This window comes from Panthera tigris, chromosome B1, assembly GCF_018350195.1.
Source record: "Panthera tigris isolate Pti1 chromosome B1, P.tigris_Pti1_mat1.1, whole genome shotgun sequence".
Lineage (NCBI taxonomy): Eukaryota > Metazoa > Chordata > Mammalia > Carnivora > Felidae > Panthera > Panthera tigris.
In genome coordinates, this window is record NC_056663.1 from 158,172,886 (window position 1) to 158,244,974 (window position 72,089).

Below are 72,089 nucleotides of genomic sequence, written 5' to 3' on the forward strand. Positions count from 1 at the left end.
GTGACAACAACTCTTCATCTAGGTTTGTTGGATATAATTTTATTATTATATAATCCATGGGTTTGCCTATAGAGTTATCCACTACCAATACATTCTTTACAGAAAATTAGGAATAAAGGATAATGATATAAAAAATTTGTTAGGATTAGTAAAAAATATACTGTATAAGCCAGGATAGACTCAGTTACACTACAATTAACAAACAACCCCAAAACCTCAGGGGTTCCATCAACAAAGATGTATTTCTCATTCACACTACCTGCCCATTGTAGCTTAGCTGCAACTCTCTCAAAGTAATCTTTGAAACGAATATTGTTGGGGCGCCTGGGTGGCTCAGTCGGTTAAGTGTCCGACTTCAGCTCAGGTCACGATCTCGCGGTCCGTGAGTTCGAGCCCCGCACCTGGCTCTGGGCTGATGGCTCAGAGCCTGGAGCCTGCTTCTGATTCTGTCTCCCTCTCTCTCTGCCCCTCCCCCATTCATGCTCTGTCTCTCTCTGTCTCAAAAATAAATAAACGTTAAAAAAAAGATTTTTTTAAAAAGAAACGAATATTGTTGTAGCACCCTCTATCTGAAATTTTGTTGATCTCATGGCAAATGGAACAGAAAATACAGAGAACTATTCACTAACTTAAATTTCTGCTAATAGTAATTCACATCACTTCTCATTTTTCACATAAGACATTAAGATAGTTAAGTCTGAAGTTAGTGGAGTGGAAAAGTTTATTTTCTCTCCCCCAAGAAAAAGAGCAAATACATAGAAATAGTAATACAATCTACCATACCCACAGTTTTAAATCCTGGTCACAGCAAGAAAAAGAAGGTGGATGCTTCTGCACATGGTCATAAGGCTATAGTTTGTATTTATTACTTCTTTTTCCCACTCCCTATTCCATCATTGCTTTGGCCATAACTAACACTTCATACTGTTGGGATTCTTTAACTGATAGGCTTTACATGATAACAAGGAGAGGAACCACAGAGTAAATTCTAGGTTCCCTCCATTCCTCCCTTCTCTGCTCTGTATAGCAGCAACCATATTTCAAACTTGATAATCAGGATCAGTCATCGTAGCCAAAACCATGTCCCTTTTCTATCTGTTCACCAGTGGCACAAGGAGCTCGAAATATCTTAGCTTCCAAGGGGAACCCCAAGTGGAAATATTGCCTTTGTGGGTAGAAGATCTCCAAACCAATAAAATTCAGAGTCACAGGGACACTTAAGAAATTTTTTATAAATGGATCAATAGGTATAATACAGAGATGTACTCCCTCCCTCTTTTACTCTTTGTGTATAGATCTGGGTATTTTGGCTACTGAAGAAACAACTCCATGTATTGGTCACTGATTGAGTACACAAAACACAACTTGTAAACAGTGCCTTAAACTTATAAGATGCTATCTCCTAGATGATGCTATAGATGAGTCTCAAATAGGCTATTTCATGGTTCTGGATGATGGAGGAACATATTAAATCTAGTGAATATCATAGGCATTAGCCTTTGTCTTGCTTCTTTCACCGTAAACAATTACATACTATAAAGACTATGCCTTTGTTCTTTCACTATGATGGAGTTTCCTGGTAAGAAGCAGTTTTGATCATAATAATACTAGTATAAAGTATTAAGGAAGGCTATGAATGTTGGAAGAACATGTCAGAATAGGAAGAAAAATTAAAATCCACAATATGTGTCTATTCCAAAGAGACATATTACTTCCCCTAATGATAGCAGGACCACCTGAGACATTTCTTGTCAGAAACTCAGAATTGAACTCTGACACTAGCAGTAAGAGTAACCAAGTAAGATTTGTTAAAGGGCAACAAACCCTGTTGATTTCAAGCATAATCCACCATCCTCTTCACTCATGGCAACTTTTCTCAAGAACCCACCAAAAAATATATATCAAAGTGGCTAGGGAAGAAGACTTCAGACAGGCACAGGTAAATCACCTTGTTCTGATTATTGAGAGCCTTCTTTTCAATGAAGTTCTTCTTATAAATATTCACGTAGGAGATGACAGAAATATATATATAGGTACAGATATAAAGATAGATGATATAGGTATAGATATAAATATAGATATGGATATAGCTATAGATCCTATAAACCAAGTCCAAGAGGTTCATTTCCATACTTCCTCAAATCTTGTCACCAGTCTTCCAATATCACTCCTTCCAAACCTCTGATAACCTAGCCAAATCATTTGCCACTATCTATGAATAGATATACCTACTTATTGCATGCCATCCTCCCTTTCTGATAAGCTAGATAATGGTATACACTATTAAACTCTGTTCTTGAAGAAATTTTCTTTTTTCATTGTTTTTCAAAGCGACTACTGCATGACAATATCATAGCAGTACACATAAATGGTGCCAGTATATTGATTAAAGTCATCTATAAAATAGGCTCAAATGTTTTCTTTCTCAACCAATTGATCATAGGGAACCCACAATGATGCTATATAGATTGAGAGAAAGGAGGCTGAAGGTCCTAACAAATGTCCTGGAAGTATAATCATTTTATCATGCATCCTAGTTTGCAATCTCTACCCATTGAGACCCAGTCCTTTATACCTCACTTCAATTAATAAAAGAGAATTGCTGGGCATTCCAAATATATGCCTTGTGATTCAGGTAACACACAGTTCAAACTGGGCAGCTTGTGTGGCTTGGTCACCTTGTGTCTTTGGTCAGACTTTAGTCTCTATCAGGGTCCATTAAAAAAGCAAGATCTGTTTTTCAGAGACAATAATTACTTACTGGAAAGAATATGGCTTTGCTCCAAAACTCTATTTCCACTCTGATTCTTCTATCTGCCACAGGCTCCAATGAACACTTCAATTTGTTTCAGACACTTTGACCACTACTGATTGGATCCACCAACTAGTAAGAGTTGAAAGAGTTGCTTATACTGCAGTTTAGACCAGCTGGAGACATGTCTTTTGTTCTAGACACCACAAAAAAGTCAGCAGCTTTTGTAAATGAGTCCTATGTGGCATATATTGATTCCCAAAATGCAAAGAAGCCCCTCAAGCATTATTTCTTTATTTTGTTTTATTGATGAGGAGAGAAAAGTCCAGCAACTCACCTTTTAAATTTGAAAGCATTTCCAGACATTTCTCAGACCACTAGAGCTTCAAAAGTTCCACTGAGATTGTAGATCCCTGTATTTTGAGATATTTCTCTCTGATCCTCTATCAGTTATGTATCTTCTCAAGGCATCTGCTCTATAGGTCCCACCAGCATCATGCCATTAATGTAGTATGCCAACATGATTTCCTGTGGGGTACTGGAATAATAAAAGTCCCTGAAAGCTAAATCATAGCACAGAGCTAGAGGGTTGATATAACTCTAAAGCAAAAGTAATAAGGGCATATAGTTATCCTTACCAGGTAAAAGCAAACTTCTGGGTACTGACTATTGAGACATAGAAAACAGTGCAGTTAAAACCTTCCAACTCTTGCTATCCCTCATGCAGGCAAGACACCTGATGTAAGGTACCTAAAATGAAGAGAAAAATGCTGCCTGCTCTTTCACCTCTGTAATTCTAGCATGCTTTGGGGGACAGATGGAAACACGACAACTTCTAGAATTCCTCCTCTCCCTCCTAGGTCTACTCTTCCACATGGCTGAAGGCAGGTAGAAAGCATGAGCGTGAAGAAGCAAATGCTCCCTTATTTAATTCCTCATAGTTAGAGTTCCTTCCTTGGTGTCACAGCCTCCCTTAGTCAAGACCTCCATGTGGTAGGCAACCAGATGCCAGTTCACTTGTGTGCTGGTCCACACATATATATTCTTCAGAAAGTTGCGTACAGCTGCCTCACTGTGTGTTTCCCTATAGTGAGAGATGAGGGTCTGGCTCAGTCTCTTCCACTTGACCTCAGTACCCTCCATTTGTAAATACAGCCCACCCTTGCTTGCTGCTGGGCTCCCTTAAATATGGTTCAAGTGATTCAAGCTCAGCAATCTCCCATGCTATTCTATTTACTTGATACATGGAAAACTAAAGTATCATTACACTACCAAATTTGGGGAATGCAGTCCTCCTCAAAGGGCCTATGAAAACTCTGCTGAGTCCCTTAATGTAGATGTCCTTAAATTCCCCAAGGGATTCACCTGGCTTCACCAGGCTTTGGGCAAAGGTAAACACCCCATCCTGCTACCACATTGTAACCACTGCTCCAAGGCTGACCCTGAAGGTTCCTTCTACCCTCTCCAAACTTTTTATATGGTCTAAGAATGGTGGCTGATGGTAATTCTAAACTCCTTATTAAGCCCTGTAGACACAGAAGTCTGGCCCCAAAGTGGTAGTTTATTTGGTTGGTTGGTTGGTTGGTTGGTTGTTTTTTTTTTTTTTTTTTTTTTTTTCCAAAAAGTAAATAAACATTTTTATTTTTATTTTATTTATTTATTTTTTTTTGGTTGGTTGGTTTTTTAAATGTGGAATACTTAGGGGCGCCTGGGTGGCTCAGTCGGTTGAGCGTCCGACTTCAGCTCAGGTCACGATCTTGCAGTCTGTGAGTTCAAGCCCCGCGTCAGGCTCTGGGCTGATGGCCCAGAGCCTGGAGCCTGCTTCTGATTCTGTGTCTCCCTCTCTCTGTGCCCCTCCCCCGTTCATGCTCTGTCTCTCTCTGTCTCAAAAATAAATAAATGTTAAAAAAAAATTTTTTTTTTAAAAATAAATGTGGAATACTTAATACCTGTTATTTTCATCTATGGACCCTAATGTAAATTCCTGGGCAAATAGGAAATATCTTTCTACAGAGAAAGACAGATAGACAGAGAAAAGACCCATAAAGGTTTTATTGCATAAAATTGGATAATTCCAACAAAGCACCTAGATAAAAATTAAATGTAATCACTTGGATTTTTATTATAATATTTTAGCACTATTAATAACCAACATTTAATTTGTTCTAATATTCTAAGCTCTTTAGATACAACACTTCACCCCACCCAATTAAATGCCATTAATTTTATTACTTCCATTTTACAGATAAAGAAACTGAGACTTAGAGGAATTAAATTAATTTCACAAACAAGGTTAGACAGCTCTCCCTAACAGCAAATCACCACACAGAGTCTGAACTCCATTATACTACCTGTCAATCGTCTCTTTTTCTCATAGGTTTCTTTTCCTTGCTTACTAACATAGATTATTTTTAACTCCAACATGCCACAAAAGCACTAGGGGGCAGAATTCCCAGCAATGCCCATGTATTTTGCAAATGACATTGTTGTATACTTTGAATACATTTTTTTCTTCTCTATTCCTAAACCAAAACATATCTAAAAAATTTACATAATGAGAAAGAATTGCAAAGTTTTGACACTCAGGCTTATTTGGGGACATATTTTCTTCCTCTTTATATTCCCATATTAATAAATCTGACCACATTGATTCAACTGCCTCTCTCTACTAAGCGGAGAGAAGGAAGAGATGAGGAATGAAGAGACTTTGTATCCAGAACTCCCATTGTCTCCTTAACCAATAGCCTGAGACTGAATGCTGAATAAACTTGACTTGATTTCCCTGGGGTCGTCATCTTCCCCAACAGCCTTCCTGACTAAGAGAAGCCGATGGCAGCAGCAAGCTCAATAACATGACACCTGGCACACATTCCGAAACTCTTTGATTGCCCAAGGGCATACAGCACAGCCTTGAATAAATGCAGATTGAACTAAGGACTGCACTTTCTGAGTTCTTGGCCAAATTTGCTGTCTTTTGAAAAAGATTGTAAATGTAGGAAACTGCAGTCCCTGTTACCATTAAATCTCCCACAAAGAGCACCTGTAACTGGAAGGCTTGCTCAAGATTTCATTTCTTAATAGTCTCATTGCCAATTCTGAAGGAGGAGAGAGGAAAAGTAGAACTGGGAATTGATGAAGAAATTCTAATTGGGAAAGGAGGAGGAGGGGAATCTTGATAAGTAACAACATGATTAATACACTTCAGCCTTTCGTTTCAACAGTGACAATTCTATGTTCTCCACTGTTTGTCTTTGGGCATAATTTTAGTTAAATGGAGCATAGTCTTTAAGTATTGTAAGGGTTGAGATGAGCATAATTCTCCCCCAAAGTTCACACAGCGCAGGCAGCTGGGTACTACTTTGAAAGACATCAAAAATGGGAAGAATAAAATACTTAAAACCATCTATTTTGTTGATTCAAGCTTATTCAACCTTTTGCTAGTGGGAGCTTTTACTGTACACTTGAGTTGCTTGCTTGATGGTATTTGCCTCCAGTGAAATCCTGTTTGGGAACTCATATTTTTTTATATGCTGAGATCCAAACTGTTTTGAACAGGGCTAGCTTCATTAAAATGATTTCCTACCGTCACACAGTGACCTAAATGACAATTGACTTTTGCCTTCCATTAGCAGAATGCATTCAGATTTCATTTTCATGTATGAATGCAATTCATGCTTCATATCATGTTATTTTAAACAATGCTACAATGTGGATTCATTAACAATGCTTTAAAATCTGTTTCCACTGTTAGTATCTCTTAAAGCATAAACTACAAGGAGTTCTATGTCTTTATACATTCTAATTCTCTGAAAATGCATCCCAGCATTTAAAGATGATTAGCCTTACACACTCTTAGTGCACCATAAGCTTCTATGGCAATGTGGTTTATAATCAGAAACAAAGGCTTTCTTCCTCTCTCGGAATGCCAGACATTATACAACACACAGGAGTAAGAGTTGAACTGACATAAAAATGTCTTTCAAACATTGATTAAATAGTAGCAAGTCCTTAAAATTATTTCCCAATATTGTTACACATTTTTGGTTTATCCTATCTCCTACGCTAATTAATAACAACAAACCTCTCATGTCAGCCAGATGGATGATGACTCTAAGATTAGTCTGAAGTTTAACCTCAATTAGAAATAGAAGACAGATTTTGCAAGTAAGTAAGAAACATTCCTTGATTCTCCAGGTCCTTCATTTCTCCCCGTTTAATCTGGACTTTATTTTTTTTTTTTAATTTTTTTTTTTTAACGTTTATTTACTTTTGAGACAGAGAGAGACAGAGCATGAACGGGAGAGGGTCAGAGAGAGAGAGGGAGACACAGAATCTGAAGCAGGCTCCAGGCTCTGAGCTGTCAGCACAGAGCCCAACGCGGGGCTCGAACTCACGAACCGTGAGATCATGACCTGAGCCGAAGTCGGACGCTTAACTGACTGAGCCACCCAGGCGCCCCCGGACTTTATTTTTTTTACAGTTTTGGAACATAACATGTTACTGCCTCTGAACTCTTGATGAATACAAAAAACCCACAATGGGTATTTATTGGATCTAACACATGATTAATGTGGTGAATTGCATGTAGTCCCAACCTTTTAAATCTCTCTGAAGAATTACATTTCTGTCCACAGGCATGTCACTGTTAAAAAATGAGCTACCTAATAAAAGAACACACAGTATATTAATATGTAATTTCTTTCCCAGTATGAATGCTAATTACTGACAGTGCAGACCTTATGCTTGCTCCTTGATATGGATCGACTTTCTAGCTCTCTTGGTTTGTATCATCGCTCTTTCCACTCTCATTCACACACATTCTCATTTTAAAGGCTCACGAAGAGAGGCAGGGGGGCTATTTAGTGTTTTTCTAGATCTAACACAATTTAGCTTGAAAACTTGTAAAAGGGGGAGAGGTGTGTACATTCTAATGTAATTCCAGAAATTAATTTGGTTTGCATGAAAAGAAATGTCATTATGTTAAATAATATGCCTCTTGAAAGTACTTTCTCAGTTGCTTTCTGGCAGTCTTATTAACCTGTAAAGATAATTCAGTTGCCTAACATTTTTTTTTCCTTGTTAGCTTCCAATTGAGCATTATGTAAATGTGGGATTTCCACAAATTATAGAAGCTCTGAATGTTCAACAGTTGTTTTCAATTTGGGGTTTTTTGTTTGTTTTTTAATACCAGACTCTGGTAGAAGTAATGATTGTCACATGAAAAATATACAGCCTTTATTGTTTGATCCACCCTTATATCTCTCTGCGCTCATCAAGCCCTTGTATTTATCCCATAGTCAATATCCCACAAATTCTTATATCTCACTAGGAAAAGCTTTTAATAATGTATTATACCTCAAAGGCAAACTCTTCACCACTTGTTAGTCATTCAAACTACTTGATATTAAATATATATCTAAGCCTCTTTGCCTCTTTGAGGACTTACTGTTTTAGAACTGTATTAAATTCATCTTTACTTCTCCAGGGCCTAGCATGGTGTCTGAGATACACAGAAAGCTCTAGGCCCCCACTTCTTCCAGCACTGAACTGTGAACTATTCAGAAATGCTTATGACCAAGTACATGACCATCAATTTAATGAAAACTCAAGTTAAACCAGTTGTCTATTGTAAGTGGTTTAAAAAATCAAACTTCATCCTGCTTTGACTAACATGTACCTTTGGGGGCAGAGAATGAAGCTGACCTCATCTATTTCTAAGATTGAGAAAAGTGACAACTATAACACCTTGACCTTTCATAACTAAAATTTTAAGTTAATGGGATCAGAGTTCAGCAAATTATATCAGGGTTTTCTTTAAGGGTCAGGAAAAAAAAAGAAAACTCATTATGGGGATGCCCACAATTTAAAGTAATACCAGTAAAGAATAAAAAGGCACAACATGATGGCTGGCAGCTGAGAAGCCATCCACAGTGCCTGTGTAAGGACATTCAATGGCAATACTTGACAAACGATAACACATTTAGAGTGGGGGGGGGGGGGGGAGCGTGTAAACTAAAAAAACTTGCCTTTGAGTAACTTCACTCTCGTTCAAACAGACAAGGAATTAAGCCCCTGAAAATGACCATAGCAAGAGATAACAAAAATCATGCATTGATTGGAATTGTGTGATTTGTTTCCCTCAAGCCCAAAGGTCCCTCAAGCCCAAAGCCCAAAGGAAGCCCAAAGTCCTTCACCCAAGTTTCATTGGTAGCATCCCCAGGATGCAGGACAGTGTCTGACACATAATAGACATGCCTATAAAGATTTGTTGTTCAACTGTGCCTGCTCTTATGTAACTAAACTTGTACTTGTCATCTGTAGTTTAGATAATATACAAATTATATCCCTTAAAATATTAAAGGCCCCCTAGCCTTACCTTGATTATACACCATCTTGGAAAGAACTCTAGTGTAGATATGACCTATCAGAAGTTGATAGGATGGTTTCAGGGTTGGTTTTTGTTTGTTTGCTTGCTTGCTTGCTTGCTTGCTTGTTTTTATTATTCCCAGGTAGTATTTGAACTTCCAAGGGAGTTCTTAACAGCAAGCTTTCCTGCTCTCTGTGTTCTTGTTTTTCCTATGTGGACCAGTTCCGAGGATTCCCTGAGCCCCTGGGGGCCCCTGTTGCATGGCTGAGACTCCTCCCAGACTTCTTTCCGCTGGGTCCTATAATAACCACTCCCTTTCTCCCAGTCTTGGAAGTAACTTGAGTCACTCTTTTCCAACATTTGTAGGAAAAAAAATTTTTTTTTATTTAGATACACTAAAAAATAGAATGCTATTTAATACCAACTACCAGAGTTCTGCTTTCCTTTATAAATTGTGAACATCTTTTGATAAACATTGTCAGCCAAAAATATTTAATTCTTAAACTTCAATAGTTAACCCAGTTAACAAGCAGCTGGTGCATGATATTCATTTTAGAATATCATCACATACGCAGAATAGAATAAAACCCTCCCCCCAAAATTATCTGCCTGATATAATATCCCAGTAATTAACCTTCTAAATTCCCCCTTGAACAACACATTGTAAAGAGCCACATTGCCCTGCTCCAACCAACACTGACCAAGTTTGACCTCCCAGTTGGTCCAATTCCCTTATTCCCCTTGCTGTATACTCACACAACACAGGAATGTTCTATAAAGCAATACCTATTGATCTCTAACTCTGCTTCATGAAATCAAGAGAAAGTGGGATACAAGGGGACAATTTTGGAAATGAAATGGGGAGAAAAACACATCTGGGCCAGAAATGGACATTTTGTAATAGCTGCTTCCATTTCATCATTTTGCCATCTTATCTCTTTTCCTCAATACAAGGCTTTACACATTCTCTTAAAATTTTTACAAGGCATGCATGGTTACCTTCATATCCAGAAAGAAAATATTCTATCTGTAAGGGTAGCCAAGTTGTCTCCAAAGACTCACACAGGTTTGTTTGTGTTTATTCTGTCAGTAGTAAAAAAGATAATGTAGAACATGAACATTGGTCTCCTCATATTTCTTTTTTTCTCTTATTTTGTACTTGAAATATTTGTCTTTACCATTGTTTTGGTGTAGAATTAAAGTATGTGTCTTCTAAAATAGCTTTTTTATTTTATCATTTTACATGCTGACTGATTGCCTAATGTCCACTAGTGCTAGCCTAAAAGTGCTTCTCATACTTTTTTTTTTTATTTTTGGCCTTGCTAAATCTAAATATCTATATAGCTTGGCCTTGCTTTAGAAGTAACATTCTGGTAATTTTTTTAAACTGTCTAGACAGATAGATAGATAGATAGATAGATAATCAGGTATACAGATACAGTGAGAAAGACAGAGATACCTGACTCACCCATTTGATTTGTTGTTCTGTCTCTTAATTCTGCCCATTTTATGGTTCCTTCCATGTCACATTATTTCAAATAATTAAAGTCAAGATTTTTAAAGGCCTAGTAGACTCAAGTCTTAGTTATTTAGTAGTAGACTCAGCTTATCTGTTAGGATATGATGATGCTACCAAACATGGGAGGAAATCCAAACACTCATCTTAAATGTTTTTTTTTTTTTTTCAACGTTTTTTTATTTATTTTTGGGACAGAGAGAGACAGAGCATGAACGGGGGAGGGGCAGAGAGAGAGGGAGACACAGAATCGGAAACAGGCTCCAGGCTCCGAGCCATCAGCCCAGAGCCTGACGCGGGGCTCGAACTCACGGACTGCGAGATCGTGACCTGGCTGAAGTCGGACGCTTAACCGACTGCGCCACCCAGGCGCCCCTCATCTTAAATGTTTTAAATTTTAAAACATTAAATGACTGCTCCATTTCTCCAGCAAATAGGTGTAATCACCAAAGAATGACAGTCTTTGGTAGTGCACCTGCATCCTGGGAGGCATTCCCAGTAACTGAATTATGTGTTACCTTTTCTGGGTGGAATGCTCTAGACATGGTTGCACTCTAAATGCAGAAGGGTCTACTGAAACACCATAATCAACCAATCTCCTGTCCACAGACCATGGCCAACCACTCTGAAGCATGAGCTCTCTACCCCTGGGCTCTGGTTGGTAACTGAATGACCATAGCACATCCAATAGTAACTCTCTGGTGGTCATCTGAGTATCTTTTAGAGAGCAGCATTCAGGTTACTTTATTTTCTCTGGCTCTCATAAATGTGTTGTCTCTTTTAGGATTCTCCAATGACTCAGTTCAGCTCCCTGAATCATCCTGATTCTCTGAAAATAAAAATTGCCAGACTTTGTATGCCATTTAATCTCTTAAAAACATTAGTAGAGAGCTCTCCTTTTAATGGTATTTACTTCCTTGTTCAGAACCCAAGTACCCAATTGATGACAATTTGACATTTCAAGGAAAGGAATAAAGCTAGTTTATCATCATCATCATTATTATTATTATTATTATTACTATCATTATTTGTTTGTTGGTAGCACCACCCCTCAGCACTTTATACATAAGTAAAACTATTTTTAGCACAGAACATCTAAATCTGTGAAGTGAAAACTATAAGAATAGGAAAAATTCTTTCAGATATCATAGGAGGACAGAGCTTTTTGCTTCTTTTCAGCAATCGCCTTGTTTCCATTATATAGAACTGAGAATCATATCAAATTTCTCTTTTCTTTGACTGCTAGAAAGCTGAGCCAAATTTGCAGCCCACCTCAAGTAAATGATTTAGATTCTAGACAATTCATTACATATTTTTTTTCCATTAGTTTACCTTATTTTCCTACTTTTATTTACCTTCCTTCCAATTTCATTTTTATCCATTCTTTATTTACCTTGTGGTACTATATACTCATACATTTTAACCTGGGTTTTATAATGAGATAAGTTATGCACATAGAATCACAGACATATATATATGCATACACATAATGGGAAAAATTGATCAGAGTAATGGAACTCATACAGTGAGTGGCACTTAAGTATAGACAAACTCACAAACCAAGTCAAGACTGTGTATTCATCTCTGCTGGTGGTACTATTGTGTGAGATAATATCTAAGGTACAACAAACCTCTCTACTAGATCCAATCTGCAAGGGAGGTAGATCACTGCCTGCTTTTAGGTTATCTCTGTTCATTTGGTCACTGTAACCCTGAAAGTTTCTGATGTCTCCCAAATAATCAGTACCCCTAATAAAATGAAGTCTGAAAAAGTGAGATATGGAGGGGCGGGGGCGGGGGGGTGCTGAGACTAATAAACACAAGTACCAATTGTCCAAATATTGACTTCTATTGATAAACATGATGATGAGTGAATGTTTCACTGCTTCGATGTTTTTGCATTTAGGGTCCCCTGTGGTGTATATTTCCTGTGCTTTCTCTTTTAAAAGGGTTAAAAGTACTTTATTTGTTTGGCTTTAAGCTTTATTTTATTTTTTCCCTGCTGGCATAATGTGGTGATGCTTTTGAATACACTTTTTTTCCTCTTTGCTCCAGTGACAGTGACTAATTCATCTGGCCCTCAAACCATTATTAAAACGAATCATCCAGCGTCATCAGTTCAGGAAACATATTCCAGCCACCTTCCTGGGGGGTTAATGCAGCTGGAAGCAGGTCTATTAAATTGAGGTGATTGTCCCTGGAAAACACTGAAGGACTGAACAGAGTCACTGCCATTAGTATCACTTCTCTGACAGTAGTAATTTTTACTTTGATTCTGCATGTCAGCTAGTGTGCCCAGCAACCGCACAACAATGAAATAATGAGATGCCAACTGTCCTCTGCCCAACCCATGGCCCAAGCCCTGTCTCTGGGAATCCTGCCAGCTACCTTTACTTGGCAGCCGCCTGCTTCATGCCAAGGAGAAGTGAGAAGCATTTGTCTTTTCACTATAAGATGCATTGGTTTCTCTTTGCAGCATTGGTTGGAAAGGCTTTGCTGGGAATGGTACAATATCCCATAGGGTTTACCCCATGACTTGAGTGAAACTTCAGATCAAGGGCTTCTTCATATACATTCTTCATAGAAGAGAATATATGTTTTCAGTAATTTCTACCCAAGTGTTTTGAATGTTTTCTGGACAAAAGAGAAGGAACGATGGAGAATTTTGCTGATAGGTCAATAACTTAGAGCAATTTACAGATTGGCAAACATTCCTTCTCACAGATTTCCACTGACTCTAAAATTTGACAATGAAACTTGTTTTAGTACTGAAAGCAGCATCTCCTTTTTTCTACTCAAAATTGTGTCCACTATCCCTTCAGTCTAAGTGTATTTAGAATCACGTTTCAGCTTTCTGGAGAAAGTAGCCTATCAAGAACCACAGCCATCTTTCTGAGAAGGCAACAGAAGAAAGGAGTCATGTACATTATTCAAGAGACAAGTAGGAATTAGTGGACAGTGAAAAGTTAGAACTGTCCCTGGAGTGCTCAAAATAACATCAAATCCTGACTTTGTACATAGAACAATGTTCACCTATCCAGAGTATTGTAATTCCTTGGTAATTATGGCCAACCTTATAGCTTGGGCTAACTCAGCACATCTTCCCTTGTTGCCTCTTCATTAGATAACTACACAAGCTAAATATTCATTTCTCCAGCCTCACTAACAGATATGAGTAATCATTTGACACAGTTCTGGTCAATGAAACATAAGCAAAACAAAAACAAAAAGACCTTGAGAGGAAGGTAGCTGGGGGATGGACGTACCAAGGATGACTTTTGGGTGAGGGGAGTTATTTCGTTTCTGATAAAAAAGGGCAGAATGCTACTGGCCTGGTCCATTCTCCCCTCTTCCCCTTCTTGTATCCAGTGAGGTTTCTATATATGAAAGCTGTGGAATCCATCTTGCAATCTTGAAACAACAACATGAAGATCAAAGTTAGCACACTAGGGACACTAGACTGGAAAAATGGAAAAAGAAGGCCTATGTTTCTCATGAGCAGCTGAACTAATGCCAGAAACTACAATTCTAGAGTTTTTGTTAGGGTATAAAAATAAATAATTTGCTTAGGCCATGCTTAGTTGGATAAACTATCAACTGCAGCCAACCCAATCCTAATTAATCCCATAAGCATGGCCAAATGTTTATACATTCACAAAGTCCAATCTCACTATACATTAATTAGTATATGTCAATATTTATGAAATTCTTGAGTCTAGAACTTGAAGAATAAATAAATTCTGTTCTTCCCAGTCCTCATCAGATCGAAGACCCTGAGTTAGAAGGGTAGGGCAGATCTTAAGCAGCTAACTCCCTCATCATTCACATCTTTCCCTCACCTGAAACATCACTGGTTCTGAAGAAACAGAAAGCCAAAAAATTATAAGTAAATAAACTTCTTAGACTAAATTTTCTACATCCATATATCTATGAGACCAGAATGTCTTTCTCGAACTTCAGATCCTGATAAAAGTGTATCTAAGTTTCCACTAAATACCCCCAATATTTACCCATTCTTGAAAGGAATGCACATTGTAAGCTATCATGCTGTACCATTGGAAATAAGCTCTTTGCTTTAAACCTTCGTTAAAACAACTGAAATTTTCTATTTGGTCAAAGGGAAATGATGCATATGAGAAAGAAAATCTGGCACTTAGCAGCAAGATTCATTGCTGACATTTTCATCTGGTTGTTATGGCAAGAAAATTCACAGCCAGTGGCTGTCATATCCCAAATACAGAAGTTAACATGCTCCAATAGTTGACAGATGCACTCATTTTTACCTTTATAAAAGAAAACAAAACAGTGCAGGGGGGTACAGAGAGTTCAGGAATGACCAAATCTAATTTCTCTTGACATTCATGGTTACAAAGTTTGGGGCAAATTTACATATTAACCCCTAAAGAAGCATGGGCTTCAAAGAATGCAGAAAAGTCAGTAGTGCTGAAAGGAGTTTTAGAACTATACATTCACCCCTCTTTACACTCCACTTCCACTTCTGTTTTCCACCTTTGCCAAGTCTTATCAGATGAGTGCTATAAGCAATGTAATTTATGTAAATAGAATCCATTATGCAAATGCTTCCAACTTGCTTGCTACTTAGAAATTTTGTTCTTTTATGTTTAAGAAACATAGCCTTTATCCCCTGGAATAGACAGATTGGTTATGTTTATGTTCTTAAAGCCTTCTGCTACTGTTCTGGGCTTTGAGGAAAAGTCATTTTTTATTTTAAAAAATGTTTTGCCTTGCCTTCCATCCCATTCTCTAAAAACAGCCTCTTTGTTTAATTTGGTGGTTTGCACACTAGCCTAATGACTGCAGTGGCTTAATAGAACCTTAGTGAGAAGGGTAGTACACAAAGATGAATGCACAGATTATACCCTCTACCCCACAGGGGATCTGTTGTTTCCTTGAGTTAGTATGAAATTGAATAATTCAATTAATCAGAGATCTCTGTGAGCTGTACCCCCTGATCTGTTTTAGTCATATTTCTATACATGAACCTGATGAAATTCTTGTTTGAGTCGTAAATAGGGAGGGGGAAAATAGTATATGCTCTTTGTGTTCATATTCTTTCCACATTTTAAAATTGAAAGCCAAATTATAATACAATATAAGAAAGCATGTTCCACTCTACATATAAAAATATTAAAAATGCTCTTCTGCTAACATAAACTGCATTGCATAATTTCTTATTTATTATGTATGCACATACATGCATAAAGTTTGATAAAAGGAGAGGAAACAGGCATAATGTTACAAAAAAGGAAGAATGTAAGAGAATAAGGCTGTGCTTTAATAAATGAACATTGCAACAAATGAATTATGAATTTAAGACTCTCCTCCCACCCTGAAGAAACACATTTTTCAAGTTGACGAGTCACCGTAACAGAACTGCAAGCTTCAAGTCATTTAAAAATACTGCTGTCTGAGTAAAAGAAAACACAACATACTAAAACCTCCAATTTGACTGATTTTTATTTTGCTACTTGATGACCAACCCAATCCAACCAGCCATGATTTAAGCCCATTCACTCCTGGACTGCTCAAAATAAATCCCCCTTGTTTCACTTGGACTAATTATTTCATCAAAATATCTTGCTTTCAGATACTGCTCTGTGTTTTGCTAGTAGCTTATAAATGATATCTGACAACTTCTAATACTTTGTGGCTGTGCAAATTAAGCTGTATGTTTTCTGGTACTTTTCTTCATATTCAACAAATATTTATTGAGCACTAAGTGGCAGGCATTGTTCTAGGCCCTGGGATTGCAGCAATAACAAGAAAGCCAAGGTCCCTGCTCTCGTGAAACATATATATAGTCAGGTAAGAGGAGACATATAATAAACACATAAACAGGTGAATGAGATGATTCCAGACAACTGTAATGCTCTGAAAAATAGAGTGGTCTATGAGATAAAGCAAATAGGAGATGAGGGAAGGCTAGATCAGAGAAAACCTCTCTGAGGAGGGGGCACTGACCTAAAACAGAAGTCCTAAGAAAGAAACAGTCACATAAAAGTCAGAACAAACAGTAATCCAGGCAGGGTAACAGTGGAACAAAGTCCCTGAGCTAAGAATAAACTTTTCCTATTTAGATATAAGGAAAAAAGCCATTGTGGCTGGAATCTAGGAGATGAAAGGAGAACGGCAAAAGATGAAATCAGAGAGGAAATCTGGGACAGATCACTTAGGACCTCACAGATCTTTGGAAAGGACTTTGAATTTCATCTTCATTGGGCTGGGAAGCCATTGGAAAGTTTTAAGTAAGGAGTGATATGACTTGAATTGTCCTTTGAACCCATTACTCTGGCTGCTGAATGAAGGATGGAGTGGAAGGGGGGTGGGGCATAAATGTGGAAGCAGGGAGAATAATTAGGATGTCTCTGTGCTATTCCAGGTAAGAAATTAAATTGTCTTCAGCTAAAGTTTGCACTATGGGTTTGGTGAGGAGTGAGAAAATGTGGGACATATTTTGGAAGTAGGGTTTATAGGATTTAATGATCAATTAGATGTAGGTTGGAAGGGAAATGTCTCCTATTGAGACATTTTCTTTACTCCGTGGTGGCATTTCCTCTCACCCAACCATACTGGCCCTTATAAATAAACCAAGGTCAATATAAAACTTCTTACCTTAACGTAAGTTTGTGTTTTGATTAAAATTATATCAACTCATAAGATCCATAGTGGTAAAACAACTCAATAAGTTCATTTTGGTTAAGAAAAGTCTCTAAAAATATCTGACTTAGAAGAGGAGAAGTCTTAATAAAAATAGTGATTTGGGGTGAAGAGTCAGAATCACTGACCAAACAGCTGCAAAAATTCTGAAGTTAGATACCCCCTACCTGCCTTGCTTTCAAGCCAACTGCAAACCTACCAGAAAGGGGGGCACAATTCAAACCTTTTTGGAAATTTACTTTGGAGTTAGTGAGTTTATCAGATATTTTTCTGTAGACATAGTTTTGTTTTTGTTTTGTTTTTATTTTCAAAAAGAGAGTAGGAAGAGAAAGGATGAAACCAGGGCTCCTAAGGGTAAGATAGGAAATGCCTACCAGAGAAGAAAGTACAATAGAGCAGAGCCTGAAATTCCAAATATGAAACTGCTTGTAATGTTGTCCCACGTCAGCCTAGGTTAAGCAAGTAGAAAGGTGAGCTCTATATTAAGGCCAGTCTTTAGGAACAGATGGGATTTTTCACTCACCATTTTCTTTCTTTTACTCAACCAGGAGCCAGAAATAGGGTTATGGAAGAATCAGTGCTGCCCAAGATTGAGTCTGCATTTCCAGGAGAAGTGCCAAGGGCCTGGCTTTGGCAACTGGTAATACTGTGAATGTCCAAAGTTAGCAGTGGCAGCTCAGGGTCAGAACGCAGGCTGGGTCTCTAGCACATGGGTCCCCAAAGTAAGCCAGCCACCTCCGTTGGTGGCAATGCTGGCAGTACAGAGAAACGGTCTCAAATACTCTCACTGTGCCCAGACATTCTGGTGGTCTCCCGTGTACCTGAGCTTAAAAGAGATGTGGAGAGAATAAGCCTCTGAAACATTCCTTTTCAATGTCTTGCTGGTAGCATTCTGTCTCTTGCCTTAATTCTTCTGATTTTACACTTAAAAGCAATTGTCTCCACAATCCTCTTCAGTGAGTGCTCTAGTTTCCAATTTATATGACATTCCCATTTGTGTATCAGATCATTATGCAGCTCTTTGTTCAGCTAATTTTGCTTCTTCTTACCTTTCCTATTTTTCTTATATAAAAAGGTTATATTCGCCTTTCTTAGGCTAATTTTCAACTATAATATTGTTCTTCCTTTATGTTGAATTATTAAAACCCTTGCTGGAATTTCCATGCAGTTTGAGAAATATTAACATGGAAAAACAAATGCAGCACACAAATCTAAGGCAGTTTCTACAACACAAACCAGTGGCATGTGGGGAAAGGCTCTAGGGGTTGATTCAGTCTGCAACTATTATTTTTAAAGCAAACAACAGCTGATTGTTTCATTTCTGGATCTTTCTGAATTTTAAATTTTTTTTTTTTTAACGTTTATTTATTTTTGAGTCAGAGAGAGACAGAGCATGAACAGGGGAGGGGCAGACAGAGAGGGAGACACAGAATCTGAAACAGGCTCCAGGCTCTGAGCTGTCAGCACAGAGCCCGACGCGGGGCTCGAACCCACGTACCGTGAGATCATGACCTGAGCCGAAGTCGGACATTCAACCGACCAAGCCACCCAGGCGCCCCTCTTTCTGAATTTTAAATACGAAAGGAATCTTACCATGTTATAGTAGTTGTGAGGGGAAAAAAAAGGGAGAAGAGAATCACCCCTAGTCTCATAACCTAAAATAACCATTATTGTTTTTGAGTATTTCGCTTTGTTACTTCTTTATGTTTTAACTTTTGTTCTTGTTATGTGGAAAACAAATGGAATTCAAACCATTTGGATTTTACTGAGGAGTGTTTTCAAACCAGTTTATGTGTGAAGTCTCAGAAAATATTTCCTGTAGTGGTTGTCAATTATTTAGCCATTATTAGATACCTGAATGTGGTGGAGATGACAGAAAAAAACATTAAGATAGATGGAATCATCTTTATCCAGTCAGCATCCAGCTTAAATTAAACTAACAAATCAGAAAGCAAAAATTAGGGGGCAAGGAAGCCCTAGATATTCTGAATAGGAGATAAGTGTATGTCATAGTCAGCCATTTCCAGAGGGTCCAAAGCAATACAAAAAGACTTTCCAGGGTAGAAATGTTTGAAAATAAACACCAAAGCAGCTAGGAGAAAGAAAACTTGACAAGTTCACCCATGAGACATACACAAAGATATATTATTCATGCATAATGCAAATAATTCATTTTTTCAATACTTGTACAGTTGTCTGCATGTCTTTATATATGTATATATAACTGTCTCTGTCACATGTCATCTCTCGCAGATCGTTAGTTCTTAAAGCAGTGATCTCCAGCCTTTTGAGAATTGAAAACCTCTGTTGTTTGTTACTTGACAATGGCCCTACCCCAACCTCTCCCCCTACTAATAAAAAATAGGAGGTGGTTTGGGGAGCTTGAAATTATGTGACCTTTTACATAAATTAAAATCATTCAGATTTAAAGGAATTTTACAATTCCAGATGCGATAACCAAGGATTTCTCCCCATCTTCTTCCTACCACATGTTATAAAACCTTGGTGGCAAGCCATTGTCTCAAAAAAAATTGAAAAAACTCTTTCTTTCTGAATTTTAAATATAAAAGGAGTCTAACTATATAGTAGTTGCAGGGGGAAAAAGGAAGAATCACCCATAATTCTCACAACCTGAAATAATGAGTACTGTTTTTGAGTATTTTGTTCTTTAACTTCTTTTATGCTTTAGCTTTATATTATTTTTAACATCATATTAGAAAGACATTATTTTAAGCATACTGTTTTCTAAAAAATACTAATACAGAAGGATCTAGAGAATAATAAATGAAAATCCCCACCATTCCCATTACCACCCTTCCCAGAGGTTGAACCTATTAACATCTTGATATGCTATTCTCATTATATTATTATGGATTTACATATACCCATGTGTTTGAACTATAAATATATAGCTTGGGCTTTTTTAATAATATTAGTTCATATTGTATACGTTATTTAGCAACTAATTTTTTTTGCAACTGATTTTTTTTTAAATTTTTTTAACGTTTATTTATTTTTGAGACAGAGAGAGACCGAGCATGAACGGGGGAGGGTCAGAGAGAGGGAGACACAGAATCTGAAACAGGCTCCAGGCTCTGAGCTGTCAGCACAGAGCCCGACGCAGGGCTCGAACTCACGGACCAGGAGATCATGACCTGAGCCGAAGTCGGCCGCTTAACCAACTGAGCCACCCAGGCACCCCTGCAACTGATTTTTTTAACTTAATATATTTTGGAAATTATTCTATGCCAGTAAATCATTCTTTTAATTGGCTACATAATATTCCAACACACTAAAATCAAAAATTAATCTAACCACACCCCTATGTGAGATATTTAGGTTGTTTCCACCTTTTTTTAAGTTTATTTATTTGTTTTTGAGAAAAAGAGACAGAGTGTGAGTAGGGGAGGGACAGAGAGAGAGAGAAGGAGACACAGAATCAGAACCAGGCTCCAGGCTCTGAGCGGCCAGCGCAGAGCCCAAAGTGGGGCTCGAACCCATGAAATTTGAGATCATGACCTGAGCTGAAGTCAGACACTTAACCGACTGAGCCACCCAGGTACCTCTGTTTCCCACTTTTTTTGCTTTAAAATCAATAGTCTTACAAGCAGTGTATATATGGTACATACATGTTTGTGCACATGTCTGTAGAATATATACCCGGAAGTGAAAGTAGTGAACCAGGAGATATTTTAAATCATAATAAAGGCTGCCACATTACCATTATACATTATACATGTATATATATAATATATGTATGTGTATGTATATACATATATATATTATATACACATATATACACAATATACATTATATATACATATATATAATATACATTATATATATATATGTGAAATGTTAAAATTATGTTATGTATCCTGCCTTTCTGATAGTTGTATAACAAATGGGCACAGAAATAAAGAATACTTTATTTAGCCATTTCTCTGTTGTTAGATTTTTAGTGGCTTCTAGTTTTCCACCAATATGAAAAAAATGCTATGTTGGAATTCTCTCAGAATATGGATTTTCAATGTTTTCTATGATGATTTCTTGGCATGGTTTATCATTTATGCATACTTTGGATTCTTTCCAATTTTACTGCAGTATTATCAGTTATATTTCATTTTTCCTATTCATTAAGGTTTATGGGCAAATCTAGGGAGGTTGAACATCTTTTTCTATATGTCTGTTTTCTAGAATTTCTTCTTTTGTACATTATGTCTCTGGGGGCTTTTGCCCACTTATTAAGAATATGAACTCTTCAATATTGTTTCCCAAACAAACAAAAACTAAACCAGCCCTGCAACAAATACTAAAGGGGACTCTGAGTTCAAAACAGAGACCAAAAGTGACAAATATAAGAAAGGGTCAGAGAAAGTCTCCAGAAACAACAACAAAACAAGTAATAAAATAGCAATAAATATATATCAATAATTATTCTGAATGTAAATGGACTAAATGTTCCAACCAAAAGACACAGGATGTCAGAATATGTATAAAAAAAAAAGAAAAAAACAGACCCATCCAAATGCTGCCTACAAGAGACTCATTTTAGATCTAAAGTCACTTGCAGATTGAAAGTGAGGGCATGGAGAAACATCTATCACACAAATGGATGTCAGAAGAAAGTCAGAGTAGCAATACTTACATCAAACAAACTAGACATTTTTGTTCTTATATTGTTTTTGGCTGCTTTGGTATCAGGGTAATGCTGGCCTCAGAGAATGATTTTGAATGTGTTCCCTCTATTCCATTATTTGTAAGATTTTGATTAAGATTGTCATTAATTTTTTTTTTAATGTTTGGTGAAGCCTAGTGGTCTTGTGCTGGGAGATTTTTGATTCCTAATTCAACTTTCATCCTTGTTATTTGTCTAAGATTTCCTACTTGGATTCAAGAGTCGTAATTCACTGTTGGTAACTTGTGTGTTTTTAGAAATTATCTGGCTTTTTCCTAAGTTATCTGTTTTGTTACTACTGTATATAATTGTTTCTGGTAATCTGTTATCACACTACGTATTTCTGTGGTTATCTATAGTATTGTTTTCTCTTCCATTTCTCATTTTGGTTTTTGAGTCTTCTTTTTTTTCTTAATGTAGTTTAAGCATTGCCAATTTAATTTTTTTAGAAAAACTGGTCCTTATTTTCAAAGTTATGTTATTGTTTATTCTGGTCTCCATTTTATTTATTTCTGATTTTCTTTGTTATTTCCTTCCTCTGCCAAATTTCAGCTAAGTTTCTTATTTTTCTAGTTCTTTGTGGTATAATGTTATTCGAAGTTTTATTAATTCAAGCATTTATAGCAAAAATTTCACTCTAACATCCGCTTTTGCTGCATCTCATAGATGTTTTCTTTTTCTTTTGTTTTGAGACATATTTTTATTTGCTATTTGATTTCTTATTTGGACCATTGCTTGTGCAGTAGTGTGTTGTTTAATATTTACATATTAAATACTTAATATTTACATTGTAGATTTTCTAGCTTTGTTTTATTGTTGATCTTCAGTTTTGTACCATTGTTGTTGGAAATATACTTGGTATGGTTTCAGCATCTTAAACTTGTAATATTTGGTATGTCTCTTTTTATGGGTTTTAACCAGGAGATTCTTCTGTGTGTACTTGAAGAAAATGTGTATTCTATTTTTCTTGTACGGAATATTTTTAACATATCTTTTAGAACCATGTATTCTGAAGTATGCTTCAAGTAAAAATATTCTTATTAAAGTACGCATGGTATGATTTCAATTCTTGTATACTTATGAAGGGCTGTTTTGTGACCCAGTATGTGATCTATCTTGGAGAATGTTCCATGTGCACTCGAGAAGAAAGTATATTCTGTTAAAATATTCTTATTAAAAAACATAATTTAAAAAGTCTATTTTTCCATCTTAACAAAAAAATTAGTAAGTTGAACTATGAACTTCATGCTTTCTCCTACTCTTTCACTATTACAATGCAATAATAAAACAATAATAATTAACATTTTGAGATATTTATTTTATACTGGCTATCCTTAACATTTTTCTCATAAGACAACTAAGGATTTTATCAAATAAAATCTATAGGTCTACTCTTTATCATTTCTTCTCTCACTTCAAAACAGAGAAAATCAATCTCTTTTTCAGAGTTTTAACAAATATCCAGTTCTACTTCTCTCTATCTTTAAATATTTGTCTTTCTAAATTCTCTGGATTTATCTTGGTCTATAACACTAAGCATCACATGGATATTTTTCCCTAAAACTGTTAGCTCTTTTTCAAATCACTTCTCACAACAGAGTAATAAATGCAACCACATGATGGTAATGAGAAAAACAAGAAAGGAAGATCATATATTTGTTCTCACAATAGGTCTACCGAAAGGAACAGAATATGACAAAATAAATGTAAAACTGTAGCAATTTGTAGGCTGACGAAATTTGCATACATGCCTGATATAAATTCTGCCCTTAATTATTACACTTCTATTACTTAGCATTAATATTAGTCTACCACTACTTATGATTTTTGAAGCAGTGTAATCAGAAAATCAATGTACTTTTAGAAATCACAAGATAGCTCTCCTGATGAACTAGTTTTCCCAAATCAATTGTAAGTTCTTTAGTAGAAACATTATCTGTGTTTCTGCTCCTTTGAAATTCTCTATATGGCCCAGAAATTAATACATGGCTGACTATTAAGCCTTCAGCAAATATTGGTTAATAAGTGTAATGCGACATTTCCTTGACTTCTTCCATAAAAAATTCTGGAACTTACAATGTGGCAAACACTGCTGTAGATGCTGGTCATCAGTAGCCACAAAACAGGAGTAGTCTCTGCCCTCATGGAATCTACATTCTTGTGGAGGAGACTGTATTCCTCCAATAAATTGTAGTTGCTAATTATAAGTACTCTGAAGGGAAAATACAAAGTAGAGCGGAGGAGGTGTAAAAATGAGATCTAAAGCACAAGCAAGACATGACTAGGTGAAGGGAAGGATGAGATGAACAGATAAAGGGAACAGTTTATTTGAAAGAAAGTCTCAATGCACTCTAGAAGCCCATTTTTCAAACAATCATCTGAATGTCTACAAAAGAAAGTCAGGAAAAAGCAATGGAGAAAGTGTGAAGGGACAGGAAATGGGAAAGAATAATGATAGAACTCCACAATATCAAAGAAATTAGCTGAAAAGGAAAGAATTTAATTTATTACTTGTTGTTTATCCAAAAGATACTAAGTAACTGCCTTATCTATGTTCTTACCCTTAAGAGGCTGCCCCAGCCCATCTTTGGTAGCTTCAGCCTCTCTGGAATCATAGACTGCCTATAATACTGACAATGCTTAGCATACCTTACTTTCCACAAGATGCCTGCTAGCAGTATGGGTGTGAGCAATACAATGCCTTAAACTCGGCAACAAAGAGTAGGTTCTGACAGAGTTGTAGAAAGACTAAAAAAAGAAAAAAAAACACTCCTTCCCTTTCCCATTTTTTCTCAATCCTTTGCCCATTCAGCAAGCACTTCTACCTCTGTCACCATGACAACACATATCTAAAACAAATACGGAAAGTATTTTTGCTTTTTACACAGGAAATAGGGGACTATGAGCTTTAAAAAAAAGTGACCTTCACCCCACATTGAGGATTCTCCTCTCCAGAGGTGATGCTAATATCCCTGTCACTGTCTTACAGGCTCTGGGCATGGGCTGGCACATGACACCCACTCAAGAGAACTGGAAAAAGTGTCAGATGGATTCAGGAGCTCCTGAGAAGTTGGTATCCTTAGATTCCAAGTGTTCTCCCCATTCTCCAATATCAATCAACAAAAGAATTTAAATTATCTAACTTTATATATTTATCACCAAGTGGCTCTCTTCATAGATGAGAAAATACAGGATATTAGAGAGAACTTGCAGAACTGACCAGTGAGAAATATGGAGAAGAAAACAAAGGCTATGGAAGGTTGAAACCACATCTCTGGTCCATTCAAATATTTTCAGAGCTACCCACAAAAGTGCTTAGGGTGAGGGTTGGTTACTTTCACTGTATTTAAATACCAGTTCCTTCGGTTTATCATTGTTTTCATTGTATTTAAATACCAGTTCCTTTGGTTTGTCAAAGTCCAAAATGAAATGATCTCTCAAAGATGTAGGTAACACTCAGGTTACATCCCTTGTTGTGAGAATCAAGCCCTTTCACAGCTGTAATGAAAGCCTTGTTTTCAATGGAAATATGGAAAGAAATCCCTTCTCACAGAGGCAGCGTACCATCAGGCAGATGCACTCTCATTGGAGTGGCATCTTTAGTCCCTAGTGGGGTGTTCAGGGTCAGAGGTTCCAGGCTTGGTCAACATCTCACACATTTTCTTGACAGATGGATGTCTTTGGCACCTTAGCTAGTAAACAACAGCATCAATGCCTATGATTACTTCTTCATCTCTCCTGCCAACCTATAAGAAAGAGGTTTGTTTGGCCTTAAAAAAATATGTAAACATTGCTTCCTATTTTTAATTTTCTGTTATTCTAAAATAGATCCTAAAGAGACCACATTCAAGTTTTGATAAACATTGTGTAGGAAACATCCATAAAAAACTTGAAATCCATTAAGAAGGAAATAGTGTTGTTTCATATTTACAAGTTGTTCTGATGAGCACTGAATAGAGTTGGTGCCTACGCCTCACCAACTGGGAAGCAGCATGAACAGAACACCACTGTCTCTGCTTCCAAGACACTCAGGGATCTCAGGTCAAGAGTATTACCTACAGAAGGGCCTATAAGAATTATTAGAGGAAATTTTTCAAACCACCCATTTGCTTCCCTGGTTGATCCAGATGTATTCCTCTCCCCAGTTAAAAACCACACAGGTAGACAGTGTGGTTTAGTAGTAATAGCAAGCACAGTCTGAATAACAATTGTCATTCATTGTCTGTGTGATATCAGACAAGTTAGCAGGCTTTCTTTACCTCCATTCCTCATCTGGAATATGGGGTTATCATGAGATTAAATTAGATGCGCACCGTGCCTGGTACATCAGAACATACTTGTGTCCACTTAATTGTTCACATTCCCATGTGAGAACAATCTCATTATCCCTGATTTGGAGATGAAAAACTGAGACCCAGAGAGGTTAAAAGACCAAACCCTGTTCAGAGCTGGAGCATATCAGGGCTCATCTTCTTCCCTCTCTTCTTTCAATACCTTCTATACCACAGCACACTGTCTTGTCCCTCTGTCTCATTTCACTCCTCCCTCTTCTGTTGGTAGCTGTTCTTGTTTGTTGGTTTCCTACCTACATTCAGTTGGTACCAATAATCTATTTCCTAAATCAACCTAAGGAATACTTGCATTCCTTCAAGGAAAAATCCATGTAAAGCCAAAAGGGAAGGCTTCACTAGTGCCTGATAATGAATATTACAATTCTGTTATTATTAATATTGTCATTAAGGACTTAGGGGACAGATGGTACAGAGAGTTAAGGAAAATAAATCAGCAATGAATGTAACAAGTGTTGTTCTGCCTGTCAACTATTAATAAGGTATATGGAAATCCATTCTAATAACGCTGTTTCCCTTGAGCAGATTATTGATGTGATCCAAATACTGAAAATCAATGTTACACATGTCCTTACTTTCAAAATATTTGATTCGCTAGCTTATTAGCACATTTAGTACAAGATGTTTGGCAAAGTGATTGATCACTTGCAATTCACATGAATATATAAAATTACAGTAAAAAATAAGACTTTCGACTGACTGATAAATATACTTTTGGGGGTTCTTAGAATATTCTTATCATAATCTCTAAGAAAAACCCTATAGCAAAAAAATTATCTGGTTTGACATGTAAATATCCTTTTGTTCTACAAGGAACTTTAAGAAGCTTCTAGAATAAGGCTGTGGTATCAGAGAAGGGGCAGAGAAAATTTCAGGGATAGCGTATTCATGGATAAGGTCTACATATCACCAAGGCACCCAGGGAGGTCCTGAAAGGAAACTCAGTCCCTGGCTCTCTCAATCCAATTCCTTGCTGGACATATTAAGTAGAAGACGCACCATGCCCAGGGAAGGATGCTCCCTGAGGCCTCTTGAGCATGTCCAATTAACCAGAGTAAAGACAAAATGGGGAAATGCTTGAAAGAATAAAACCCAATCCCCAAAAGCTATTGATTTCCCACATTAAACATCTCTAAGAATTATTCCCTATCAATATCCTAGCAAGTGATATAAGTAATTCTCAAGTGTTACCCTTGCTCTGTATTCATCTGCTAATCAAATCAGTGGATGAAGGAAAGACATTATTACAATGAGGCATGACGTACCTCTTCAGTCTCATCTCCATGGAGGATTACAGGCTTACTCCTAAAAGTGCTAAGTACTGGGATAGAAACTACTTAAACAGGATGGACACAGAACATTGAGATTCAATATTTGAACCACATCAAAACCATATTCAAATAAAATTATGGCATAAAAATGGAATTCTATACTCCAAATCAGTCTAATTAGCTTTACCATAATCTCATCCAAACTGTTCCCATCTAAAATGCCTTCCATAGGGTTCTCCATGTATAGAATTACTATTCACCAATATCAGAGTCCAACTAAAAATTTCACTTTCTCCACCAAGTTTCTTTACCATCTGGCACCATTTCCTTTCCATTTAATGAACGCATTCATTTACTAAACAAGCAAGTATTGAGTTTCTACTGTGTTCTGGAATGATCAATTACTCCTATAGGCTCCAATTTATTACTGATTCCATTCAACAAACATTTAATTAGCAACTATCATGTGTAGTCACTGCAGCAAATGTAGGAGGTACAAACATAAACTGTACATCATGATTTCAAGGTTTTAAATTTTAAGAGGATCAAGTAAATACTTAATTATTAATTATACTGTAATGAGCTGAATTAATCTACAGAAAGATATATGGTTTTCAAAACATACTATGTAATTCATAGGTAACGCACTAATTTGGCCCCAAGGGTTTGGGTCTAGGGACTCTTGTTTAATTTATAGATTGTCTCACTTAGTGTTTATATAGTAACTTAAACTACTGGTTATGATTTCATATGTGGTTTCAGATTTTCCAACTAGACTGAAAGTTCATTGTGGGCCAAAACATGCCATTAATTTCTATATGTTCCATTAAGTATCCTGAATAATATTTCACATACACAGACACACAAAGTACCCTAAAATTATTGCTGGTAGGTTGGCAAGTTTGTATATCTGGTAACTAGAAATAAGTTTCTGGAATTTTTGAAGCCACAGTTGCAAACTAAGATGACTTCGGGCCAGTCTACAAGAGTACTTTGCTTGTTTTCATGTTTGCTGCATAGAACTTTAAATTTTTAAAGCCTCTGATTTGATATATTTCATTAAAAAATCCAGATTTTTGCACTGCCTTGGAAAATCAGACAACCTGGTAGAATTTACACATATTCTCTCATGGCAGCAAATCTTATTCATTTATTGTCTAAGTCATCAGTCTCTACCCAGTTGACTTTACTCATTTGCATGACTTGTGTGGGCTCTGTATGTATGGAGCTTGCAACCTGTTGTAAGCATTAAGATTTAAGTAAAAGATCTGTCATCTCCAAATTCCCATGTGCCCCTGGTTGGACACATACTTTGCATTCTGCATAGCTTCCACCCTTTACCCTGAGTTTGAAGGCAATGGGATGGGCTTTACTATTATTTACGGGAGAATAGGAAGAGAAAGGATAACCTGTAAAGACAGGTAGTGTGTACTGAGGGCACCCATGACCTGGGAAGAGGAAGTTGTTTCTTATTTTACTCTCAACTAAGAACTGGTCCAGCTATGCTATGTTCTCAGAGAAGAAAAAAAAAAATGTCTAACCTAGTAAGCAACTGCTATTACACTGGATCATGACCTTCTCTTGGGGCTCAAATATTGAATAGAATTTGCTGAGATTTTGCGTGAGGAAAAGCAAAGTATTAATCTGGCCTTTTGTTATTAATGAAAAGGGGCATTGATAAACATTACCATCCTTTAATCCTCAAAGAATAATGCCATCCATTAAACTGCAACAGGAGAATGTATTGTCATGGATATCTAATCCATCATCATCAACCACACAAATACTCATCTTGTTGGATAATTGAAAGGGTAACAAACTGGCAGCTAAGAGATCAAGGAAGGCACTCATTTCTCTGGGCCTCAAGTTCTTAGATCCTACAGATATAAAGAAATACACAAATTTCCCTATCCTTCAAGAGTTTTGTAGGGAAAAAGAGATTCACAGAGAAAAAAAAACGTAGCAGAAGCTGGATGCAGTCTTCGCCCAATGAGAGAACAGACAAGTATAGAATTTCAAAGGAAAAGGCAATTTCTTGGAATGATAAAGAGAGGGTTCACAAACAAAGTGGGATTTGGGATGGGCACTGAAATGTGGTTGTTCATCAACAGGCATAAATAGGAGAAGGACAATGGGCAGGCCTTCCACCATGGAGATTCATGTGTGGATTTCTTCCTTGCTGTGATTGCCACCATGGAAGAGACAGTGCTTCTCATGAAAGTCCTGCTCTCTTTTCCATTATCTCACATCCATTTCCCACAATGCTGATCCTGGCCATCTGATTTACCTATTTAAACCCTCAATGTCTTTTACCTACATGATATAGCGCAAACTCCCAAAACTGGCACAAGAGTTTCTGGGATCAGACCCCTGCAAAGCCCTCCAGCCCCATGACTTGCACCTCTCTGACTTGTTCTTACACTCCAGCAATATACAAACACAAAGTCCCCAAAGGGATCACACATATGTTTGCTGAATAAATTCATCATAAACTCACTTGCTGAAGCTGCCTATACACCTTCAAATGCCTCCCCTACACTCTTCACCTGACTAATTTCCACTTTAACTGGCTAATTTCCACTCATTCATCGAGGGTCAGGCTCATCCCCTCTTGCTTTCTGAACCATTCATTTACTATACTTGTAACAACTTGCTCAGTGTCTGTTATCTCCACTAAATGGTTAAGATGGGAAATAAATCTATCATCATTGCCTCTGTATCTCTAGCATCTATTAAAATGCCTAGCACACAGTTATTTCTCAAGAAATACTTGTTCAATGAATGAATGAATGAATGAATGAATGAGTTAGGAAATAGCAAAAGGAATAGGGGACAGCAGTGCAAAGAGCACAAATGGTACTCAGCCTCAAATTTCAGGATAAACACAAGCTTCTGATTTGTTATTATCTAACTTCAAGAGTACATTGACATAAGGCAACTATACTTATCTCCTCTGACAGTCCAAGACCCAGAAGTCAGGCAGGATCAAATGCTTAACAATATCACCCAGCGTGCTTGCTCTCCCACGGTATTAGAGTTGCAGTGCTTGGGCATTTGAGTCAGAATGCCTTTAGGTTCAGACTTCACAATCAAGCCCAAGCATGTTGCTATGGAAAAACAAGATCCACTTTTGCTCCTACCATGTAAAACATGAATCTCTTGTTATGATATTTTTAGCTATAATGGAAAATCAGGCTTCGACAAATAACTCATAATTACGGCAGGGGCAACTGATGATGAGCTAAGAATTCAGCATTTTAAATGCCAATGCCTCTTTTATCCTATCATAAATCACTGTCAATTCTGCTTTTTAAAGGAAAATGAGAACACATTCCAGGTGATGGCCACTTAAAGAGAGAATGCAGATGGCCTTAAATATTTTAGACTGGCTCACTTAAAATGTTTTTGACTTTTGCTTGCTCCTTCCCTTGGTGGAATTGGAATACAGGCTTAAAATTCCTTTTAATGCCAAACAGCTGCTATTTTGCTTTGTTTCAATTAAAATTGAATGTAGCTGCCCCAGATGCCCTACCCATGTGGAGCTGCAGATGTCACTGAACATCACCACCAAGCCCTGGAAAATGGTGCTATGCATGTATATTAATGAGCCACGGGGTATTTGGAGAGGAGGAGGAGGAAAAAGAGGGGGGATCCTGACATTTACGATACTATAGCACCAGTGTAAAGCTATCAGCACATTAAATTCTCAGCTATATGACTTGGAATAAAATATACAGAGTTAAGATACCTTAGAAATTATCTGGTCAGACCCCCTTTCATAATTAGAAAATTGGGCCCCAGAGAATCTTAATGATTTGCCAAAATCACATATCTGCTCTGTGTCAAGGCCTCATCCTTCTGCCTTGACAATGCACCCAGCCCTCAGCATCACAGAGGCACTTTTTTTACATTTTGACTTTAATTCAGTTTTCATTACCTTAGCATGCAGTCAATACCCAATGAACTCCCACTTTCACTCTCTCTCCCTTTCTCTACATTGTTGTTTTTTTTCCTGTCAGCTAGAAATTCTACTTTGATCTGGGTAACTGTTCTTTGTATCCTAAAAAACAGGCAGAAATAACCACAATGGTAATTTTCACTCATATGAATAATTTGGTCAGTTCCATACAAGGCACAAAGGGAAACAATCTCAATGATCTTGAAAAGAAATTTTAACATTATTAATAGTGTCATCTGAGAAAACACGGTTATGAAATATCTTTTATGCCTTTTTCTACCTTTCTTCAATTTTGATTTGTTCCTGAAACCCAGTAGGTATCTTGTTACTGACAAAAGCATAATATTTGGACAGATAAAAATCAGACAGTCCTTTAGAAATTCCACCCCATGGTAACAGAATATATGTAATAATTAAGGTAGGCTAGCTTTTGTAACGAATAGGTCCCAAAATGTATGACAGCTCTAATATAAAAGAAGTTTATTTCTTACACACTTAATACTATTGGACCATGAATAAAGAATGGAGGGGGAGCCTCAGACTTTCATTCACAATTCATTGGCTAAAATCCAGTCTCACTGCCTCACCTAACTGCAAGGCAGGCTGGGAAATGAGGCTCAGCTGAGTTTCCAGAAAAAAGAGAACATGCCACTTGTGTGATAGAAAATCTATTTTGTCCCCTATGATGTCTCTCAACTGTGTGAACAATATCCCAAGGCTAAATAAGTAAATATCATCTTTGAATTGATCTTCTTTATACTCAAATGCTTCCACAGTTATAAAGTTAGAAAATCAGAGGCACATTGCTTCTTCCAAACCAACTAAGGACTTCTAAGATTAAAGATGTAGCGAATGCCATAAGTTAATAAATAATAAGTCCAGCCAATAAACCAAGTACATGTAGTGAACTTCACTGATATTTTTCCACTAAAACTATGTATCTACACATATCTAATCATGTTTTAATACAGTTTTTGTAATTAGTTCAGCTTTAAAACTAAACGTATTCAACTAGTCACTAAAACAACCCTACGTGATTGTATTGACCATTTCCTTGGAAGCTTCCTTTTACTGAGTACCTGCTCTTCATCCGATACTGACCTATGGGACATGATGCGTCCTTCTCTATTATGTGTCCCAATTTTCAGATGGGAAAACAGAAGCTGAAAGATAACTAAGTTGTTCAAGGGTAAGGGTTCCGAACAAATCCAGGTCCACCCTGATGGCAAAGCCACATGGTTTCTGCTGTGGTACAGTGCTTTCCAGTTAGTTCTTTAAACTGTTTAGATAAACTGCATGGAGCTTCAGCCTGGATATCGGGATATTCTGAAAATGAACTCAAAGGGGTTTTCCCAGACTTAGAGTAAAGAGCATAGTCATGATTTGACAGGGCACATGACCTCCCTCTATGCCCACCTACTACTTAGCAACAAGGGGAAGGACTAAGCCAGAGGGGTGAATTTTACTTGATGTGTTCCTCCTAACTCTCCCCTTTTTCATCCGGTTTTAGGCCTTGCCAGCCTCTGCTTTGGGGAAATGCAGACTGGGAAGGCAGGATCAAGCCTACTCAGAAATACAAGCCGAGGTATTATCCTAGCAACTCCCTAAAGCAATTGTAAACACTGTCTGCCTAAGCCTTAAGTGCTACTGCCTGGCAGTGTACAATGCAAAGTTCAAAGGTTTGTTCATTACCATAATGGGATATAAGCCTTTGCTGTTGGCTGTGGAATAATGAAGATAATTCTTGTGGATTGCTCCTCAATCTGTGTTTACTTAGGTTAAAGAAGTTTGTTGTCTAGCCTTTTTGTCTTTTGTTCCTTTTTTAATTTCTCTAGAAAACCTCTCCTTTCTATGACCAGTTCTAAGATAATATTCAATAAGATAAGGGGCAGAAGATTATAAACTGAGTTTTTCCCCCCACAAAATACCTTATCCTTTAATTTTTCGTGGTTAATAAGCAGCACATCACTTTAGTACTTCTGTATTTGCCAGTAATGAGACATGTTAGCCTGACAAAGGCAGATTTAATTAAAATACACACACACACACGCACACACACGTACACACACACAAAACAAATGTGTTCACAATATTGCAAAAAATTGGCAAGAAGCAAATAAGAACATACTGAAAAAGTAGAACATCTCTTTCTCCTACACGATCACTTTAGCTACAACTATGATAACAAACACACAAAGCAAAATAAAATAAGGGTTTTTCATCAGTGCATTTTTAGGGTTAACATTTGAACATAAATTAACTTCCTCTGTTTGACATGCTCCTGTTCACCCAGATTCAAAGCCAAAAACCTATACAGGATTTAATTTTTTAAATAATTCATGCCACACCTGTTCCAGAGATGCACATTTCAAAAGGGGTAATGCCTCAACTTTGGGAACACTGACCTAACAAGAGAAATTAGGGAAATTAATCACACTGTTCTCTGTGCTTTATAATACTTGAAGCCAAGTCAGCTCATAGGTCCCTCCTTTGCCAACAGCAAGGACTTATTCCAGAAACTCTTTTGAATCTACAGTGAAGTAAGAAACTTGAGCACTTATCAAACAGGACTTCTCCTAGTGCCCCTCAGAGCTGGAGAGTTGTCAGGGGAAGAGCAGAAGGAAAGGAGGGAGAAAAGGGGTAGATACTGTCTGTCCCTCAGCCCTGCTCCTCGTGACTTCCTGAAAAATGACTGGGATGCAGCACAGTGGCCACACCTTCCTGAGCACCTAACCCACTGAGGTTCACCTGACTCAGTGGAGATACAGAGTCCTTACTTGTCAAGAAACTGTCCGAAGAGCAAAACCAGTCTGGGAGGAACAGACCATCTTTCCTTTATTGTAGCTTCATCCTTCCTTTGTGTCCCTAGGAAGAGGGCTTATAGTTTCTGACCTCTAAAAAAAACCACTATAATAATGAATGTTCACCATCCCTCAACGTCCTTTCCTCTCAAGTTATCCCTCCCTTCATCAAGCCAGCCTGGTGATCTTGCTCCTTCCTTCAGAAAACTCTACCACCCCTCTGGAAAGAGAATTCTTATGTGGCTTAAACGTTAGAGTCCTCAGGCTTTAACAAAGTGTTTAATTAGGTACTCAGTGCAAACTCAAGAAGGGAAAGATCAGAGGAAAAGGGAGATCTAGTGTCATGAGTAAAAGCCAAGATCGTTGCTCAAATTAACGTTTCTTCACACTAGCAGGAAGGGCCATAACTGTTTTTCTCACTAGTGTATCTAAAAAGCAAGCACATGCCAAGGTAAGCACTAATTTTTCCCTGAGGACAATCAAATCTAATCATTTATGAAGAAAAAGCATTCCTCCAAATCAACATGACTTGGGATGCTGCCCTTTGTAAAACAAGAATCCTGGTATTTCAGGGCTAGACATTTTTCATTCTTTTCTGAGCCAAGCTTCCCTTTTAGGGACCACAAAAGTAAGTGGGAGGAGCTCTTCCTTTGCAAGCTAGGAGAAATGGTATTAATTCCAATAATAACTTTTTTTTATTCCAAATCCTCCTCAACAGTACCCAGACACAAATTTCATCCTGCCATCGATGCACAATGTCCTGCTTGATGATGAAGATGAAAGACAAAGAAGAAAGAGACATGATCTCCAAGCAATTTATAGGCTAATGGGACCACATTGGTTATCTATTGATGTATAATAAATTGTTCTAAAATTTAGTGGCATAAAACAATAAATATTTATTGTATCACCATTTCTTTGGTCAGGACCTGTATAAAGCTTAGCTGAGTGCCTCTGCCTCAAGATTTCTCATGAGGTTACAGTCAATCTGTCAGCTAGGGCTGCAATCTTATCTGAAAGCTCAGCTGAAGGAAATCCAATTCCATACTCATTCACATAAACATTGATCCCTTGCCACACAGACCTCTCCACATGGCAGCTTGCTTCCTCCAGAGCAAGAGACCCAGAAAAAGAATGAAAGAGAGCATTTAAAACAGAAGCCAAAATCTTTTTATTAGCTAGTGCCACAAGAGACCTTCCATTACTTTTGCCACATTCTATTCATTAGCAGAGAATCAGTAAATCCAGCCCACTGTTCAAGAGAAGGGGATAATATGAAGGTATGAACACTAGGAGGCAAGGATAATATCCTACTATGAGGTAGGGCCATTTTAGAGACTGCCTACCACAAAACACAAAGATAAGCAAAAAAAAAAAAAAAAAAAAAAAAAAAACAAAAACAACTAGACAATCTATCTTAAGTGAGAATTATAGGGTATAAGGATGAAGAAATTACTCTTGTTAGAAAAATAAGAGATTTCAGCACAACAAAAGAGAAAGCATTTAAGCTGGGCCTTAACAAATGGACAATAATAAGTAGAGATGACTGAAGGGTGTTTAAAGCTACAATAAAGGCATAAGCAGAGGTAGAATAACAAGAGAGTGGAATGCTCAGGTAATGGCACTTCGGTGGACTAACATGTGGGTCTACAAAGATAACAATAGACTTGGTTTGTTAATTGTTTTAATAGATATAAGATTAGTTCCTTGCAACCAAAAAGCAACATGACATAGAAATAATATGGACTTGGGCCTCATGAAACCTAAGTTCAAATCTTAGCTCCTCCATTTAGCTTCCTATGGGACCTTAAGCATGTTATGCAAATTTTCAAAGCTTCCTTATCTGAGAAATTATTAGGCATTTTGCCTTGCAGCCTGGGGGTGAGAATTAAATGCATGGGATACATCTAGTATAACCCTTGAAACATGGTGGAAATTCAATTGTCAGGTTCGTCTTAAAATAAAGAGTTGTCTTCATGAAAAAATGCTCAACATCACTCATCATCAGGGAAATACAAATCACAACCACAATGAGATACCACCTTACACCTGTCAGAATGGCTAACATTAACAATTCAGGCAACAACAGATGGCAAGGATGCAGAGAAAGAGGATCTCTTTTGCATTGTTGGTGGGAATGCAAGCTGGTGCAGCCACTCTGGAAAACAGTATGGAGGTTCCTCAAAAAACTAAAAATAGAACTACCCTATGACCCAGCAATTGCACTACCAGGCATTTATCGAAGGGATACAGGTGTGCTGTTTCAAAGGGACACATGCACCCCCATGTTTATAGCAGCACTATCAACAATAGCCAAAGTATGGAAAGAGCCCAAATGTCCATCGATGGATGAATGGATAAAGAAAATGTGGTGTATACACACACACACACACACACACACACACACACACACACACACACACACACACAACGGAGTATTACTCGGCAATCAAAAAGAATGAAATCTTGCCATTTGCAGCTACATGGATGGAACTGGAGGGTATTATGCTAAGTGAAATTAGTCAGTCAGACAAAAATCATATGACTTCACTCATATGAGGACTTTAAGAGACCAAACAGATGAACATAAGGGAAGGGAAACAAAAATAATATGAAAACAGGGAGGGAGACAAAACAGAAGAGACTCATAAATACGGAAAACAAACTGAGGGTTGCTGGAGGGGTTGTGGGAGGGGGTATGGGCTAAATGAGTAAGGGGCATTAACAAATCTACTCCTGAAATCATTGTTTCACTATATGCTAACTAATTTGGATGTAAATTTTAAAAAATAAAAAATAAAATTAAAAAAAATAAAGAGTTGTCTTTTATTCTCTGTATTGCTTCTGGTATCTCCCACACGATAGGGCCTCAAATAAACATTTATTAAAAGAATGAATGAATATATAGATGATAGATAGGTAGATAGTCTGGCATGCATTAATGAACAGATTCACCTGGCAAGTTTCATCATTACAGGTTATTCTTTGCACAAGCATTCCTTGCTGGAATAACAATGCATATTTTACCTGCTTGTCCAAGAAGGAGTAGGGATTAACTAGATAAATAAGTGACCTTCAAATAAGTTCTCTGTACATATTAGTAGTATTTGCTAAGAGTAGCTAATACTGAAAAATGGCAAGTAGCAATTAGCTAGGTTCCAAGGGCATCTCTATTTATATATTAATATCCTTGCTTCAGACTTCAGGTTGATTATAAAAATAAAAAATAAGACTTTAAGACTGCTGAAAAGGTAAATAAATCAAGACAGAGCACAAACATGTGTCAAAAAAGGCAAGGAGAAATAGTGCACAGAAATACAGGCCACAAGAGCCTGCATTATGAGGGTGGTGTTCCACAGTTTTGAAATGCCCTGTATGGTACACCTTCTTTCTCCTTTCTCCTCTTTCATCATCCTTTGTCTTGTCTCTCCCTCCATTTTCTGACTTTTCTCCCTCTTCTTACTTCATCTTCATCTACCCATTAGTTCCTTCTGTCTCAAAATCCCTCCTACATAAAAATCTATTATTTCTATTTGGCTTCTACTCAGCCTAATCTTATCTTTGCCATTAGCACGAGGGACAAAAAGCCATTATCTTTTCAGGTCAACAGAAGGCAGTAAGGATATCAACTAACCTAAATTGAACATCTACTGCATGGCCAATCTGAATCAGTTATGTTCTTACCTGTTATGCTTACTGCCTCCCAATAAGAGAACTAGGAATGCCAGAGCCTTCTATTTGGAATACTCTCTTAATTAAATATCCTCCAATCTCCTTACTTCTGGGACCACTTTGCATGAGAAAAGGTAGGAGACATTCTGTTGTTCCCAGAAAAAGTCCATTCTGTCAAGTAGACAGGAATCCTGCAAAAATAATTTGAGACACTGAGCAGTATTTGAAGCAAGAGGCACAGCTCTTCATAATTATCAAGGTTTTAAAAATTACCTTGAGTCTCAGGAAAGAGAGTCAGATCATCAATGGTGACAATTTTGTACTAGAGCTTTCACTCTAAAAGTATTCCTGAAGGGGCGCCTGGGTGGCGCAGTCGGTTAAGCGTCCGACTTCAGCCAGGTCACGATCTCGCGGTCCGTGAGTTCGAGCCCCGCGTCAGGCTCTGGGCTGATGGCTCGGAGCCTGGAGCCTGTTTCCGATTCTGTGTCTCCCTCTCTCTCTGCCCCTCCCCCGTTCATGCTCTGTCTCTCTCTGTCCCAAAAATAAAAATAAAAAACGTTGAAAAAAAATTTTTTTAAAAAATAAAAATAAAAAAAAATAAAAGTATTCCTGAAAATGTACTTGTTTATGAACAGGGGAGCTGTGGTGGGGATTCCAGCTGCTCACAAAAGTCCTTTGTCTCTTCCACCTGGGTACAACTGTACTACACTTCCCAGCTTCCACTGGAAACATTACTTTTGAGTGACTGAGCTCAACTAAATGTGGGAAGAGTTGACAGATATCATTTTCAGGCCCAAGTCTTAAAAGCTTCCTTCATGCACTGGCATTCATCTCTTTCTAGATGGCTGTGATGTTGATCCCTACATTGACATTGAAAGCCACATAGTGAAAATGGCAGAGACACAGAAGTCCTGGTCCCTCGATGATGACCACTGACCAGAGACACTGCCTTGGACTATTTATTACGTGAGCAAGATATAAACTTCTATTGTATATGACATTTATGTGGCCCAGAGTATCTTTTGAAGGTCTATTTGTTACAGCAACTGGTCTATCCTAACTAATACAGGAGGAAATTGTTTGATGAGGCACCTAGATACAGATAGGGAGTTTTGATCATAGCAACTGAATAAGTTTTCACCAAAACAGTGGCTCTTAATTGTTTACAGATCACTTACTCTCTTTGTAAAATCTGGTAGAAATTAAAAACACTCTTCTCTGAAAAATTCACATGAACCCAGACACACACACATACACACACATACAACTGGATTGAAAGTGATTAAAATATCTTTTTTTCAAGTTTACCTGTTTATTTTTGAAAGAGAGAGAGAGAGTAAGTGAGCAGGAGCAGGGGAGGGGCAGAGAGAGGGAGAAAGAGAATCCCAAGCAGGCTCTGCACTATCAGCACAGAGCCCGACAAGGGGCTAGAACACACAAACCGTGAGAATGTGACCTGAGCCAAAATCTCGAGTCGGACGCTTAACTGACTGCACCACCCAAAGGCCCCGATTAAGAGACCTTTGTCAATCATTTACTATATGTGGCTGACTAGTTGACACATGCCAGGGTTGCAACAGAGAACTAGGCTACCAGTCCTTGCCCTTGTAGAGCTCACAGTCTACTGGATCTAGGCGAGGAGTTATTTTTGCCTGCAATCTGTCCAAGACACTTGATCTCTTTAAGAACCCCAAGAACTACAAATCCCCCATCAAACCCTATTGTCTTGCAAAATCACCACCAGCATCTCCCTTCTCCCACAGATCTCCTCTCTCCCTACCTTCAACACTGGCACACCCCTCCCACTACGACCAGTGCCCTCACTTTCCACACACCCATCCCTGGCTTCTCCTGATTACTGCTCCAGGAAACTGAAGAAGGTACTCGTGAGCCTGGGCCTCTGTTGCCCTCTGGTGGTCAAACACAGCACTGGCCTGAAAAGCATGCCATCCTGGAAGCCTCTGGGTCTCCCCATACCGGTGTCGCATTAACCCTTCAGGGTCCTGTGCTGCCCCAAAAGAAGAGTGAAAAGACAATATAATATGATCAGTGTTGCAGAGTATGGACAGATCGGGAAACACTGTGATATACTCCTGCTCTTCAAAGTTCTGCATCGTTTTCTCTTACCCTTTCCTACATATCTTCTTCCCTCGTAGTCCTTCTCTTATCTTTAATTACTTCCATTTTAGCATACCCCTGTCTGTGTCTTAGGCCTATCTCTAAGGTTTCTATCAGCACAGAGACACAAATTCAGCAGAGGAGCCACTGCCTAAGGTGTGTGACTTCAAGGGCCCTGGGAAACAACACACCCAGTTCTGCATTCCTCCGACCCCAGAAACTTCTGCCAAACTGTCTCTGAAGACGGACATTGCTTTAATTTATTCAATAAAGACACACTGATTATCCACTATGTCACAGGCACAGTACCAGGCACTGGGGATAGAGCAATGGACAAACTTAAAAATATGAAACACATTTTCATTCCATAATTAGGGCTCCCTTTAAATGCGAATAGTGCTATAAAGTAACACAAAGACTTACATAAACACTGAATTATTCATGCATGTCATCAAATTTCTCTGTGAAAGTCATGCATTAGTAGGCAAACGGAGGAACTGTTTAAGGAACAGTAGACCCTTTCTGGTACTCCTGTGATCAAATCATAAAAGTTATTGTGACAACATAATTTTGTAGAAAGAACACATAATCTGAGGTGAGATAGACATGTATTTAAATTTGGCTCCATTACCTGTAAGCTGTGTGTTCATCAGCCAGATAATTAGGCTCTCTGAATCTCTGATTTTTAGCTGAAGAAACAGAGAAAGTGATCTCAATTTATCATGATTATGGTGCGAGATCACATGTGTGAGCCCACAGCAAGATGTGGCCAGAATGGGTCCCATAAACATTAGCTTTCCTGCCATTCCCAAACTAGCCTGGTTTATAGACAGAGACCAGTGAGCTAGGGTGACTCTAATGACGCTGGCACATAATGGCCAAAATTGCTTTAATAAGGGATCGAGATCTGATTTCACAGTTAGGGTCATTTCCATAATTAGCAAAATCATTACCCCCAGTTTGCAATCTGACCAAACCTACTACTTTTGTGGGTACGAACTACCTTGGCAATTTATGACATCAAACCCAGAAGGTGAGGCTCTCTCAAAGCCCTGGAACCTGTTCAGGGTATTGGTCTTTTCTTATATGAGCTAGAACAAAGGCCTGACAGAGGGAGCATGTGAGGGAAAGGTTGTCAGACCTCAGGGAATCCAGGAAGGGAAAGAAGAAAAACACCGACCTAGTGTCTTCCCCTGCCCCCACCTTTGATGTCATTTTGTGTCATTCTATTCACTGCCTCTAGGGAATCAATTAAAACAGTGCTAATTTATGGGCCTTAATGAACAAGGTATTATACAAGCTGTTTGTAAGCGTGGCAGGCTTCCTGAATGGAGAACACTCAAAAGCACAATTGCCTGAGGTGACATTCTCTTGCAGCCCTCCCTTCCAGATTCCAAAACGGCACAGGAGTGAACACATAAATACATCTGTGTGTGTGGGTATGTGTGTGTGCACGTATGTGTGTAGGATGCATATTGCATATTGTCTACACCTCCTCCTGCCCCCTCTTTTCTCTAAGAATGGCAGGGCAGAATATTTGCTGAAAAATATGAAGATGGTCTTTGTAACCCACACAGTGCTTTGCATTACGTAATCACTACTTGGACAAACTGACGGACCTATTACCTAATCATCCATTCACAGAGTGGACATTTTTGAAGTCCCTAATATTAGCCAGATACCATCCCAGGCTCTGGGAACGTCCAGGTGAATAAAATACAGTCATCTGCTGTAGAGTTCCCAGGCTAGCTGCAGAGACAGACACCTAAATAACTACAGTGTCTTACTGTCCCACAGAGGACTGACACTTACTTCGGGGAGTAGAGCACGGAGTGTAATAAAGTCAGGATGAGCTTCACTGGATCAGTGGGGGGAAAAATTCCCCTCCCTCTGCTTCTGTGCTCATCGGCCTGTGGTTTCTTAGAGCCCGGCTCTTCGGTCCAGCACCGTGTGGCTCTATAAGCCGTGAGCTCTCCTTTACTGAATCCCATTTCCTGCCTGGAGGACTCCTGGCAGGATTTGCCTATGAGCCCTTTCTGTTAGACTCCTCTGGCCTGAAACGAGGGTGTGTTGTCCCCAGCTCATGTACCTGATGCCAGCAGACCTGGTCACAGCCAAGGCCCACTCACCTAGGATCCAAGAATACCAAACAGCTGGCTGTCCGAGGTACTTGGTTGAATTTGAAGCTGAACATTGAAAAAGTAGACTAAATCACTATCTGCTGCCTACACAGAAAAAAGAAACAGGCCCTACTGAGCAGAACATTTCATGCCACACTGTACAGAGTAATTGTTTTACTTCCAGAGGCAGGGTGGCACATGGTGAGGAGTCCAGGCTCTGTAGCCAGACTGCAGGGGTCAAGTCCTCATTCTGCTACTTGCATATTACATGTACCAGGAAAAAGTACTTAGCCACTCTGTGCCTCAATTTGCTCACATATGAAGTGGGGATAATAACAGAACCTCCCTTACATGCTTGCTGTGAATTGCAGAAATGTAAGGCCATCAGAGCAGCAACAGGGCCAGAAGCAGCCCACATGAGTATTTCTCATCACCATCCCAGATGGCCCTGTCTGCTCTTCCTTTTGGCATTTTTCCTCTTCTGGCTCCTCCTGTCTTCCCTCTGCCTCAATTTCACCGCCATGTTCAAATCCATGTCTTCTTTTCCTTCCTGGTGGCATATGTGAGCTACGATAGGATAATAAGGTACACATTCTTCAAAACGTCAAGATTCTGACTGGGGGACAGACTTCTACTTACAAGAATGACCTAATGAGACCTGAGTACAGCAGAAAAGTTCCATGGAGATATTTTCCGGGTTGTGTTGATAAATGAGCAGTAGATAACACTTTGGAAATTAAAGTTTTGCCTATCCGGTCCACATATGGGTCTGAAGTCACTCTCCTTACTGCTAATAGTTTACAGCAAGGTGTAGTTTGCTATGTTCCAGGACAGCTTCCTTGACAGAGATGATAATTCCTCTATACCAGGATTTACAGTCCTATATATACTAAATTCTGGGCCACACCCCATTTACGAGAACCCTGAAGAACGTCTGCATCCCCCTCCTTGAGTGTGGCCTTGGGGTGTGAAGATGGGCTTTCTGGTACTGCTGATTTATCTGTCCCCCCTCCAGACCACAAGGTGCTAGCTGTAAGACTGGTTCTTAGGAATCTCCGCATTTCCAGAACTGAGCCTAGTGCAAGTATGGAGTTGACACATAGCCTTTGTTTACCTAATTAATATAAAGGTAAGGGGGCACTTGGGTGGCTCAGTCAATTAAGCGTCCAACTTCGGCTCAGGTCATATCTCGCAGTTCATGAGTTTAAGCCCCACATCAGGCTCTGTGCTGATAGCTCGAAGCCTGGAGCCTGCTTTGGATTCTGTGTCTCCCTCTCTCTCTGCGCCCCACCCCCATCCCTCTCTCTCCCTCCCTCTTTCTCTCTCTCTCAAATAAATAAACATTTAAAAATTTTTTAAAAAAATAAAGGTAAGAACGTTGCTCTTTGAAGCACTCTAGAGGCCCACAGGAACAGCTGAGGATGGATATATTTGTTTCCGAAGATGAACCAATGGCACGATGTGCACTGTGATCGACAGCACAGGCTGACCCTGTCCTGGAAAGCTGAGATGGTCCTGCTGGAAAAGGCCACCAACAACACTGATGCAGCAGTTAAGCCATTGTTCCTCCCAAGACAGACCATCTTGGAGAAACTGAGGCAGCACAACATTCTCATACTTACTTAAAGGTAAACTTTCTTCTCTGCTCATATTAACTGAGCTCACTGCTGTCTCTGGAAATAACAGAGCATGGTGCTAAGAGACAGGGAGGGGAACCAGACCACTTGAGCTGGAAGCTCAGTCAGGTTCTGCCTATCACTAGGTATACAACCTTAACCTTGCCAGGTACCTAATCTCACTGTGTCTCCATTTCCTGATGTGAAAATGAGGTTCGTAACAAGACCTGCTTCTAAGGAGTATTGGGAGATGGGGAGTCAGCGAGGTAATATGTGTACAGTACATAGGGCACGCTTGGCACTTGGGATGTGCTAGGTAAGCGTTTGGTAACAGTACCATCCAGGTGTAATGTTGGATGGGACAAAAAGCCAGCTGTGAATACCAGGCCAGCTGATAAAGAAAGTTTCTCATGTCTCCGGCCGTCGTGGGCAAGGTCTGGCCAAAGGCAGTACTGATTATAAAGAAAAGCAAGTTTCCGTGTCTCTGAGAGCCAAGTAGAATGGACAACTTGTCAGTTTCTGCCTTGATAAAAAGCAGGGCTGTAACAGGCCATAAAATTGCTCTAACCCTCCTTGCCTAAGCTGTCACGTGCCACCAGATCAATGCTTCCCTGGCGCCTGCCAGTGATGGTCATTTGGGAGTTTTCAGCAGCACCTCAGCTGCTCTCTCTCCCTGCTGTGTGGGTGCCAAGAACAGCTCAAGGAACTGATAAAAAGACAAAGTGCTGGGGGCACACGACCAAGGCTGAAAAGAAGGCAGGGAACGGTGAGGTGGCAGGAGGGGAACAAAAGACGCAGAGAGAGATGGAAGAAAGGAAAGCCAATCTGGCCAGGAGAGTGCCAATCTTGTTTTAATATCACTCTGACCCAGGAAAGAGAAATGGCAGTGGAAAGCTTGTTAATAGCAATAGGACACAAAGCCAATCCTTTCCTTTCTCCACTTTCCACGAGACCCAGGTGACACTGAAACCTGATTTGTGTTCTCTATGCTCCCTGGTACTTGGCCTACAGGTCTCTGCACTTTCTCTCCAGCCATTTAAAGCATAATAACTGCCCTTGCCTTCCCGCAGCATGTGTTGGAGACAAAGAACACAGGAATATGTCATTTCCTATAAAGGCCAGAAAGGGTGTTGTGACCAGTGAAGTGCTAAAATGACATTTGCACTTAGGTGACAAACAAGCCCATTCCATTCCAGGTAAAGGCTAGTAAAACACGGGAAAGTAAAGGCTGCCCTCTGCAGGGCACTCTGGGAACAACATCACTGCTGCTTCAGAAGGCAGCAAGGCATGCTCCATCAGGTTGATGAAGGATCAGCTTTGGAAAGTCACATCTGTTTGCTTGGCCTTGCCCAATATTCTTCCAGGTGCCAGTATGCTAGGAAATAAGGAGATAGTCAGGAGAAAGCATCCTTGTTTACTGTGGCCAACTCACCTACCTTCTCGCATAAACAAAGGCTTTTTAAAAATATGATTTCAAACAAATTGAATTTGAGAGACAAGTTTTTTAACACTAAACTAATCTTAAAAATAAATGCATTAGATTAATACACAAGCTGTAGCTGCCTTACTGGACTAGAGAGACAAGCAGCTGTTCTCCATGGTGCTAGAGAAGAAAAATGTAAAGTCAACAGGCATGAAGACACTCCCAGCTCCACATAAGATTAGCTGCCTGAAATTGGGCAGGGCACTTTCCCACTCTTGGACTCAGTTTCTTCATCCGTAAAATGAGGTGCCCGAGCTAAAGGATGCCTGAGATTCCTTCCAGCTGAAACATGTTATGATCCATGACCTTTATTTTGTACTCTCAGCCAGCAGCGTAAGTGCTCCAAAAGAAATAAATGGAGCAAGGGAGAAAATAAAATCAAATAAGAATGTCATGCCAGCCCATCCATTTTCTATAACCCCTGGGTTCACCCCTCTGGTGGGTCCTTGGAGTTAGGGCAAAAGGGCCTGGAGTCCTGACTCACGCATCTGTGCACTGTTTTTAATTGCTGGAATAATTTTTTTAATCATTTACCAACATACTGAAGTCATGGTACCCTGTTTTATTTTCTTTATTTACAAATCCCAGAAATGCAATTGTTAGCAGGTGAATATTTAAGGGAAGTTTTAACTTTAAAAAAACGCTCAACTAAAAGAATTTGGAATCTGTGTTCACACACACACACACACACACTCCACCTGAAATTCAGTATAAAAGCAATCAACAGTTAAATGTAGAACAAAGAACCTCTACAATGGGCTGCAGTGACAAGCCAGCTTTGGGACATTTCTAATTGCTGAGGAGGAAAATCCATAACCACAAAGCCACTCTCAGTGGATAAGCTCCTGAGATACTGAAGTGTGATTTAGAAGCTGTCAGTGTAGAGTCTATTTCCTTGCCTAAACACCATGCAATACCTTTCTCTCCCTCACACACTCCCTTATTATGTGTAAAGTGTATGTTAAAAAAAAAAAAAAAGCAAAGTTCTCTTACTTTAACCAGCCATAATATGGTTCCATCAACTCCAAAGCTTTTTCTTGGCTTTTGCTCTGTGAATGGTTGCAGGGAAAAACCACAGCTCCAGACTAGCTTGGGGCAACAGCCATCTTGCTGGGCAACCAAACCGGGGACAAATGATTGTTAGGAGTGAGTTTTGCCAGTAACTTAAAACCAGCACGCTCCTGCAAGCAAGAAAGCCTCCCAAGCAGCACGTCCTCGGGTCCAGCCCTGCTCCAGTCTCCTTTGCTTCCCTGCTCACCTCTGCTGCAGGAAGGACAGGCAGACAGTCTAGCATAACTCCACAACTCCAGGGGCTGCATTCACAGAGAATACACCGTAGATGGCATTCCTGGATGCTGTGCCACTCAGAGTTACTGAGTGAAGCCCCTCACAACTGTTAGTCATGTGTCTTTGCCAATTCTTCCCTTTATCCCCCTTCCATGGAGACATGAAGAGATCTTTTCAATGAGAGAAAATAAAGCCTCAAAGTATATTAGTCGGAAACACCGGGGGTTAGAGTCACTGCTCTAGTGACATCAGTTCTGTGCCTAATCAAATAACTGGGGTACATTGGAAGAGCCATATCTTCTCACTGAGTACCTTATACTCAACCCCCAAAACTGAAATCCAATCCAAAATCTCCGTGGTGAAATACAAATCAAAAAAACCACATTGAGATACCACCTCACACCAGTCAGAGTAGCTAAAATTAACAACTCAGGAAACAGATGTTGGCAAGGATATGGAGAAAGAGGAACTCTCTTGCATTTTTGGTGGGAATGCAAACTGGTGCAGCTACTCTGGAAAACAGTGTGGAGGTTCCTCAAAAAGTTAAAGATAGAATTACCCTACAGCTCAGCTATAACATTACTAGGAATTTATCCAAAGGAATGCTGATTCCTTGGGGTACATGTATTCCAATGTTTAGAGCAGCACTATCAAAAATAGCCAAATTATGGAAAGAGCCCAAATGTCCATCAACTGATGAATGGATAAAGAAGATATGGGGTGTGTGTGTGTGTGTGTGTGTGTGTGTGTGTGTGTGATGGAATACTACTCAGCGATGAAAAAGAATGAAATCTTGTCATTTGCAACACCATAGATGGAACTTGAGGGTATTATGCTAAGTGAAATAAGTCAGAGAAAGATATCATGTGTTTTCATTCATATGTGGAAGTTGAGAACTTAACAGAAGACCAAGGGAAAGAAAGAAAATAGTCACAAACAGAAAGGGAGGCAAACCATAAAAGACTTGTTTAAATACAGAGAACAAACTGAAGGTGGAAGGGGGAGGGGAAAAACAGGTGATGGGCATTGAGGAGGGCACTTGCTGAGATGAGCACTGGGTAATTTGTACGTAAGTGATGAATCATGGGCATCTACTCCCGAAGTCAAGAGCACACTGTATATACTGTATGTTAGCTAACTTGACAATAAATTATATATATATATATTTATAATATATATATACATATATACATATACATATATATATGTATATATATGTGTGTGCATGTGTATATGTATATGTATATATATAAATATCCCTGGCTGCACTGAAAATTTCACAATATAAGAAAAAGTTCCTTATGTGGTATGACAGAAAGCTATTAGAGCCAAAACCAACAGTCTTTCTGTAAGAAAAAATAGAGAAAGAAAGAAAACAAAAGGGTAAGGAGAAGGGGGGATATAAGGGAGGGTTTATAAAGAGGTAAGGAGGGAGAAGAGGAAAATGGAGGGAGAGAGAAAGAGAAGCTGGTGAGTGTAGGGAAAAGGTTGTCCAGAAGAGTTCATGTTTGGAGGTACAGCAGTGTAACAGACTGAGGAGGGCAGACCAGCACACAACAGAGATGGGAAGAGATAACACGTGTACCTTTCAGATCCCAAAAGAGCAAAGAGTAGGTCAGAAAAGACACATTAGGCTCAAGATCATCACCAGCAACACTGAGGTAGCCTGAAAGGAAATGTGTCATGTAGTCGACCTTCAAAAGCAGTTGGTTAAGGCTCTGTTCAAATCTTTGGCTCATTTTTCTTCAGGTGTTTTTTTTTTTATTGAGTTGTGAGAGTTCTTGATATATTCCAGATATAAATCCTTTATTGGACTGCCATCTGCAAATATTTTTTCCCAACCTGTGGTTTGTCTTTTAATTTTTTGTAATATTATTTTTTGAAAAGCAGCAGCTTTTAAGTTTGTAGAGTCCAATTTAGGAATTTTTTTCTTTTATATCCATGCTTTTTATGTCCTATGAATATTTGGTTTAATCTGTCATCACAAAGATGTTTTCCTACGTTTTCCTCCTGCATTTGTATAGTTTTAAGTTTACAGTTAGGTCTATGAATGATTTTATGTTCATTTTTGTATGTGGTGTTAGGTTATGAGTTCATTTGTTTTTGTATAATGATGTCCAATTATCTTAGTACTACTTGTTGAAAAAAACTATCTCTATTGAATCACCTTGGCACCTTTGTAAGAAATCAACTGGCCATATATTTGTGAGCTATTTCTGGACTCTTTTTCTGCTGTTGCATTGATCTATATGTCTATTATTTCACCAATGCCAGAGTCATTTCTCCAAAGAAAAAATAGCGATGGAAAATAAGCAAGTGAAAATATGCTCAACATCATTACTCATTAGGGGAACACAAATTAAATCTACAATATGATACTACTGTACACCTATTAAAACTAATAAAATTTTTTAAAAAATGAAAATACAAAGTGCTGGTAAGAATGTGGAGCAACTGGAACTCTCATACACTGGTGGGGGGAGGGGCAAAGGGTGCCACTACTTTCAAAAAGAGTTTGGAAGTTTCTTTTTTTTGTTTATTTATTTATTTATTTATTTATTGAGAGAGAGAGAGAGAGAGAGAGAGAGAGAGAGAGAGAGAATCCTAAGCTGGCTCTGCACTGTCAGCACTGAGCCCAATGTGGAGCTTGAACTCATGAACTGTGAGACCATGACCTAAGCCAAAACCAAGAGTTGGATGCTCAATAGACTGAGTCACCCAGGTGTCCCTGGAAGTTTCTTATAAAAATAAACACATGCTTACCCATATGACCCAGAAATGCCATTATGAGATCATCAAGAGAAATGGATGCATATGTCCACACAAAAATTGGTGGGGGGATTTTTAGAGCAATTTTCGTCATGACCACCAGATACTAGAAACAACCCAAATGTTCATTAAATGGTAACTGGATAAACAAATTCAAGTACATCCATCCATACATGGAAAAGTACTCAGCCATCAAGAAACAACATGCTCCTTCAATAACATGGATGAACCTGGAAAGCAGATTATGCTCAGCAGAAGAGGCCACACTCAAGAGGCATTAAGGAAAAGGCAAAACTATGAAAAAGCAAAACTATGGTAACAGGAATCAGTGGTTGCCAGGGGGTGATGTGAGCAAGGGGGCTGCTAAAGGGGCACAAGGAAATTTTGAGGGTGATGGCAATACTCTCCATCTTGATTGTAGGAATTACACAACTGTATACATTTGTTAAAACTTATAGAACTATATATCTAAAAAGGGAAGATTTTATTCTATGCAAATTATACCTCAATAAACATGGCTTTAAAAAAAAAAAAAACAAAAAAAAACACTGACTGGCAGATACTCACAAGATTGGCAATTTGATAGTGTGACAGAAGGGAAACCTCTCCAGCTTCAGGTGCCAGCCAATGGATTAATGTTGTTTTATGTTAATTAAATGTATTAATATAACTCTGTAATAAGAGTACCTGTCGTCTAGTTTCGATATTCCCAGGAGTGATGGGATCAAGGGAAATATGCCAATCTAGTAATATTCTATGAAACTAATTACCTCAGGAATTTGTGTAAGACTGAACCAACGCAGTTATTATGCTCAAGTAGCAAATTAAAAATACCAGTCTACCGAGAGAGATTATAATATACCCACAAGAGTTTGTTGCTTTCCTTGAGCCTCAAAGATAAAGTAGGGTTTGGGGTTACTTTGAGATTGTGCCACATTTTTCATTATCCAATATGGGAATTGGAGCTCTTGTTATCAGCCTCATTTCTGAGTCTCCCTGTGTTTCTTTTGATTTTCTGGACAACAGCTGCTGCCCATGGTCGGAGTGGTGACTCATGTGTCCGCTCAACAGAACTGACAACATCCAAGAAATTCAGTCCATCTAACGCAAGGGAGCCCATCAAAACACTCATGTAAGCAGCAGGGACCCAAAGATTCCAATTCTACATGGAAGGTCCCAGAGAGTATCACAAGCTCTGAATCTTTTAATTCTGCTCCAGTCACAGAGACACGGACATCTACCAAATCTAGACAATGTCAGAGCAAGCAGGCTGTGCTGACCTTGTTTTTAAATCTCCCAGGACAAAGGTACTTTTAAATCACAAGGTATCTGAGTCCCTCCACTCCTCAGCTCCAGCTTTCCTCTCTGACATTATCTCTTGACCAGCCTCCTGACCCCTGCCCATTCCTCTGTCTCTACTAGCAACTACCTTGTGGTCTCAGCACACCAGACTATGGCGCTGGCAATAAACCCACTGGGCACTTCTCAGTTTTTGCTCCTTAATCCACACTTCTTCATTTCAAATGCGCTTCCCATAAAATTCTCCAACTATGGAAACAGTCTTTCTTGAAGGCCCAGCAAAGAAGCTATCTCTCTATGAAGCCCTCCCATTGCCCTCAACCAAAACTATTCTCTCTGTTTTCTGTCTCCTTGTGGCCCTCCTCATCCCATACTGCCCCTTCTCACCCTCGATGCCTCTCAAGTGTACTCCACAGAAAGGGCACAAGGCAACCTTTATTGAATTGCACTGGATTTATCCCTATCATAATTCCTTGAATATTTCCAGATAAAAAGATGTCTTAAATCTGGCTTGTCAAAAATTGTGGAAAGTTTCTGTGAGAAAATTTTTACTCTCATATTGAGACTGTGAACAGAGACCTCCAAAATAAAGAGGAAAATAAATTCACTCAATCCAAATATTAAGACTTATTGAGCAATAAAATAATTGCCTTGCTGAATTCAACTGCTTAAAAAAAAAAACCATATTCAGCAACCAAGTTGATCTGTGTATGTAGACATAGACTAATGTTGCAATTAGGAATTCCAGGACACGTTTCCTCAGCTTTAATCCATCACATCATTTTTGAGATTGTTTCTTACTGAGCATTTCTATGTTTCTGGAAAACCAACAGGATATGAAAATGTGAAAAGACTTTTTTTATCAGAGAAAAAGTAGTGCCTTTATTTTGTCTATAATCTTGTCTTCCTCCCAACTTCCACCTGCTGGTTAGAGAAAAATAAATTAACTAAATGTCTAACCTGGTTTAAATTTAGTTTGATCCAATTATTTAAACAGCCGCTTTAGGGAATACCCAGTCTCTCCTGAATAAAATTGCTTCGTCTTTCAAACAGCCTTCCCCTCCTGCTACTTCTCTCCCTGTGGTAGCGATAAGTGGGAGGGGAGGGGGAAGTAAGGTGGCTTAAGTGTCCTGCACCTGCCATGTCAGGCCTATTCGCTATTGACTCAGCATCCTCAGTAACAGGAAATGAGAGACCCTCAAGAATGCCAACTAGATCCTCTACCCTCTTAATTATGGCTATCCCATGTAGGTGTTGGCCTCTCCCAGAGTCTCAAAACAAAAACCCATTATGCTTACTGGGTATCCTATATGCCTTCCTATTCCCAGGCAAAAGAGAGAGAGAGAGAGAGAGAGAGAGAGAGAGAGAGAGAGAGAAGGAATACCCAGCTGACCACCTCTACTTCTTTCTCTTTTCCTCTTTTCTGTCCTACTGCTTCCCTCCTGCTCTCTCTTGGACCTGAAAGCACAATGAAGTGCCAAACCAGACCCCTTCCCAGCCTACCATGCCTTTATTAATTTTGATTCCTCATCCTATCAATATATAAGCCATGTTGTGAACCTGCGAATATCTGGTATATCATGACCCCTGGGAGCCTGCCACCCACAGTTCCAATCTCTGATAAGAAACAGCTCTTCCTTGAAGAAATTATGCCTGCTGTGCTTTAGTTTGCCATTGGTACAGGCTGATGGTAAGCAAATACCTCAGCCATGTCTACTGAATATGAATGAATCATGCCACAACAGAATTGCAATGTCTAGTGACAAGCTGTCAACTGTCCTGAGAGAAGCATCAGAGCTATTTGGACACTTTGTTAAAATGCATTTGAGTCAAATGCACATCTGACCTTTCTTCGTCTGTCTATCACACACCCTACTAGAACTCTCCCGTCTGGGCTTTCTTACCACTACCTGGCTTCATCTTATCACAATCCTTCTTAACCTTCACCTCTACCCTCTACACTATAGCACTTACAGCACCTACAGCACTACCTTTTAAAAATTTCTCTCTTACAATTCTTTTTGTTCCTAAAATGATGATTCTCTTACACTAGTTTGAGACTAGGCCCAACATCGACATAAGTTCCAAACTCAGAAGTTCATCTCAACCTTCCCGTCTCTATTTCTCTAAGTCTCTTCTCAAATCAGCCAAAGACCTCCTCCAGGACCATTTACTCTCTGGGCATGGGGAATGCCCATTTAGACTTTGCAACTGCTTGTGACATTAACTTTGCAACCCAGAAAGGGGACTCTGAGCTGGGTTCAACCTTCTTAGTTCTCAGTGTGAGCCCTTCCATTTAATGCAAGCTTTATTCAAATGCAGTTTTTGAAATGCAGTCCTTTAATCCCAACTTTTAAAATTTTTACCTTGTTTCTTCATCTCTGACACACTCACAGAGACTGTTCTCTAGCCTGAAAGTCAGGAAATCTGGAAACTTCTTCTGCCTCCAGCACAGATAGCCACGTGACCTTGAATAGTGTCTTCTCACCTTTAGGAGTCTCAGTAGATGCATCTGTACATTAAGGCTGGATCACCAACATTCATCTCTACTCTGTGCTTCCATTATTTCAATAAATTTCTGTCTTATTAAAGCATGATTCTTTGCATTCAATTGAAACAAATAGCAATGAGAATTTTCCTTTCTTCTTTGCATACCTGCTGTACCTTTAAATCAGAACAAATTAAAAGCAAAGCTTCCTACAATATAACTTTCTTTCCTCTCCAAATGTTAACTGACTCTTGAACAGGTATGTTTTACTCTGCTCTCCACTCCAACATTTTAAAGAATATTATTTTTCATCACAGTAGCCAGAGTCTTCCAGTATCATTAAAAATAAAGCAATCAAAGTTAAGAGATAAATAAATATGAAAAAAACTATTTTTATTCAATGTTCCATTATTATTAGACAGTGTGTACATCTGTATACCAGTAAGAGCATGCATTTTTTTCTTGCATCTCCTTTTTTTGACTTCCACACCTGTTTCCCAAATTCAATACTAGCCATTCTTACTCTCAGAAATAACCCCAAATCGTGATTTGTTCACTAGTTCACTACCTTCTGAAGCTACCTTCAGTCTTTGGGGAGTTTTGTCATTTTTTGGTTGTTGTCATTATTACTGTCAATTTTCTTCTTTTTATGACACGTATAGTCTGTGGTCATTTAATTCTGGGTGATTGCAGATCCTATTGTCTCTGAATTTTTCAAAAAATAAGAAGATGCCCTTTGCATTGCTTGTCATTATCTTAAAAGAACTATTTACATTGTGAAACAACTATTTTTTCCAAGATAACTAAAGTAGAGAATAATTATAATTTTCTTATATAGATACTGTAAGTTGAATTCTTGCTTATATGTATTTTTAGGGATGGTAGAAAGGTTGATATGGAAATGTTTTACAACATTCACATAAGGAGCTGGTCCACACTCAAACAATTGGCTAATTCAATGAAGTTGCCAAAAAATAGCAATCAATTCAGTGAAAAGAAAATCAATCACAGAGGTTGTTTAGTTGTTTTGTAGACAAAACAGTCAGTGGAGTGATTGAATTTTTCACTTTTCAATGAGTTGTTTTGGCCTTGTGTGGATGCAGCCATTAACTCATTAATCACCCAGAACTCCTGAGTGGCTGGGAGAGGGAAATCATTACTTTCCAAGTATAGATCGCATATTAACAATATGCAAAAGGCCCACCAGGGTGAATGTGCTCAATGACCCCATTTGAGAAAAATGAGTTTCACAAATATTTTATAGCATATGGAGGTAAACTGTACCTGATTTATCATTTTTCTTTCCAAATGTAAAATTCAGTGTCCTTTAGAATAAGTTTACAATGAATTTAATGCATTTGAAATGTATTCATTTAATCTTTAAAATGAATTTTAATTCATAGAGTGGTAAAAAAAAAATTATTATTGTAAAATATTGGGTTTCCCCACATTGATTTTAAGCAATATCAAAATGGAGAAATTTTGCAGACATCACAATTAGCTCCCATCCATGCAAGTATACATATATGCCAGTTTGATAAATATGTATATTTGCCCATATGGTGTTGAATGTTAGCTTCTAATTTACCTCTTAATTTTTAATTAATTTTAAATTACATTCTAAATGAAGCCAACAGGAGTCTAATTTGCATGCTTATTTGCATATCTGTAAACACACTGCTTGCATTGTTTATCTAGTCCTGGTCCCCATGACATACAGAAGTTTTCTCACCCCACGCAGTGAATGGGGGCCCCTGAAACATCAAGGTGCCCTCTAAGCTTAACAGAGATGATTCTGACCCAGAATGGATGATGCTGGCTCTCTTCTCCACAGTAGCCACAGAGGATTCTGAGAAGCCAAGGTCAATGATAGTAGTTAAGACCTCTGCTTTCTCAGAGGGCTAATGGTATATGTGCTACATCTTTAGAAAATAAAACTATATACTGTTTGCACACTTTGGATTTTTAAAATATATGATGCCCAGAATTCCTGAATTATTAATACCAAATCAGAAAAAAAGTCACATCCTATCTATTTCTCTGGGTTGATGGGTTCCTAACCCAACCAGAAGGCAGCACAGAACCAAGGCAGTTTCCTCTGTGACAAGCAATAGATAATGATTTTCTGTTTGAAGAGGCTGTCCACTAGCAGCTTTAATGGCCACTGTGTGGTCTGTTGGTACCTTGCCTTTTGATCTCAAAACACCACACATGCAACTCCAGTCAATCAATATACAAGCAACCTCAAAGGCCCCTGGGAGGCTGACAAACAGTTTGGGATTCAAAGAGATTTGTTGCCATCCTGCACACATACCACACCAACAAACAAGACGGCAGACAGACTTCTCTTTCCTGGAAGTACTATAATTTCTTTCTTTATAAGTGGCTTCATTAAGCTAAGGTATCACAGTTATTATTATTAGTAAAGCAAACACCATACTGCATGCTAATAGGAGCTTAGTGATCATATTTAGGGTCAAACCCACCCAATTCCTAATCCCAGCTTTTTTTAACAGTCCAGCTGTGTGACCTTGAGCAAGTTCCCTAACCTCTCTGATGCTTTATTATCTCCATCTGACAGAGAAAAATACTAGAAGTGATTCTACTTTAGGGTTGTTGTAAAGACTAATCAAGATAGAAATCTCCTGGAACATTTTGCCTTATTTTTCTTTCTTCTCCAGTGGAAACAGACACCAAGCCCCACCCCCACCCCTGGAGAATGTTAAATGGGGCACCCCATGGCAGATAAAGAGAACAAACCAGACCTGTGGAAACTCCACAGTTCTCTTGATCTTTACTAAGACCGCCTGATTTCTTGTTTCTATAAACTTTCATGGCTGCCCTATCAGGAGACAGACTTTCTCTTTTAGCTAAGTGTTTATCAAAATCAATCCAGGCCTCAGTAGACCAAATGTAATATTAAATGTGTCAAGATGATGATCTTTACAGCTGGACTGTCATCATACAATCAATCAATCAGCCACAAGAATAGCAACACTTCCCCTGCAAAGGGCAGAAAAATATTCTTCCTTCTGAAATAGCCAGGAATCATTTACGTCAAACATTGACCAGGGCTCAAGTCATCGTATACTTGGTCATTCTGTACAGTGAACCAGATATGCACAGGGGGACCTGCTCACCCCCCCTTGGAGGGAGAATAACTCGATGCTCATTGGATCTACCCCACGACCAAATATTTCAATCAACCAGTAGGACTACATGCAATTAGATGTAAAAATGTAAATATTTAAAAGAAATCACAGCAAAGATAAAAGAAAGAAGTTACATGAGATCAGATGGATAATCAGCTCACTGAAATGCACATCATGAGATCATACAGTTACCAAAATTGGAACCTCAATCCAATTCTAACCTTCTAAATATTCTAAACAAAAAGATTACTTAATCTGTAAAAGAGATACACTCTGCATAAAATAAAGCAATACCTGTTGCCCAGAAAAGTAATGTTTTTAGGTACTAAAGTCTTGGAGACAAGTTTCCCATGGTCTACATGGAATCTATGAATTTGAAACTATTTACCTACAAATTTACACCCTATCTCTATACCTTTTAAATGAATAAAAGACTCAAAATTAATCTCTCCTCCCTCTCTGCTACTGTACATTTTTTGCTCTCTATAATGGCATTTCCACAGATGGCCTTGTTTCCGAGAAAGAATCATACCCTGAGTATTTGAGGGCTGCTCCTGTCCAGGCTGTACACTGCATTTACATGGACTATGGTGAGTGGTGCCCCTGGGGCTATACAATGCAGCTTGCCTACAGAAAGCACTCAGTCAACGTTTTCTTTGTTATCTCAACATGGTAGATACAGAAAGGAAGTAAATGTAATGGTTAAGCACATGGTTACTGCCCAGATGTGAATTCTGACTCTTCTACTTGCTCACCTGGGCAAGTTACCTAACCTCTTTACATCTCTGTTCCTCACCCATGCTATAGAGATAGTTAAATTATATACCTAATAGGATTAAATACACTTATACATATAAAGAACTTAGAACAGCCCCAGCACAAATACTCTGCACTGGTATTAATAGACATTATCCCAAATGCAGAAAATATCCAAGCAGACTTCTATTTTAATGGTCTTAACGGGATATTCATACTGTTACACTGTTCCTAAAAAGCAACTTTTGGATAAGAATACTGCCATGACACAATGCTAATGGCAGTCTGTATTTCTAAAAGAATACAATAAGAGTAGGGAAGGAGATTAACCATGTTGATCACCTACTATATGTCAGGCATGGAGAGGATACTTCATGCATTCAATCTCACTTATTCCTCACAACTGTCCTATAAGAGGGGTATTCTCCATGCCCTAGAACAGTCTGTGAGTGCAAACTGTATCACATCCTCAGTAATCATCAGTCGGCCATCAGTTAATACAGAATACAGCCCCTACAAAACCCCTCTATATACCTCTCTCCATTTACAAGGATGTCACACATGGCTAGTGCACAAAACCCATTGGTTAGACACTTCTTGGCATCTGCCACATATCACTGCCCCTTCTGCTTGGCATAGATCACTAAGGAATGGTTGCCTATTCTGCTGACTGCTTCTACATCTACCCAGCACTGCCTCTTTGCTGGGCAGTGTCCTTTCTGCTATGTGCCAATACACACACCAGGCACCACCACCACCGGCAGGCTTCCTTGGCATCTCCCTCTGCACACCAGTTACCCACCAAACTGGCAGTGCTGCCCCCTCTGTGTTGTTGTACTGTTGAAGCTCTAGGAGAAGGCTGGAGGAATATCTCCCTTCATTTGGAGTTATTGTACTCCCTCAGAAAAATAGCAAAACAGGAATGTGTGTGCCTTGATGACTCTCATTCCCCAAGAAAACACCTTTTTGGATTTTCTACATTCAGCCTCCTCTGTTTCCACAACCCAGGTAAGTGGGGACTAAGCCAGGGACGCACCTGAAATTGTAGGCTACGTCCCTCTGGATCCTGGGGTTCTACCACTGGTCTAGCCTACCAGGTATTTTACAGTTTGAAAAACGTTTGAGGGCATCACAGTTGCTTTATTACTTAAAAAAAAGATTTCTCCCTATTATATCTGTGTCTATAGTCAGGATAGAGAATATACAAATAAATGCTATATTTACCTAAGTGTTGCTGTATTCCATATTGTAAAAAATAATATCATCCTCAGGGCCAGGATAATACAAAGATTGTGTAATAAAGACAAAGCTGGGAATAATAAAGTATTGACTCTGAAAACAAATAGACCTGGGTTCTATTATAGCTCTGTGTGCCTTTGGATACATCACTTCACCTCACTTTCAACATCTATAAAACTAAAATAATAATATTAAACTTGTATAAAATCTGAGATATACAGTTAATGTGCATGAAATGCCTGACATATGGTAGTTGCTCAATAAATGGCTGTTTTTCTTCCTGTTATCACTGTGTAATTTTCTTTGGATATGGGCTTTAAGAGCTCTAGGTTGTGAAAAGTGACAGGCAGCTAAATAACAATATTTGCTCCACAATTATTTGTTGAAGGTATCCTACCTGTAACCCCTGTGGTAGTTCAATGGAGTATACAGTGGAGAACAAGATCAACAAGGTTCCTTTCACAGAGCCTTCATTCTAGGTGGGAAGATATAAAATAAGTAAACTAAGGAGTAAGTGATAGTATTACAAACTGTTATTAATACTCTAAAGTAAATGAATAAAAGAGGCTAGGAATACAGAATGGGACATCTGTAAAAAGTGTTAAGCACAGGAGTGAAATTACCTAATTGATATTTCTACCAGATCATTGTGACAGTTTGGGACAACTAGATTGGAAGGTTACAAATGTGAGAATAAGCAAATAAAATCACTGTGTTCTACTACAAGAGGGCAACATATGGCAACCTTGATTGACTTCAAAATAGTCTTCAAAATGATAAATTAATTTCTATGTGTAAGAGGTGTGCAGATTCTTAGGGTGAAAAAAAATGTTCTTTATCATGGGTACTGGTAAGTTAATGAAACAGTTCCCATCTCCAGCCGGAACCATGGGGTAATATAACAAAAGACTCCAAAGTCGCAGATGAAAGAAGGTTGTGCCAAATTTGAAATAAAGAGATTTAGAAAGCTACCAGCAGGCTCAGGGCACAGGTTTCAGATGGCGCAGGAGGGGAAGATAGTGAGCAATGCCAGCTAGGTCTTTCTGTAAGGAAGGAGCCAAGAACCAGCTCTTACCAGAAAGCTGAGCTTGGCCATTCATTTTCCATTAGTACCATGTAAGTCTCTCCATCTCAGGGACAATTTGACAGAATCTGAGAAGGCTCTCATTGTCTGTGAGCTGGGCTTTTGTGAGAGAGATGTGGCAGAGAAAACTATGTTAGATCCGGGAATGTGTATCCAACCACACGCACGTATATATGTGATACACACATACAATCAACTTAACTCAGTTCAATTTTGATCCCCTCCCTTATTACAGTATAATAATTCAATATATGCATATATTGTGAAATGATCACCACAAAAAGTTTAGTTAACACCCACCACCTCACATACCCACAAATTTCTTTTTCTTGTGATGAGACCCTTTAGGATCTACTCTCTTAGCAATTTTCAGACAAGCTCATTAGTTCTATAAATGATTTTTCTAAAATGCAAATTTCATACAAAAATAATATCATAGCCCATGAGAAAAGTTAACAGATGAGAGAGCCCCATCTCTCAATTTCTGGGATTATCAGTACTTAGAAAAAAAATTACATGTGTCTTTTCGACAGGATATTTCTGCATAATAATTTGTTAAGAGACTGGATTCTTTCAACAGATTAGGTTCAGTAAATGAGAAGGGACGTATGGGGCTGAATCTCAGAAGAGTGAAGCTTTGATAAGGGAATAGTAAGGAGAACGGGAAGGTGGGTAAGAATGACACATGAGCAATGATGTCCAGGCAGCACAGGCCCAGCTGGTGCCTAAAGGTCACAGACAAAAGGCAGAGACAGAGAAAGAAGGGACAGGGGATGCTGAAGACAAAGTTCACCTCTGTAATATTTTGTTCAGAAGCAGTCTATCTCTAGTGGATAAACAAGGTCTTGTTTTCTGTGGTGTCCATTTGTTTATTGTCTGTTTTCAGTAAGACAGTCCATCTAGAGAGAAGACAGACTCTATCTATTTTCTCACTCTACTGCCTTCCTCCTTCAGATGTAAGGAGCAATGAATAAAATATGTCCTTGAGAGGTCAAATCTAGACTGGAAAAAAAATACTGGAGAAAAAATTAAAAACTAAAGTAGTTTTAGCTTTTATGTAGTTCCTGTGAAATCACAAGCAAGAACTAGCGGCAGGTACTTGACAGAACATGAAGTCTTGTGCTCTGTGTTCTCTGCAGGAAGAGATGAGGTGATTCTTTGGACACTGATCAAAATTCCCTGCCTCCCTCAGGGTAGCTGAACATTGGAATGGCAGGAGCACTGCGCCATCTTGTGGGAAGACACAGGGCATCAGCACTCATTTGCAGACACTTTTTACTTTACACACACACACACACACACACACACACATACACACTTGCTTTTTCAAGGAAGACTTATGAACAAAACCCAAAGCTCAGTTGACAACTATAAAAACACCATCAATTAAAGATATCCTCTAGTAAGTTTCACAAAAAAATTAATGTATAAATGAAAATGTTTAGAATGTAATACCTCTCTAAATCCTTAAACTTTCAGAAAGAAATATAATAATAATATTTGAGAGTAAATGAATGTGTATTCTGTACAACATAGGTGTATGGTCTAGGTACTCTCTGTGTATTAATATATGTTATCCCCACAACCACCCTATGAGATATGCCCATCATCTTCCCATTTTACGGTGAGGAAACTGAAAGACAGAGAGGTCCAGTAACTTCCCCAAAGTCACACAGCCGGTAGGTGGCACAGCAGGAATACAACTATAATCTTAAGCTCTTAAGCACCATGTTAGGCTGCTTCTCTGACACACGCAGTGTAGCACAGTGAGACTGGATCTCATTAAGCAAGCAAGGTAAGGGGATAAAAGACTTTGAAAACCATGTCCCTAGAGCACACAACTCTGATTTCAAATCACTTCCCCAAGCAGAAAAACAACTTCCTGAGCTTCCTATGAGGCAGAACCTTTACAAAAAACAATGTTTTGAAAATCACATTTATAATAAAGTTCCCTTTTCAGAAACACGGAATTTGAAACTAACGGGCAAGATCCCTTGATGCTCCTGATCATTATATCATCACCATCACCATCATTACTGCTGCCATTGTCAAAACCATCATCATTATCATCATCATCATCATCATCATCATCATCATCATCTCTAGCATTTATGAAGTGTTTACTCTGTGTCTTGCACTGTATTCAATGTCTTCAGATTATGTGCATACAAACCCTTATTTTACAGATGAGGAAACTGAGGCCCAGCAAACTTGGGAGACTTGCCAAGACTCCATTAACAGTCAGTGGTGCAGCCTGAATCTATGGCCACACACAGCCCAGTGCATTTCCCTCTAAACCATGCACATCTCCCACTAGATGGAACAGTCATCAACAACTAACTTTTGGAAGAATGATGGCATGTTTTCCATCTCCAACTATCTCATTAACACTAATTTTCTCCAAAAATGCTTTGTCATTCCTCTGAAAGCCATTATCTTCTTTCTTTTCCAGGAATGACATGTTGTCATTTTAGCTTGGTTACTTTTGATGCAGTATAATCTGATTTTGCTAGGAACCAGTTATTCTTCTTACATCTGTTTGATCATTCAGCAACTAATAGGCATTTTCCACAACTGCTGATATAAGAAAGACAAGAAAAAATACAGCTTACCTTGCATACCCTGATTCATCTGAGCTTGGCACAATTCACATATCTTGAATTTGGAAAATGCGTAAGTCTCCAGATTTTCACCTCTCTTTATGAGAAAGGGGCTGGAGACTCAGACGCCAGAACGATCAGCCTGTGCGCAAAACTGCTTGGGGTAGTGGCCAGGCAGACTGGATGTAAGGGACAAGGGAGGTGGGAGGTCAGCACAGCACATATCCTTCCCCCAACTTCCAAGGAAGGAACAGTCTCTAACTCAGAAACACAATTGCTCTATGAAAATACATAAAACACCTTAAATTGTGAAAGTCAAGTCATGGTTTTCTTTATAGAAGTAAAAGCCTTTTTATTCAGAGAAAAATCAAAACCTACCAAGTCATATTTAAGTAATCTGTGTCCTTCCCACCCCAAACCCCAACATGTTAATCAGATTTGTGGCTCCAGCAACAGGACCACTTGGACTCCCTTGAAGAGATAAGCTATCTGGGATGAGAAGAGAACTTGCTGGAAATGCAAGATAAATAAAAGTAGATTGGAGCCTATCTGCCAGGAACCACACTTTTTCCCCAGCCATTTGCAGGGGAAGAGCTAGAGAAGTAGGTTGCTATGCCATTATAGGTCATTTTCTCTCCTGAGCTGTGCCACCCCATGCTCCTTTTTCATTCCAATTGCTGCATTTCCAGAGGATCATACTGCCATTTTTCTCCTCCCTGTCTAACACCAATCGCACTTCTGGGCTGTTGTTCTCACCGTTGATGGTGTTAATCTCCATAGGAACCAATGTGACTCGGAGGGTCAATGTGTGCTTGGCAAGTCTTCTTACAATCATTGCCAGCATGTTACCAGCAATGACAGCATAATCCACAGTGATCACATTTTTGTTTTGTGAATTTGCCCATGAGTCATGCAGTTTAAAGGCAACAGGCTCAAAGGAAATCTTAGCTTAGCACTTTGGAGTAAATCCTATCACAGCCACCTTCTATGCAAGCTGCATTCCAACATCCCTCATTTCATTTGTCATGGAGTCCCCTCCTTGCTAAGGAATGAGGCTTTCTTGGATTTTTCTCTGTATTCATTATCCTAGTCTGGGGTCATTAATTCTATCTATAGATAATAAGAGCTCTTTAATAGAAATAGCAATGGTGATAGAACTAATGGCTCTCCTTTTCATTACAACAATCTCATTTTTCTGTTGTCATTGCTTTCATTTGATAACATGAAATCTGCCCTGTGGCTTTCTACAAGATGACTCCAATGAAAGAAAGCTGTTTGGTCAATTGAGGAGTGTCTCACAAGTTTGTGTGGCCAAAGGCAAATTTGAGATTACCTAATCCAACCCGAGACCCGATGCAGGTGTCCAATAGATGTATCCAGAATCTTTTTGATTAGGGCAAAGGAAATAGAGTCTTCCTCTCCTTCTCAAGGTGCACCATCCAATGGTGGGTTGCTCTAATTATCACAAAGCCCTTTCTAATATTGAGCTAAATCTGCCCTCTGTAACATTTACCCACATATTATTGTTCTTCTCTCTGGGGAAACACAAAACATACTCTTCCCTTTGTATTTCCACTTTCTCTCTACCAGGGTCCTCTTAATACCCAACCCTTCCTGAGCAGACATTAGGACTCACCACATGTTTTTCATGTGTCTATATCCTCCATCATGTGAGTTTCTTAAGGACAAAAAGTATGTCTCACTCTTCTTTGGGTAGCGAGTGCCAACATTTGATGACCCCCATTCTTGCACTTCACACTGGCTTTTATTTCTCCTGTGGTCATGCTAATTCAGGCTAAACATTTTTGACTCCTTCAACTATTCCTCAAGTCAGCAAGCATATATTGCTTCTTCCTGCTTCCTCCTGCTAAAAGGAGCACTAATGGCCAGAAGGAGGGTGGACTGAAACATATAATGCCTCTGTGACAAAAACTATACTTTCAAAAATCATGTTATGCGGTGAGGGTAATGAAGTAGTTCAAAAATTCTATAAAGGATTCTCTAGGTCCTTCAAATAGCCTTGAAATTCTACAATAAATGAGAATTTTACAACAGGAAAAGACTATAGACATCACCTCATCCAATCAGTACCCAGGAGTACATAGGGACCCAAGAATCAAAGTGAATTGCCCAAGGTCACAGAGCCTGTTACTGGCAGAGCTAAGACTGAAAACTGTCTTTTTTTTGTATCATTTTTCTTTACAATACACCACACTAACTCAAAGGGAATATCATGCCAAGCACTGTGTATGCTCTTGAATAGTTAACTTGTGATTTTTAACATGGAAAGTACCTTCTTAAATCTTGAAACCTAAATTTTAGCACTCTCCTCCTGTTAGCATTTATGAGTTACTAAATATTCTGATAGGGTTTTAAGTCTTACATCTACTGTCCCTGGCAATCTTAGTTTTGATCTGAGAAGACAAAGATCATGGCAATACAGAATCTCCAGAATCTTCTTTGTGCTTATCATATGCCTGCACTTAACACAGTGCCTAGCAAATGCTAGACATTTAAACAATGTTTGCTCACTGAGTAATAACTTTGTAATTATCCATTAATAAATTCAGGATGAAAGTTCAAATGCAGGCTAAATTCCCCAACCATTTGACCTATTTCCTATTTCTAGGCTGAATGCCCAATAATCAATTGATTTATGATCATGGAACTTAAACACTAATGTTTATTCAAACAAAACATAATTTAAAACTCAAAGGTGCTTAAAAGTATATATACATACAAGAATATTCCAACTTGCAAATGGGTGGCATTGTAAGAGACACCTACACTAGGGATTAGAATCTGAAACATATATTCTCAAGAAGTACAAGAAGAGAGAAAAAGAGAAGAAAAGAGATAAAAATAAAATACTGTTTCCATTAAAAAGTGACTGATATGACATTCCCTTTGTGTTGGTGAGGTATGTTATAAAGAACATGATGTGGAGTAAAAGAACCTGTTTCCATTTCTGCTCTGCCAGTAATGGCGTCTATGACCCTGGGTTAAATAGATTCCCAAGCCTGAGAAATAAGACGCCATTTATGATACTGTTCATAAAGGGAAACATCAGTCCAACATCGGAACCCAGGGCACTGGGACCCCAAATCTCAGTTCCTAAAACAGCCACTTGACAGGTGAGAAGGAAATTTGTTCCACACTCTGCAACTGAAAGAAAGTTCCCATTAATCCTGAACCCAGCACCCACTGACATTTCTACCCAAGCCATTCTACCAAGGTATAGTAGAAACTTTTTCATCCAATGCAATCAAGAAAATTAAGTGCAAAATTTGGCTCAAGCAGAAAACTATGTAAAAAATACATACTTAAATATTTTATTTAAACTTCAAACATGAAAGTGTGCATTCATGTGTCCATCTCTGATATATAACAAAGCAGCCACTGCCTGAATTTCCTCAAAGTTATTTTTATTTAAACCACTCTCAAAATGCCTCCTTTACAACTGGTGGTTTGGGTTTTAAGACACTTGAAGCAATCTAACTGTTGATTTTTATATTTAATTGTACTCCAGTCTTTCAAAAATATATCATTATTTTTCAAAGAAACAACTCTCCTTTTAGCCTCATGATTTATATACAATATATTATTATAATATTGCATAATTTCAAGTATGATGAACAAAGATTTGGGATGGATTTGGACATGAACAACTGGTTCTCAACCCCTGAGAGAAGGATGTGGGCAGACCACCGGAGAGCCTACCACCCAGAAGTGCCCAGCCAAGCATCTGTACAGCACACATAGTACCAGTACCAGTTCATCTAGTAAATCAGTTTTCAAAAGTTCCTATTGCACTTATATGAATGAAGCCTTTATGAGTCTCAGAGGACAACAGTACTGATTGCTAACCCCCTCTCCAAACTTTCCACTGACTATATTTTGACAGGACCACCTGTATTAGTTTTCTAGAGCTGCCGTAACAAATTATCACAGGCTGAGCTGCTTAAACCAATAGAAATGTATTCTCTCAGAGTTCTGGACGCCCAAATCAAGGTGTCAACAGGACTATGCTTCCTCCAAAGGCTCTAGGAAAGATTCCTCCTTGCCTCTCTTAACTTTTGCTTTCCTACCAATCTTTAGAATTCCTCAGCCTATGACACCATAAGTTTAATCTCTGCCTCCGTCTTCACATGGGCATCTTCCCTCTGTGCTCATGAATCTTCACATGGCCTTCTTATAAGGACATTCCTGTCAGTGGATTTAGGTTTTGTCCTAATATCATATGACTTTATTTTAGCTTCATTAATGACATCTGTATAGACTCTATTTCCAAAAAAAAGTTTACATCCCTAGGTCCCTGGTGGACATGACTTTTTGGTGGACACTATTTTTTTTGGTGGACACTATTCACCCTATTACAACACACAATAACCAGCCCTCACCTCTAACTAGGCCTCAAACATGCTATTTCGTCTTCTAGAAATTCCCCTCCTCCATTCTTTAACATAGTAAATTCATACATCCTTCATTCAATATTCCATTCATATGTCACCTCCTCTTAACTTCTCCCCCAGTTGGATTAGGTACCCTTCATGGCTTGCTCCCTCAGAGCCCAGTCATTGCCTTCCTAATATCATTCATTCCCTGATACTAACATTGTCTGTTTTCCTTTTCTGTCTCCATCACCATAGCTACTTATTCAACAACTACTGATTGACCACTTGAAGTGCCTCTCCCATGCTAGGGTTGGGGACACAATAAAGGCTAAGACAGAAGTCTCTGCTTTTTGAAGGGTTGAATGCTTCAAATATTTAAAAGTAAGGAGCATATATTTGATTTTGATCTCCAGAGCCTAGCATGTTATCAGATATACATTATGCACTCAATAAACATCTGTTGAATGAATTAATGAGTAAAAATTTCAGAGGGCAAAGCAAATACTAATGGGTAGAGTGGGGCTGTGGGAGGTCTGAGTACATGGATATTTGCCTGGAGTAAAAATTTTCAGGTAACTCAAGATATAATTTAAAAAATGTGCTGCCTCCTTTTTACTTAAAGTGTTCAGGCAAAAATGCATCAATGGGAGGGAGGTTGGACTATGTAGCTTCTAAGGTACCTTCCAACCCTAAGATTTCCTTCATTCTCTGATAGATCAAATGATGGAGAGATAATTTATTTCTTAATTTTTTTTTCTTTTTTCTAAACAGATTCCAAAAACCTTAAATGCTTACAGTGTACCAGGCATGACATTAAACACTTTATCCCTAATGTTAATTAAATATTCACAATTCATACAAAGCAAGTAAAATAGTAGAAGAGGTCACAACTATTCACCAAAATGGTGTCTTCTCTTTTCCCTGGACACAGAGCTACATTACATTCCCCACTCTCTCTTGTGGCTAGGAGTGACCATATGCTGCAATCTCGCCAAAGGGATATAAATGGAAATGATTTGTGATACTTCCAGGCCTGGCCCCGAAATATCCCCAAGGTTTGCTCCTACATTCTCTTTTCACCTTCTAGCATGTTGGAATGGAGGTAAATTCTAAATCATGCATTCTCTTTTTTTTTTTTTTTTCATTTTACTTTTATTTATTTATTTATTTATTTATTCCTAATAGGAAATTTATTGTCAAATTGGTTTCCATACAACATCCAGGGTTCATCCCAACAGGTTCTCAAAGGGGGCAATATTGTTCCCAAGAAGTGAAAAGAGCTGTTTGGGGAGCAAAAAAAATCTTAGATATTAAAATACTTGGGGCTCTTCAAAGCTCAACCCTGACTCATAAAATCTCCTAGTATTTAATCTATCTCATTAGGGAGAATTTAAATTAAATTAAATTGAATTGAATTAAATTGAATTAAATTAAATTAATTTTAATTAATTAGGTTTAATTAATTTAATTTTTCTCCTTGGGAAAAATTAAAAAACACTTGATAAATACTGCTTTACAGCAACCTTGGAAGCTACATATTAAAGACAGTGGGGGCATGGGCACTGGGTGGCTCAGTTGGTAAGCATTCGACTTCAGCTCAGGTCATGATCTCCTGGTTCCTGAGCTTGAGCCCCACACTGAGCCCTCAGCTGTCAGTACAGAGCCTATTCCAGATCCTCCGTCCCACCCCCCTCTCTCTCTAACAAATAAACATTCAAAAAAAAAAAAAAAAAAAGATGATATAACTTCCATCAGCCTGAGCTTCTGAATGACCAACTGAAGGAGAGGCACCTTTGTTACTACCAAATATTATTAGTGAATGAAAATCAAATTTCTATTGTGTTTGAACCATTACACATTCTGAATTCTAACTGATGCAGCAGTTAAACCATCCTAACTATTATAACTACTATCTTACCCATTTTACACATGAGGAAAATGGAGTTCAAAGAGCACAAGTCCAAGGCCAAGACTACTGGTAAATGTTAGAGTACAGACCTGAATCTGTTTGATTCTAAAGTCTGAGCTATTGATCCTTATGCTCTGTTGCTTACCCAGCTGTCAAAAGCTACATGTTTCCACTCTGTAAGATGATTTCCAATTGAATTTACTGAAGAATGCTAAATGCAACCTCTAGTTTAAGGATTAAAATTATACTGGTTTTAGTTATACCACTTTTTAGGCATCTACAGCTATAAAGGCTTTCAGAAATCATAACTTTAATTCATGATTACAAAGTTGTGCTGCTGCAAGTCTCTTATAACTGAATGTACACAATAATGAGACATGAAAGGTAGAATGTGAAAATAAATTAATATTTCTCTTTAAAGACACAAAAGCAAGATGCATCAGGTCTAGATGAAATCCACAAAAATTTCAACAAATGAGTAACTGTCAAAAGGCCATGGAATTTGCTTTCATATGCATTACAAAATATCAAAGTTTTCCCAACTGAAAATGCAAAGTCAGGGTAGAGATTTCATGAAAATCCTATCAGAAATTATTTCAGAAATTTTGCTCTTGTAAATGCTTAGATCTTACAAGCATCGTATTCCAGATAATATAAGATCATATTCCAGACAATGATGAACTTTGTCCTAAAGTTGTGACTCTATAGTTTTCCCATAGAAATTGCATATGATGTGCCCATGTGGAAACTACTTAACTTGCAATGTCTGCAAAAAAAGTATTAGCAATTCACATAGAAGGTGTTAGGAGCCTTTCATTATCTTTGTAGGCTCACACAACTTTAATGCAGTGTAGGTCTTAGAATCCCTGAATTTAAAAAAAAGACAGTAATAAAAAAAACTGTTGGCTAACGAAGTCTACTGTGGTGATGGATGGGAAGAGCATTGCTCAAATCTTTTTAATTCTCTATATGAGTTTTATTGTGTGCCCTTTTCTGATGGTCTTCAGATACACAATTGAATAGTACTCTCTGGAGAATTTCCCTCCTTTTTGCTTCCTTTTATTCCACTGCTACTTAAATAAGTTAATTTACTGCTCTGAGACTTAAATGCATCACATTCCAACCTGAAATACAGTAAATGTGAAAAAAAAATGGAACTATTGAATGGTAGATGGAGATTATAGGCTCTTTTAGGTGAAGGTTGGGAAAGGAATTGTCTTTTATTCTTATATATTTAAAAGGGAGCTACAGCTTTGGAACACATTTCCAGATGCAAAATTAACATCATAGAGAAACACCAGGTTCACACTTTTTATATTTAATGCCAACTCTTCTGTATGCTGTGAGTAGCCCTACCTTTTAGCATTTAAGAGATAAAACTCTGCATTAAATTTTCCAATTATTACCTGTCTGGTACAGTTGCAACAGGACCATATCAAGTATTTGAGTTTTACTAGGGAAACGTAATTACAGTTTGAAAAATAGTAGAAAATGCATTCCTATCACATCCTTAGTGGCAGTTTATATGCTAAAAAGAAAAACGCTTAGGGCCTAATTCATAAGAGCTTTATGCTTCATTTACATTTTCTGTGCAGTTTACTTGGAAAAAAGCATAATGCATGTTTTTCAAGTAAAATATGCCATTTTGGGATTCATTCAACTTGCTTTCCATTGTCCTCATCGAGGGCCAACCATTCTTTTCTACAATCCTAAAGGGCACCAGTAAATGAAATGGGTGGAAAGACCTCAATATTAACTAGAAGAAATGCCTAAAACTGTTGTACAGATTATTTAGAAAATTTAGAGCCGTCTCCAGCAGTCAAATCTTGGAAAGCCTATTGTGTTCTCGCTATGCAGGCTGTTTTCCAAGCCCTTTGTATAGGATATTGAACAAATTACATGACAATACAGATATTTCTAAGGGCTGCTCAGAATTCACAACAAGATCCTGACCACTTCCCAGCCAATCCATGTTCTTTTACTTACTTCAGTGTTTCTTAAAATGTGGCCTGTGGGTTAACAAGCATCAAAATCAACTGAGATTCCTGTTTAAAATAGGATTTCTCAGGCTTCACAACACTGATTCAAAATTTTGGAGGGTGTAGAATTGGAATTTGAATTTTACAAGTTACTCAGGGGAGATAGAGAGAGAGAGAGAGAGAGAGAGAGAGAGAGAGAGAGAGAGATCTTATGAAGATAGGCATCAGGTTTAAAACCTCATCACTGTGTTTTGGACAAAGGCAATCAAGAGAGAGTTCACTTTTAGGTAGGGCTAACACACTCTTATTTAGTGACCAACAATTTTTTTAAATTTTTTTAATGTTTATTTTTGAGAAAGTGAGAGACAGAGCATGAGCAGGGGAAGGGCAGAGAGAGGGAGACACAGAATCTGAAGCAGGTTCCAGGCTCCAAGCTGTCAGCACAGAGCCTGATGCAGGGCCCAACTCATGAACCGTGAGATCGTGACCTGAGCCAAAGTTGGACACTTAACCAACTGAGCCACCCAAGCACCCCAATGACCAACAATTTATTAAACCAAGTTTACCAGCTGGTATAAGATCAACATGGGAGGGGGTGAAAATCGTACTTGTAAGAAGCCTCAATTTGAAACTAAGTACAAGGTCATAACCTGTGAGGGTTCAATACGAGACCCTCAGTCTTTCTTGCTTCTACTATTTTCTAGGCTCTCCAAAATTGGAGAAGAAAGAGCCAGGACCAAAAAGCATTTCTCACAATGTTCACTGATGCACTGTAAAATGAATATTGTTGACAATCTATCAGTTACTTATTCTACACACCATCAAAACTACCAGGCTGGGGCACCTGCATGGTTCAGTGGTTAAGTGTCTGACTCTTGATATAGGCTCAGGTCATGATCTGAAGGTCTGTGAGATCGAGCCCCACGTTGGGTTCAATGCTGAGTATGGAGCCTACTTGTGATTCTCTACTTCTCTTTCTGCCTCCTCCTTTTGCCTCTCTCTCTCTCTCTCTCTCTCTCTCTCAAAATAAATAAATAGGGGCGCCTGGGTGGCTCAGTCAGTTAAGCGGCCGACTTCGGCTCAGGTCACGATCTCGCGGTCCGTGAGTTCGAGCCCCACGTCGGGCTCTGTGCGGACAGCTCAGAGCCTGGAGCCTGTTTCAGATTCTGTGTCTCCCTCTCTCTGACCCTCCCCCATTCATGCTCTGTCTCTCTCTGTCTCAAAAATAAATAAACGTTAAAAAAAAAATTTTTTTTAATAAATAATAAATAAATAAATAAATAAATAAATAAATAAATAAACTTATAAAAAAAACACCAGGCCAAAATTTCCTTCCCCCACTGAATTCATTGAACTTATTGGGTGGTTCTGGCATCATGTTGAGACTACCACATCCTGATAACAGGGAAAATTGGGGGCCCAATATAACTGTTCCAAAAAGGAGATGTCTCTGTCATTATAGAGTAACAGTTGTAGGACATTTAGTGAAAGAAGGCCACAGAGCTTCTCAAGTTTGGCTAAGTCTACTCCAGGTTAAAGTAGCAAACTTAATATATCCTTGATGGATAAAAGAAAAATCAAATGTGGTAGAAATCCCTAAGTGTCACCTACATCTGGTTTTTCTCTTTCTTGACACATAGGAAGATTATACTTCCATGCCCAGGTAAGCAGAAGTAATATGTGTCACTTCTAAGGCAAAACACTGAATTGCCAGTATAAACTCCCCGGCACAGACCATCCCTGCTCCGTTGACC

General features: G+C 38.6%; 1 long non-coding RNA gene across 1 annotated transcript; it reads right to left on the reverse strand.

The window, feature by feature from the left end:
- Positions 1 to 38,071: 38,071 nt before the first annotated feature.
- Positions 38,072 to 59,536, reverse strand: LOC122237737. Its single transcript, XR_006216359.1, has 3 exons — positions 59,445 to 59,536; positions 58,767 to 58,844; positions 38,072 to 38,233 (listed from the first exon to the last, which is right to left on the reverse strand). It is a non-coding gene; the product is annotated as an uncharacterized LOC122237737 (long non-coding RNA).
- Positions 59,537 to 72,089: the final 12,553 nt, after the last annotated feature.